The following is a 72,089-nucleotide window of genomic DNA, read 5'->3' as shown; positions in this document are numbered from 1 at the left end:
ACAACTATGCCACAACTTTTTATATGCAAACTAGTGTATGGCTCGGGCGATGACCCGGATTGCTAGTTTATACTTGTTTAGTTTGCTAAACATGTTCGATTATTTTTTCTTAGTGTCTTGATAATCTTCTTGAAATTTCTTAACTTGAAAAAAGATTTGTATTGAGAACCATATTCAATATATGATATGTTGTGATTTAAAATCATTCAATAGCTATTGACTATTTAATAGATAAATAAAATTATTAAATTATTTTTCATCAAATCGAAAAATAATAAATTTTTTTTGAAACTTTAATATTTAAGTTGTTAAATAGTCTCATGATCATTACATAATGGAGACAAATAGTATAATAGTTAATTACCTTATCTAAATTAATTATAATTTTGTTGGATAGAAAATCACAAAAAATAAATGGCTAAGATGGTAAGACTTGTAACTTGAAACTTGTTGGTCTTGAGTTTAATTCTTTGTATAAGCATTTTTAAGTTATCAAATCTAATACATGATGTGAAAGGTGACACGTAACACATATTATATTTTAGAAATGCTTTTTAACATATAAGTATAGATATTAAATATCATATTACATAAATTTATTTTTTGTCAATTTATAAATCTCAAATGAAACAAAAGAAGTAATTATTATAGAATGGGGGTAATTCTAGTAGCCATGCATACCAAACTGATTGTTTGGTGCAAACTTGACATGGGCTGGCAATAAAAAGCCTCACAAAAGCAAAGAAAAGACTGAAAAATAAACTAAAAACAAACCCATTGTGTAATACCCCGTATGTTTATACGTATTTTAACTTAAATAAGTATTTCTTAAAGTATTTAAATAATTCGAAATGAATTATTTATGGTGTTTCATTAATTTAAAAAGAATTATTTTAATTAAAAGTTTATTTTTAATTATTTAACAATCTTGAAAATATTTTATTTGATGATTTGGAAACATTGGGGCATATAATTTTATAAAAAAAGTAATTTTTAAAGTCAATGGTATTTAAGGAAAGTCAAAATACTAGCTAGTTTGAATAGGAGAAGAGATCATTAAGAGTAGAAAGGGGAATTTAAGTAGGAGGGTTTTGAGAGGGGGTATAAATACCCATCATATGGGCAAATTGAACCTTGCCTAAGGTGGAGAATACCCAAAGGTAACTCTCTATCTCTTTCTCTTATTTTCCCCCTTCCCCTTATTTTCTTCACACCACACGCCGCCGGCCACTGCCGCAGCCACCAGAGAACGCCGGCGACAGCAGCGGCACCACCAGCGGGTGCGCAGCAGCAGCCTTGCTGTGGTGTAGTGGCTGTTGGTATTCGAACAAAAAAAAAATTCTTTTGTTTTTAATCCTAATCTAGCCTTGATTTAATTATTTATTTTGGGTCGTGTGATGATTTTTATGATGTTTGGTTTTAAGTATGATGTATATAAATTTTCAGATTTGGTTTTGAATTAAAAAGCCCCAAATTACAAACCCTAGGTAATGTTTTAGATTTTCCTCTTTCGTATTTTAAAATAGGCAAAACAGATATTTTAAAGAAAAAGAATTTCTAGGGTATTACACATTGAACCTAAATTGCAACACAAGACCAATTTAGAAGTTTCAACAATGAAAAATGGCAAAAATCCACACCAAAAAGGAATAGTCCAAATCATAGGTTTATTAAAAAAAAAAACAAGAAATGAATCAAGATAAGCTAAGCTAAGCATTCTTCAAAAAAAAAAAAAAAAGGGCTGTCAATTGCGGAAGACTTGAAGATCAAGAAGGTGATTGTTGAAACGTATGCAAATACTCTTCGTGATAAGTTGCTTACAGCAGGACCTAATCCACATCACGAACTAGCAGCAGCAATTTGTGATGTTGCGGCTGTGTTGGCCAAGTTTGAAGTGGCCATCGTTAATTCGTTACTCACACTCCAAGAGAGAAGAATGAATCAAAATTATGTGGTGCATAATGTTAATATTATGGCTTTAGCCTATTAATATAATCTATCTTCTCTTTGTGTTAAAAAATAAGCATTCTTCAAAAAATAAAATTAAAATAAAAATGAAAGTAAAAATAAAAACTAAGCTAAGCATGATTCTATCAGGCTGGTATTCAACGGGCTCGAGTAATGACAAGTATGGAATTTTGTTTCGAAGTGAAAAAACGAAACCCCATTGACACGTACCGATAACAATGTGACATCCTAGCTCCTTCATAGTCGTTGTCAATGAGATGCATTCACATTTAATGTTTTAGTACTAGTAGATGCGATAATGACATTACACAACTAGAATACTACATCACATTTGGGATATAATTGATAGAGTTACGAGAAAACGTAAAGAATGAAAATGAAAATGAAATTGAAAGTTGAAAAGATAATATCAAAAATATTTTATATACTAACATTTACACAAATTTTCCAAAAAGACAGGTGTATGTTAATTTATTGTAAGACAAGTTAAAGTTATCTTCAAGGATTTAAAGTTATCGTTTCTATTACAAGACAAATCATATTAGCCTTTATACTATCTAATCATGAATCTATAAGAAGTCACACATTAAAATAAAATTTAAACCAACAACAAATTAAATGTTACCCTTTAAGGGGTTAAAGTTACCATAAAAATAGATAAAATTACCATTCAAACTGACCGTCTTACAATAATATTAACATACACTCGCCTTACACATGACTTATTGTACCATCTAACAATAGGGGTGCTTATATTATGATGCGTTCGAGTTTTGATCGAGTCAAGTTTGAGTTGCTCGCACATTGTCTTGTCGCATAAGCACCCTTATGGCCTTATTTGACGTTATGATAATAAGATGTTAAAACCCCTTGTATAAAAGGTTTATATTTTATTTTTTAAATATTAGAGGAGAGTCTGACCATATATAAGCTTAATGATGATCTATATTAAAACAAATTAGTGATAGGAGGAATCACTTATCAATCTTATAGGTTAGTCATTCTCCCTTTTTCTTCACGAGTTCATGGTAAGATAAATAATTTCAACTCACATTTATATATTAAATACAAACTAATTGTTTCTTTTAAAACCTGAATAGTATGTGACAATCCTTTAACCTTACGGGAGCCAAAATTGCTATGAGATGTTCTCACAATGACAATCCTCATTTCTTAACCCATGGGAGCTAAAGTTACTATGAGATGAAAAAGAGAAAGAACTCATCACCCCAAGGCCCAAAACCCCTCTTGTTGATGCCCATTTTCACTTACAAAACCGTTGCAAACATCAAATTAACACCATACTACACTTACTTATTCCAAAATTTCCAAGAAAAATTAAGAGATCTATAAGTCCCATAACTTAAGGATTGTTGCTCTACAATTTTACAAGGCATTTTAGAGACTAATGCAAACAAAAATCTTGTGAAATTAGGCCACTAGCTATAGCATTACGGACGATCTAACTTGCTAACTGTGTCGAGCCAAGTGCTTAAGCTTGCAAGGTCCCCTTTCTATCTTAGGGGTTGTCAATATCATCATTGGCGGACTTGGCCTTATGCCTGGTGGGTCAAATGACTCATCAGGGCCCAAAATATTTTTTAAGTTTTTTTTTAAAAAAATAAATAAATAAATTATTTTCTAAGTTTTTTTTTAAAAAAAAAATACTAACTTTGAACCTTTTGTTAATGTTGTTGGGTTTTTGATGAAATGTGAACCTAATGCTTGTACAAATTTTAATCTTGTCAATTATTAGTTTGTTAATTATTAGAGAGCTAAGCTTGTCATGTTGTCAATTATTAGTTTGTTAATTATTAGTTTGTTAATTTTAGTCTTGTCAATTTTAAGCTTGTTAATTATTAGTTAGTACTGTAATCTTGTCAATTTTCTATTTGGATGATCTTTGTAAATAATTTTTCTTGGGAATTTTGGTAAATTTTTTCTTTTTACATATTTGGTTATCAATTGTGACTCACCAGTCGGAAATTCCTGGGTCCGCCACTGAATATCATAGAGGACAAAATATTACGAGCATAGATGTGTAAGTTCAATAATAAGTTGACTCCAGATTAAATCCCTCCTTATTGTAAATGTTGGCACATAAAACATTGAAAATTTTGACTTTTAATACCACTAATACACCTTTATTTCACTTTTGCTACTCATCTAAATTTTTATTTTATTTTACTACCATCAAAAATCAAAAATTATAGGTTTTGCTGCTGGTTAACATTTTCCGTTACTACTTCTGTTTGTGGACCCACTTATTTAACTCCTTCCACTTTCTTCTTCTCTTTCCACGAGTAGCAGCCCCATCCCAAACTCCCACCCATTCTCCGGCAACACCACCCACTGGTGCGAGGTGGTGTGTGGACTAGTTGGTAGGAGTAGTTGGTAGGAGGAGCATTGATGTTAACAATCGATATTGTCGTTGACTGCCCCAATTTCCCAGACAAAAAAACATGTCAAATTTGATGAAATCTCATAAAATGCAATCCTCTCTGCCATCTCCACCCCTTCATCAACCAAATTTCATTCAACCCCACAAAAAAAAATTGAAAATTAAAAAGTGGGGTTATAATTTTGTTTAATATTGTAAACTTACAGATGATAAATAAAGCAGAAAACCAACATCCATGTTTAGATCGAAAAGCAGAACGACCCTTGTAATCGACGGAATTGGGGACGGTATCAGCCATTAAAAGGGGTGAGTGAAGGTTTGAGGTTGAAGTAGCCATTTTTACAGCAAAATACTCAAAGTGATGACCTGAAATTCCGGAAATTTAAGTGGAATTGACAGCAATTTTTTTAAATTTTTATAGCAATTGAGTAGAATTGAGAGCAATTTGAAGAAAGAGAAGGAGTTTGACGTTTCAGTCTGTTTTCCAGTTAAAGAAGTGAGTTGGAAACGTGTTTGTAATTTGTTTTGCTATATTTGGTAAGAATGATTGTTTCTGGGTTTGTGGGGTGGCTATGCGCAGGGAGAAGGGGAGTTATTGGTGGATTTGGGTGGCTGGTCTATGGATTTGTGTGGGCAGGGGCTGCTGTGCGATGATAGCGGGGTGGGGGTTGCCGGAGAGTGGGTGGAGTTGCCTGAGAATGGGTGGGGCCGGGTTTGGGATGGAGCTGCTAGCCTGCTATGAGGAGATTTGTGGGGGAGATAAGAAGAATATGGAAGGAAGTGATAAGTGGGCCCCACAAAAGGAAATTGTAACAGAAACTGTTAAATGGTAGCAAAACCTATATTTTTTTGATTTTAGCTAGTAGTAATATAAAATCAAATTTTATATGGACAACAAAAGTGAAATATAGGTGTTTTGGTAGTAACAAAAGTCAAATTTACATTAAACATTTTGTAGTTAAATAGTCTATGGAGGGTTCGAGATAGGTTTAGGCATTATTTAGTAATGAATTTTCATTGACTTTTTATTTGGTTAGACATCTAAAAGTATTGTTTGGTAAATAACTTTTTAAAATCAGTTAAAAAACTGATTAATAAAGTTAAAATGATAAGTCTGCTTAGACTAGTTTTTCATCACTTTTTGATATCAAAGTTAAGTTGCTAATAACAACTAACAACCAATTTTACCAAAAATGTTTTTAAACAAATAAAATGTCAAACACACAACATAATACCAATACAATTTATAAATGATTCTAGTATAAAAATGGGTTGCAAGTGGAAATAAGTTGGTTCATTATCAGCTACCAGTCATATTCAATTCAACAAAATTAGGTTCGGTTAAGTTTCAGATTGAATGTATTATGGTTGAATCGGTATAAAGTGTAACTGGTTTGATTCACTAGGTTAGATCGGTTACAAATAGTTTCACGATTCACGTTATAAATTGATATTTTCAGTCTTATAAATAACTCTATTTTAGATCGGCTAGGAGTCACGAAAAGTTCAAACCGGTTCGAATTATTTTCTTACCACTCAACTCCTAGAGATTCCATTTGGTATTGTGTCACTCCTCACGTGCATGCTAGAGCACAACAGAACACAAAGGATGAGAGGGGTGGTTGTAAAGTCTAGAGTATGAATTAAAGTGCAACGGTTAAGAAGCCATCATCAACAAAAACAGCGACAATCGAGCGCCCTACAAGTTGCTGCTTTTCCATACAGCAATAACCCTCTTTTTTACGGATCCGATGCTGCTTAGTGTTTATGTTTTTCACACATATTTAGTCACCTTCATGTCTTTCTCAAGTTACAGTATTTTTTGTCCCAATATAATAATTTTAATCTCACCATATTTTTTTTTAGCAAAAATATTTCATTAATTAAAAGTCATACGACATTTACAATAGAGATTCGACATTAACAAATACATAAGATATTCAATCAAATAAAATTTTCCTTTATGAAAACTGCGATCGTCGAGTAAGATCTTGCACTGTGGAACATATCTCGCTTATATCGCTGGAAAATACAACCTTGTTGGAGAGACAATCTAACGATCCTTTGTAGCCGTGAGGATGTTTTCTTTTTGATTCATCTGTTTGTATTCGAAAACTTGACAACTTTTTCACCAACGAAATAATTTCACAACAATCCATTAGATCTAATATCATGGATTCAAAACTAAGAAATTTCTCCCCCGAAAAGAGGAGATAAACCTTGTTTTTCGAAAGAGATCGAAAAACCCTTGTCTTTCGAAGGAGATCGAAAACTCTTTCTTTCAAGGAAGAAAAGTTCCTCCCAATAGGAGGAAGCATTATTATAAACCTAAAAAAACTTTAAAGAAACAAGGATTGGGGCTTTCTAGCGGTTAAAACTGATAGAAGCCCTTTCAAAATTCAATAATGAAGGCTAGGATTTTGGAGAGAGGAAGGAGGAGAGAGGAGAGATCTTATTTTATTGAGTATCCAAATTACCACTTGTGTGTGACTTGACTTAATCCCACAATATTGTCACATGTAGAATGTGACTTACATTATTATATAAATGAGTGTATATTTAATAAATATGAATATATTTATATCTTATTTTATTCTTTATTTTGGGTTGGCACTTGGTGGAGTACAATGTTTTATAGGATTAATTAAATGTTTTTTCTTGGAATAGAAGAATACAAAGGACATTACTGTTAAGTCACCCTAAACATGCTCCAAAAAATTTCACTCTCGGTCCACTCTTTGAAGGTTAGACTTACCACAATATTAGTCATTTAGTATTATAATTTATCAAGTTATAGAAATGATAAAACCATGGAAGAGTTGGAAAGATGATAATGTATTTGCAAAACAAGAACGTAAAAACCATTACTACCATATAGTAGTAAATTATACGTGTATTATATAAGTAAAAATTAGTTTCAATTAGGTATTCTAGAAATTAGGTTAAGTGGATTGTGAATTATGTAAAGATAATGAAATTAGTATATATTTATTTAGATTCATAGATAATATATTTAGATAAGTTAGGTTCTAAGCTAACAAGTTCAAATAATTAATGTTATAAGTCTTGGAGAACGAGTGGATCGGAGAATGAATGTTAGTTACCTTGAATATGGTTATATTTATAGATACATTATTTGATGTTTTCGGAAACAGGATACTTCTCGGAGTGTTAGGGTATGGTATCAAGATGTCCTAGATACTAAGTCCAAGTATTGTCCAAATGTCCTTCGGCTCCGCCTAGCAAAGGTATGTCTTGAGAGCTCCGCCTTGCATAGATATGTCCGAGAGCTCGGCCTGCAAAACAGAGAAGGTTAGCTTCCCCAGGGGTGTGACGCGGGAAACCCCCTCCGATGCTTAAGCCAGCGAGTGTATTTTTTGGAGAGAGAAAGTAGAGAGAGAATTCGAAAAAAAAGTCCTCTCATTAATGAATGAGCTATTTATAGATGTACTTTTCAGGTGGATGATTTGTACTTGAGTGTACAGATTAAGGGCAAATCAGTACTTTGCAATGACTAATGATGGGCTGGATCATGGAGGGGTATTTTCGTCATTTCAGGTCATTGGGCTTAAGATAATGGACTAGGCCCAAACATTTAGCCGCATGCGTGAGATGCGAACGAGATCGTATGAAGTTCGGATGTCACGTTGAATGATTGAAATTGAGGCTGAGAAGTTGTCATATGTACCGAAATAGCTTTTAGGCATACCCGAGGGCTAAAGAAAACAAAAAGGCACGCTTGAAATTTGCTTTGCAAGCCATCAAAGAAAACAAACTTGATTACAAGACATGTACAACACTATTTATATTGATGAAAAATGGTTTTACATGTCAAAAGGAAATCACAGGTATTACTTGCTTCCCATAGAACAACGACCACACAGAACGTGCAAAAATAAAAGATTCATTGCAAAGGTCATGTTTTTAGCCGCGGTAGAAAGACAAACGAAGAAGTAAGAACAGACCAGCAGGGGAGTGCACAAAAAAAAAAGATTCATTGCAAAGGTCATGTTTTTAGCCGTTTTAATGAAGCAGGGGAGTGCATATCTGATGGATTGTTGGGTATTTTCCCTTTTGTTAGGTGGGTTCCAGCCAAACGAAGAAGTAAGAACAGACCAGCAGGAACCCCAGAACTGAAGCCAGTGCGATCAGTCACTAAGGATACTTACATGAATATGCTTATAACAAAGTTGTTGCCAGCCATCACGGAGAAATGGCCAGCCAATGACCAGGGGCCAATATATATTTAACAAGACAATGCAAAGCCACACATCAGCAATTATGACCCAGAGTTTTGTGCAGCAACACAAGAAACAAATCGAGACATAAGGTTAGCAACAAATTGAGACACACATCAAACCATTTACTCTGGTAAATTTGTTAATAATGTCATAATAATATTAGTTCTGCCCATCAAACCATTTAATATGGCAAATATTAAACAAAATACAGTAACAGAATATAACACATGTTACTACCCACCGATTCACACTCCCCCAAAAGTTCACACCTAGCCATACCCGTACTCCCCAACAAACTAAAACCCAATCAGTCAACCTAAGCCAAAGTACAACATCACAACATACTGGTAATATTTCTAACTACCTAAACATCAACAATTAGTTATTATATGGTGATTACCTGAGTACTTAGTCATCATAGTCATCCTTAGGTAGCATCCAACGCTCAATTACAGGAAAATAAGCATGCAGAATGTCAAAATAATCATCATTTGTAAGACTAGGCCTAACCCTTTTCTTACCAATTGTCGTTGCCTTAGGTTCTTCAGTGACCTTACTGGCTTACCATAGCCAGCCTCACTTACCAATTCCACCAAGGGAGGGTCACTAATCTCTGGTGCCTTAGGTGACTGAATTGATACAACCCCTAATCTAGGGGTTTCACGGTGCTTCAATTCAAAGAAATACGGTTCAAGACTGTCACCAACTTCCCGATCTAGAATACCAGGAACAACTTGTGTCCAAAATAGACAGGTATCTTCCTCGGTTGAAGGCTCTTCACTGTTCACTCGAGCAAACCTCACTAACATTTTCCACCGATAAAGGGCGAACCGGCAGCTGTAGGAGTGGCATTTTCGAAGGCTCTTCATCTCCCTGACCAACCACTTTCTCCATTACAAAATTAAAATTTTCCCCAATTCGCAAATCTAGGGTTTATGAAGATGAAAAAAAAACAAAGACAAACAAAGAACCCAGTTGTAGACACCTGATTGTGTCTCCCCAAAAACCAGACCTAGTGATGAGTACCTTTCACGTCTTTGATTATCGAGTTAGGTGAAGAGTTGAAGAGTCTCGTGAATTTCCCTTTTTCCTTGACCATTTCTAACCTTTCCTAAAATGTTTTAGACTAAAATAATTTATTTCGTGCCTTTAAACCCAAAATAGTTCATTTCGTGTCTTTGAAAATCATTTATTTCGTGTGCTCTTTATAAAATCGTCCAAACCAGTTTATTTTGGTCCATAATTCTGGTCCAATAATTGTGTATTTGGATGGGGTTTGAAAAGAGCTTTCCAATGATATATTAAGCCCAAATCCGAGTTATAACGAGGAAGTTATGGCCAAAATACAAAATCGAGCCCAAACCGAGCCTTACCTACGACCCAATGACCATGTGGAGGGTCCATTAACCTTGAACATGATTCCTAAAACCCTTAGGATTTATTATTAGCTTCTAGTATCCTCTAGAAGGTTCTAATTTATCCTGTTTTTTGAAAAGATAAAATTTAAGGATTTTACTTTGGATAAAACACTTGTTTTTCAATAGGTTTAATTCTGATAAAACTAGAATACGTACAGAAATACGATTAACCCAATTTGATTGGAAGTTGGATTTCGTACGAATTCTATCTTTCAAAAAATATTGTTGGGCGATGCTTATATCGCGCAGCGATATAGCTGGCGCTTCGCAATATGATATGTTTTACTCCGAGTCGAATTCTGACTCTTTTTCTGATCTTTTCCCTCGTTTTTTCCTATAAATAGGGGTCTTGTTCCTCTGTTTTGATTCACCAACAATCATCATCTTAATCTCTCTCTAATCTATAAGCTTAGCCTTATCCTAAACACATCACACACCATACGTCCTTTGCGAGACTTGAATACTTCAAGCCCTTCTCGTAGTTGCCTTCGACCTCGACGTGAAAGGTTGATAGTTTTGAGGGTTTGGTCCCAAATTTATATTTCAATTCATATTTGATTTATTTGTTTGGTTTATTTCTTTCTTGAAGTTACTAACGTATTTATTGTTTTGATAGAAAGAGATACGAGGCATCAAAGTGAGTAGATCTACTATCCTTAATCCTCGCTTTTAATATAGAGATCATGCTTAGAATATTATATTAATTCCTAGTATCATATTAGGATATTTTTATGATTCCTAGTATCATGTTTAGGGTGTTAATTAATATTTCTAATATTGTCATGCTTGCTAGTATCATGTTAGGGTGTTAATTAATATTTCTAATAATATCATGTTTTCTAGTATCATGTTTAGGCTAAAGCTGTGATTTTTATTTAGTGACATGCTAGGGTTTGTTATTAATCCTTTTAGTATCATGCCTAGGATCTTGCTATTAATCATGTTTTTATGATATTATTATGATGATGATTATTGTGTTAATCATATATTTCTTGATTATTCATGATATATTGTTATTACTTTATCACGTCCTTTCTTGCAGGTTTAAAGGGAATTGTACTTGAAATCACGCCTAATAAGATAATTAATAATTTGATTTTAGGCTAATATGATTTTAATTCAAGTGATTACCAATAATAGATTTATTTGTGCATTAATGATCAACCAACATAGATTAAACAGGTTTAGGGTTAACTTGTTGTATGTATGTTGATCGGAAAGCGCACATGAATATCATAAGAAGTTAAGTAGAGGCCGATTTAGAGCGGGGTTCAATCTCTTTTAGGTTGGATTCGTTCCATCATCCCCGAATATCCAGTCATGGTTCCGGACCACTATGGAGTTAGCGATCTCTGTGATCGTGAATGGGTGTAACCTTCACACCCGTGAACGGTTTACAAGTTCCTAAAACTTGTTGGCGACTATTATATCTCTAGCTTCTTTCCCTTTAGACGCCACCATTCTTAAGTGCATGATCACAGTGGGGCTCAGAGTTGATGTTTGAAATATTCCCTACAGTTTTTTGGCAACTCCACCGGGGAGGATTTCTAATTTTGAATCCTAAAATTTATTTTGGCAATTAACTTTAGAATGAGTGGATGAGACTTGAAAGATTCTAGATATTCATTGTGCGTAATTTTGATTAACATTGTGGCATAAGCATAAAAAGGTCTGCATTGAAAAAACCATCCGAAATGCGTCAAAAATATAGGATTTTTACACGTAGGAATAGTCAGAAATATCTTTCACAACTAGAATCGAAAAAATACTACGAAAATCGAAAAACCCGAAGAACACAGAAAACTGCCTCGAAGCGTAGGAACTGTCGCAAGACGACAGGATTCATCACCATGCGATGGCTATATCGCGATGCGATATTGCTATCGCTGCGCGATGACTCCTGTTTTCTCGCACCGAGTTCTCCCGACATCGCGCCAGGAATCTGCCTTCTTGTTTTAACCGATTCTAGTACTGTTTCGCCAATTCCACTTCCTGATTGAGTTTTTTCTTCTTTTCTGAACCCATATGTGTTCTACATATGGTTTTAGCCCCTGGGAATTCACGCTCCATCTACCCAATCGAACGCTCCGTGTAACGACGGGTACATCCGAGTTTGTGAATTTACCAAACCATGAAAGCAAGTCTAACTTGCAGGGTCCCATCCATACGCGCCAACCCTTCCAAAGGTAAGGATTCTGCGCGATGCATCCGGACTCATAACCACGGACCCTCTTTGACTACCATAATCTTTGAACTTTAGAGAACTAGAGCCATGGTTAGGTTGCAAACTCATTGCATATTGTGACTATTTGACTAGTTGTGCATTCTTTACTTGTGCATATCTTGCTTGTGATAAAATAACCTCTTGTGTTGACTTGTCTTAATGAACTAAATAATGACTAAAAAAGGACTTTGCTCAATTAATTAATTAAAAAATTGGATTAATACGGTCTAAATGTACTCAACCTACTAAGACTATAGGCTTCCCTTTTGAAAGAATTACCGAAAACAAGTTAAATTGACGTTCCAGTTCTGGCGCGAAAGTCTGGCTTGTAACGTAGAACGTTAGTTCTATCGCGACACGATATTTATATCGCGCTGCGATAGAACCAATGCGATGCGATGGTTCCATCGTTTCGCGATGGTTCGATTTTCCTTTCTGAGTCTCCACGTCGAGTCTAAACTTTTTTTATAACCAAGGTCTTAATTTGGTTTTTGATTGAGTCTAATCACATGTCCCATGGTCATTACACGAGTCTTGAGCATGTCACTTTCACTCACTGGTCAATGCACACTTTGTATATGTCACGACCATGTCTAGAGTCTTGTGTGCGCTTTTCCGTCATTTTTTTAGGGGGGTAAGTCGGATATTATCCTCCTAACACAAACCATGTTAAAATCCCCATACTTGATTCCCAAAATATGCACCCATTTTTAAAATAAAAGTCAATTCAAGTCAAATCATTAAAAGAGTCAATGGTTTAATTTTACAGCACTTGGTCAAGGAGATAAGGGCGTTTAATCAAAGACAACACCTTCGTTCAATTACTACTCTTCGATAGACCGATTCGACGCAGGAAAAAGTTCATTATAATGGCCAGTCAAGAAGAAGTCGACCAACTTAAACAAACCGTCAATGGACTCGCCGAGATGCTTAAAGGGCTTACCACCCTAGTCAACGACCCTAATAAGCAAGTGCCAGTCGAAACCATCAAGCGTATGGAGGACAACTTGAGTCAAATCTCTAATGATTATAAGTACCTTGGAATTAGTTCCAAAGGGGTCTTAGTAGATAAGGATCTTCTTCCGCAGAAATTCTATGCTAATGACATCCCTAAGTTCAAACCCATCGACAATCCTTACTTTCATTTAAGGGCTTTCGAAACAATCATGGAGATCAAAGGGTTCGACACGAAGGTTTTCCCTTCACTATTATCACTTTCTCTTGACCCGTGTGTCAACAATGGTTCCTCTCCATGGACAACGAGAAAACTGCTACTTGGGAATCTATCACGCATGCTTTCATTGATAGATATAAATGTAATATTCAAGTAGAAACTGATCATAGGGAACTTGAAATGCTAAAACAGAAAGACAATGAAGGTTTTACTGCTTTCTATATAAGTGGAAGGAAACTTCTGCTAGAATGATCGAAGTTCCTAATGAGAATGAATATGTTAGGATGTTCATTAAGAACCTCCAAGACAAATATCAGAAGCATTTAAGATATCAATGCAATCTAAATACTTTCAAGGCCGTCTACAATATAGGCATTGAAATTGAAGATGACCTGGCAAAACAAAAAGCTGCTAACAGAAGTAACAACAGTGGCTAGAAAGGAAAGAAGAATGACAATCCTTCTTCTTCCAAGAATGCCCACTCTAATAACAATGTTAGTACCTTTGATCTAAACCACGTCCTAGCCATGAATAATCAAGGACCACATTGGGATGAGCTACGACACCGCCTTTGATTGTCTTCATGCAAAGGGACTTATTACTCCTATTGGACCCATTCAAGATCCCGCACCTGAAAGGAGGTCATCCAGTTGGAATCCAAATGCACACTGCAAGTATCATCAAGGTAGGGGCCACTCTACTGAAAGTTGTTGGAAATTGAAGGAAGCTATCCAACACATAATCGATAACAACAAACTTCCAGTGCCTCTTGCTATCAAGAAACCAAAAATCAACAACTCTCCACTTTCTGATTCCTTGGCAATTTCTAATGAACAGGATCCAATAGATCCATCGCTCCTCATTAAACCAATCAAAGATTCTCCCATGGAAGAAGTTCATGCCATTGAAGAAGAAGAGATCCAATATATCCATCGCTCCTCACTAAACCAATCAAAGATTCTCCCATGGAAGAAGTTCATGCCATTGAAGAAGAAGAGGAGATTTTCTTCGATGCCATTAGTGATTTCCAAGAAGAAACTACTAATAAGAATGGTGGTAGTCAAGGTCCTACTAGGGAAGAAGTTTATGTCCTTGTCAATACTCTGCAAGAAATAGCCCTTAAACTTCAAGTTCTTTATAAGAGGGTAGAAAGAATGGAAAATAGACATATCCTCGAAAAGGAAAACGATTCCTCCTCTCCTGACACTGTTGGAAGAAAGCCCTTCATTTTCAACGTTGTTAAACCACCCACAAAAAGGAGTAACAAAGCTTACACACCCATAGGCACTACTTATGAAAGAGCCTTTGACATGCTTTTTGAAAGAGACATGGTCAAGCCTCGGGAACCAAAACCATTCGAGTCCCTTAAAAGAATGGACCAACTCTACTGCAAGTACCACCAATCCGGGGGTCACACAATCGAAGAATGTTTCGAATTCAAAGACCATATCCAAGGACTTATAGATGATGGAAAACTTTTCATCAACCTTCCAAAAGTGGATGATGACACCAACATCAATGGGATTTGGGATAGTGGTGATGAGGATGTATACCTCAAAGACATCGAAGAGCCACCACTTGTCGCACTCTACCCAGTTAATTGATGGCATTTGGGATGAGGAGGAAGAATCCCCAATCACTGTACTTACGAGGTCCGGAAGGTTACAACCACCAGTCACGAATGCACCTGTCCCTACAACTCAACCAATCCTAACACCTCTCATAGAAGATAATGACGTTGTCAAACAACTCAAGAAGACTAAGGTTGAGATGAATGTTTGGAAACTCCTAGCCTCGTCTCGTGAACATCGAGTCGCAATAATGGATGCTCTAGCAAAAGTAGGGATAGATTCTGAAACTACTGCAGAGGGGTTAGCTAACTTCCTTACAAGTGGCCTCCCTAGTCCCATCAACTTGACTACCTTTTCTGACAAGGATTTACCCTCGGAAGGAGATAAACACAATAAAGCCTTGAATCTCACAGTAGTTTGCAAAAAAATGAATGTGCCCATGACCCTTGTAGATAATGGCTCAGCAATTAACGTATGCCCATTTCGTATTGCAAGAATGCTGGGAGTAAAGGATGAAGACTTAACTCCATCCACACAAGGCATAAGGGCTTATGACAACACTCGTGGCTAAGCTCTTGGATGTTGGTAGCGTCCAACGCTATGCGAAAGAGAAACCCGCCCAAGACCCGCCCACTAATTAAAGCAACTAAACATCCAATCACATAGTTAACAACATAAGAGAGAGAAAGAGAAAAGACATTCTTACCCTTGACGTGTGCTTCGCTCGATTCACGAGCTCTTACTTCAAAGCTCGAGCCACGCAAGTGCGACGACCTCCTACAGCTCGCACCCTCGACCCGACCCGACCGTAGGGCTAGCAAACAGATCAGGTCGGGTCGGGTTCGTGTTTGGGTCATTTCGGTTTCGGGTTGAAAACCCCCGACCCGAACCTGACCTGTTTAATATTTCGGGTCATAAAGCTTAACCCGAACCTGATTTTTTCGGGTTCGGGTCAACCCGAATCTAACCTGAATTGACCTGATTTTTTTTATATATATTTATTTATTTATTAATTTTTTTGGCAGATTTGGTATTGTTAATTCGTATTAGAATCAATTTAATATGGTAAATTCACAGATGTATAAATTCACAAATTACATACGTATAATTTACATAGATTTATTCAAAGCAAAAAAATAAATAAATAATTTACATTTTATAATGCAAATAATTTACATAAATTTTTCTCATGTAGCGAACTTTTGAAATTGTGAGCTTCTACTTAAAGTAGCTTAAGATCTGACCCAAATTTCGCACATGCATCAACCTATTATCGTTGGATCTAATTGGCTTCTTCCACAAAGTACCTTCAAATCACAAATCAAACATAACTATTAAAAAAAAATTGACAGAACTGTAAAAGAAATTATATAAAAAATTATATGAACATGTATAATTTATATCAACAAATCAACAACAATAAAAATTAACAACAGAAATATAAGCATATTAATAACATCAACAACAAAATTCTAAAACAAGACCGTATTTTAAAAACAAAAAAAAAAACAAAAACGTATAAAAGAAAATTCGAAATCAGCAAATTAGAGAACTTCTGAATTTGTGAGCTTCTACTTGAAGTAGCTTAAGATCTGACCCAAATTTCGCACATGCATCAAGCTATTACCGTTGGATCTAATTGGCTTCTTCCACAGAGTACCTTCAAATCACAAATCAAACATAACTATCAAAGAAAAATTTGACAAAACTGTATAAAAGAAATTATATAAAAAATTGTATGAACATGTATAATTTATATCAACAAATCAACAACAATAAAAATTAACAACAGAAATTTAAGCATATTAACAACATCAACAACAAAATTCTAAAACAAAACCGTAATTTAAAAAGAAAAAAAAAACAAAAACGTATAAAAGAAAATTCGAAATGAGCAAATTACCTTGGTTGAACGTTTAAAACGTGAAGGAGATCAAGAAAGTCGAAGATAGAGAGCGACTCACAAAGGACTTTAAGGTTTGAAATTTGAGAACTTGAAAATTGAAGAGAGAGAAAATTGAAATATAGGAGAGAAAGAGCGGCTGAGAGCTTGAGAATGTGTGAGGAATTGAAAGCTATTTGGGATTTTAGGGTTTTCTGTTATATATACTTCGTATTATAATAAGAACCTAATTGGGTTGGGCCGAATTATATACATAAATAAATAGGTTTCTTTTTTTATTTTTTTATTTATTTATTTTTTTTCTAATCTAACTAATACATGTTCGGGTTATTGGGTCGGGTTCAGGTTAACCTGACCTAATTTTGACCCAAAAATAATTTCGGGTTAAGTGGGTCATTTTCGGGTTAGAATTTTCAACCTTAACCTAACCCATTTAATTTCGGGTCGGGTTCGTGTCAACCCATTTAAGTTTTCGTGTCGAAAATCTCAACCCTAACCCGCTATTTTCAGGTTGGGTTCGGGTCGGGTTTTCGGGTCGGGTCAGTTTTTGTCAACCCTACTCGACCGGTCTTAATCCCGAAGGTTAGTCGGGACTTGACCAAATAAAACTAGAGTATTACGAACTTAAAGGTTTTCTCACTAATGATGAGATGCCTTATTGAGTTCAACTCAAGTGATTTTTCCCAAACCCAAAACTTGGGAATATATAGGGAAGGGAGCCTTGATCTCCCTTTTCCCATCAATGTGGGATATTTGCATTTTCCTCAATTTTATTTTAATCAAAAACAAAATAAAATGCAAGATCAATCAACAAGCTCCAAGTGTCACATGGAGGGAGAGAGTAGGTGAGGACCATTCAAGGGGGGGGGGGGACCAAATCCCCTTACTCACCAAGCAATCCCTTAAAATCGGTCCCCACACAAAACCGCACACCACCTCGCCACTTGGCTGGATGGCAGCCTGCCTTGGCTGCCAGCTGGCGCCTAGCACCAAGGCTGGGCAGCCCAGCCAGCCAACATGCAATATACGCGCAGCCAGCAAGCACGCAGCTAGCCAGCGCATACGCATGCGATGCTGCTGCTGCTTGGTGCATGCTGCTATGCGAGTGGCGTGGTGCTTGGTGCTGGAACGCTAGCACGCACATCTACGCACACGTACACACAACACGCTGATATGATGCATGTGCTGTGCGAGTACGCTGCTTGGTGTGAGGCTGCGAAGAGCTAAGCGCTAGGCCCTAACATGCTAGAAAGCACACATAACATGCATACGCAAGGCATGCACCATGCTTGCATGCTAAGCGCAGCCTAGCTGCAGCTATGCGTGTGGCTGGGTGCGATGCCCACCACGCTAGCATGCATGCGGTTGGTGCCCTCGCCTAGCCTAGCACTCACATGGCTAGGCCAATGCGAGGCTACGGTTTGGCTCGTACTTGTCTCTTGCTTGATTCTATGTCTCGTCGAATTCTAAATTCGACTCGACTTGCGACGCTCGGTCTCGACGCTCTAAGCTCGATATCCGACATCTTTGTTCGTAATACTCTAATGACTCATCTAATCCTTCGGATTGATTCGTCGATTCGGATAGGTTATTCGATAGGGATGCGACCCGAAGCGTTTGGTCAAGATTAAGCCGTAATATTAATTATGCATTAATATTACTAATCGGAAGCGGCCTCCACCTTGGCATTCCGATCACTTGACCTTACTGAAGAATTAGCTTTCTAATAATTCTGAACCCTCTATCGGAATAATACACTTGTTGGAAGGACACCATTCCTTTCACAATCATTAAAACGGAAATGTTAAAGGATCATCTCAACCAAAAGCTTTGCGGCATAGGCCCTCCACGAGGTGTTCCAAACGAAGGGTTGAGAGATATTTAGAAGTGTCTCGCAGGGGCAGGTTGGTCATTTCATGCGGGATTTGAATTTTTCCATTGTAGATTCAGTGGTACAAAATACACTATCAGTGGTACAAGATATCATTTTAGTGGTATTTCAAAAAAGGTTCAAATGTCTCATTAGGCTGTCAAATAATACCCCATTGGAGTTTCACTGATACAAAACACACTCTCAGTGGTACACAATACAATTTCAGTGGTACTTACAAAAATACTCAGTGGTACAAATATATTCTCAATAGTTGTGGTCCCAATTCATTTTTGTCTTTTTTGCACGTGAAACCATTTCTGACAGAAAGGTGGGCCCCACCCTACCCTTTTTTCACTCTCTTTATCTCTCTCTTCCTAGTACATTTGTTATATTATTTTATGTTTTATTTTGTCTCACAACCCTCCAAATATACTTCCTCGACCTTCCACATACCCAGCACGAAATATTCCACTTGAAAGTGAGGGGTGGATGAGATTTGAACCCGTGACCTTTGTGTCATGTTGGCTCCGATACCATGTTGAAAGACCAACTCAACTAAAAGTTTAAGCTAATGGTTAAAGCTCAAAAATGTGTTTTATACTCTATCAGGAGAGAATGCAAATTAGATAGTGTACATGTACAAAATCACATGATATGAGCAAAAGATGTACGTAATGTTGTAACTAGGGTGTTCAACGGACCGGACTGAAGACCAAAGAATTTAATTTCAAGATTCAAAGACCGGACATGTCAACTTGAACCGGGCCAAGAAAACATGTCCAAAACCTGGACCAAGTCGGTTTGAACCAATTACAAAGTATTTTTTGGAAAATTTCAAAAAATTTAATGATATTATGAAGAAAAAAAAAAGTAGTTAAAGGAAAAAATATATTTTAATGTCTTCTTTTATAAGAATATTTTAATGTCTTCTTTATAAGTATAATAATACAAAAAAATCTTATAAATCATGGAATCCCAATTTATTAAACATAAATTAAATTCTTTTTAAGATTTCGTTTATAATTTTTAGCAAAAAAAAAAAAAAAAAAAAAAAAAAAAAAAAAAAAAGTAGATTTGATCCAAGCTAGACTAAATTTTAACGGATTTCGAGTTTGAATGAAGACCAGAAAAATTAATTTTTCAACCCGAAAACTACATTGTTTAATTCGGTCTAGTGTCGATGCGGCCCATTTTCCCAGTTCGGACTGTTTGTAGAGAAATATGTTATCTCTAGAATGAAATAGCTAGAAATATATATGTATATCAAAATTGAGTTGTATTTTATAGGAAAAATTACAAATAGTAATCCCAACTTTCACAGATTTTGTATTAATAATCCCAACTTTGGATTATTCTGAAATAATCCGAACTTTGGGAGGTGTTGATTTTCTTCAATCCCTAACCGGTCAACAGAAGTCAATGACCTATTACATCAGGTCACTTGACACATGTCATGGTCCAAAAAATTTTAAAAATAAATAAACAAAATAAAAAACCCAAAAATCACAAAACATCAGCCAACCTCTCCTTCCCTCACAGACCCACCTTAACACCACCAGCCCGTGCCCAGACCGCCGCTTATTCCCTGCCGGCCAGCCGCCCCTTTCCAGCGCCGACTTCCCCCCTTCCCAAAATCCCCTGCCATTCCCTCAAACAACCACGAAGTAAACCCCTCCCCAACTCCTAAAAACCCCAAACCGCCTTTCCCCCACCTCAAAACCCTACCACCTAGGGTTTTCGATGGTGGGGGGTTTTCGAGAGTTAGAGAAGGGTGGAATAGGAGTTTCGAGTGGTGGTGGTGGTGGTGGTGGCTATCGCAGCCATCGGAACCCCAAAATTGCAAAATCGCAGCCATCGGTACCCCAAATCGCAACTTCAAGGGAGTTTCGCAAATTTAGGGGGTGGGTTAGGTGTTTTCGGGAGTAGGGGAGGGGTTTCAAGTGAGCTTCATAACCGGTGTGCCAGCCGGAGTTCGTGACTGGGGGAATTGAGAGGGGAGAGAAAATGAAAAGGGGTTTGGCCGGATTTCATGGCTAGGGACATATTTCGTGGCTGGTGGCCGGATATCGTGGGTGTTGGCTGAATTTCGTGGTTGGTGGTCGGGTTTCATGGCTAGCCGGATTTCATGGCTGGTGGCCGGCGTCCATAGGTGGTGGTCGGATTCAAGGGTTTTCTACTTTTCTGATTTTTTTTTTTATTTTGTTGTTTTTTTTTATTATTAAATTTTCATTAACCAATTAACTTGTGACACGTATCACTTTTTTTAAAAAAAAAAAAAAACCATTCAACCGGTCACCGGTTTTTGGGATTGAAGAAAAACAACAACCCCCAAAGTTCGGATTATTTCAGAATAATCCAAAGTTGGAATTATTGAAACAAAATTCGTGAAAGTTGGGATTATTATTTCTAATTTTTCCTACTTTAAAACCTACATATTTAATCGAAAAAGATGGCCAAGATGTACAACGACTCACACGAGGATCAATTGTTATATTATTCTATAACAATAAGTATGAGCATAAACATACCCAAAATTATTTGGTTTAGAATAATTAGATCAAGATCAAATCCTTTTCTTGCCTATTGTGGTCGATGATGCATATGTTAACAATTGAAATTGTGAAAATTTCATATCACAACCTATAAATGCATAATCAAGGAATACGTACAAAGTATATTATAACGGATAAATTTGATGGTTTTAAAAAAACTGATAAGTTTGATAATTTATATTTTTAATATAAGTAAAGATTATACAAAGTTGATATTATGAACATATAATTTTTAGGTTTAAATTCTGGTTGATTGAATTGGATGGAAATATTTTTTAAGAAAAATAATTTTTAGTGGAAGATATGATTGTCAAAAAAAATTTCTCATTGTTTTTGTATGTGCATGAAAACTTATTGAAAAAATGAAATAGCAAAAATAAAGGGAGGAAAAAATGAAGAAGATAAAATAATACTTCATAGATTTGTAAAACAATGAGGAAAATATGAGATATAATATTTTGTAGAAGAAAACAATTTTGTAATAGATTTTTACATTTGAGAAAATTGTTTCAAAAAGACTTGCGTGGACCTGGTCCACAATAATATTATTGTGGACCAAAGGTCTATACACACGCAACTGACATTATATTGAACATAGTGACCATTATTTTTAACATAGTAACCTTATTTTTAACATAGTAACCTTTATTAAAACTACTACAACGTTTAATAATATTGTGAACTTGAAATACGACGCTATTACCCTAATTTTAGCATAGTAGCCTTTATTATTCATATTGATCAGTATATAAAATATTTCATTACAAAAATAACCACTTAGGCCTATATATTACCAAAATGATTTTTATTTCAACATAGTGACTTTTTTTAAATTATAGTGACCCTTTTTTGTTAATAAAACAACCATACTTTCTCTAATATTAGTGGTTCACAATAAATTAGTGTAAACCAGGTCCATTTAAGAATTTGTAAAATTGTTTTCCATCCTTTAGCAAAATAATTAAAGAAAACATTTTAAAAATTGACTTTTCGCAACTGGATAATAAATATGTCGACTGCGTGCAATTGTAGCCCGTAATTGCAATCCTACGTGCCAGGCTATTTGCTAAAAGCCTAAAAGTCAATTTTTCGTCAGTTGCTAATAGTGTTTTTCCACTAGTGTGATGAAGAGAAATCATTTTATATGACATATGAAGCCTTTAAAAAAATAAACAAATAAATGGAGCCTATTCAAAATAATCTTGGGAAAAATATGTTTGTAATCATATGTCTAGTTGTATAATAATAATGCGCACTATTAATTTATTTTTATTTTTTTCATATACTTCATCCGTTCTTTTTACTTCACCTGTTTTTTTTATCATGCTTGTCAATGCACAACTTTAACCGTTAATAGCTTTAATGTTTTACAAATAATTATTATAAAAGTTATATATTGCGGTAGTACTTATTGAGAAGATTCCAACAAGATCCTACATGAATATGTTTTTCTTTATATATACTTCACAAAATATAGTCAAAAAAGGGGTGGTAATTAGTGTAAAAGTTAAAGCTGGTCAAGTAAAAAAAACAGAAAAAGTATGTTATGTTATGAAATATTATATTTTGTGGATATTCATTATCCTCCTTTATCATTTCAGAATGTTCTAGATCTAGGGTTTATTGTTATATCAGCAAACCCTATATATATATATATATATATATACCCCCGTCATATGGAATTAAAAATATACTGATCGATTCTCTCACAATCTCTATCATGTTTCTCCTTATTTTTATAACACGTTATCAGCACCATAGCTTTATATTGAATCGTGTGTAGTATGAGTAACAATCAAATTGGGTTAAACTAATTAACTCGATATTTACGTCAAGAATTTGTGTGGCATACGTTAGTTTGATCGAAGCCGAAAATGTATTCAAACCCATAATCATCATGACCATTAATTGTTCGGTAATTCAAGGAGATCCACCATACATTCTGCCTCATAATCTTATACATATGACAAAGGGCGATCGGACTTGTGCTCGATGTCAGGGAAGTTCCTTCTCAATTATTTTGTTATTGTTAAATAACTTAACATAATATGTTGCGTGTGTATGTCCCCTTTTATGCATAATTTATTATTATGTTGTTTTGTCTTGTAATTTTGGGGTTGACTTAGAATTTGAAACTGATTTATAAGGTAGTTTAACTCATCTTGGTGATTGTATTGAGATTAAAGTTGTTTATATGTGGTTAATTGCTAGGTGACTTGCCATGATGTAGTTTCAATAATTTTGCTAATTTTTGTTTGTTATGTCCATTAATAAATTGTGTTGATTATGGACTTTATCACTTGTCTTGATTGTGATTGAGATTTTATGTTCTATCTCTTAATCTATTTCCTAAACTTGGGTCAATGAGTAAATTTGTGTAATTTGCTCAGTTATGGTTTGCGCACTACCTGGCCTTACACTTTCTGGTTTCGTTTGTATAATAATTGTTGTAATCTTGATCCCTTCATGATCCTCCATTAGCAGCATGTACAATATGCTAGTAGGTTTATTTAAGAGATTTGGATCATGTGACTTCATATTACTCTAAATTTTGTATAGCTTCCACAAGGAATAATCCACTAAATAGTATATTTCCTTTTAATTGTAATTTTATAATTGGTATAAGCCTCTTGACTGAAAATCAACTATATAATTAACGACGCCTAGTAGTTTATACTGGGTATTGCATTGCTTTGTATATCAGTTTTCTATTACTAACTCTTACTAGTTCGACATTGATTAATTTTAATTTCTTGTTTAGTCAATGTATATCCTATAGCTTGTTAAATGTTAATATGTCATAGTTTCTATAGCTTATGTAACCTAGCTAGCATAAGCCTATTTATTGTTTTCCAATAGCTGCTACTGCCATGATCATATTTTGTTTTTATATGCACAATACTATAATTATCTAGTTGAAGTATAATATTAATTAAAACAATACCCTATGATCTTAGAATACTATATATACTTATGCTTGATATAGATTGATCATTTGTAGTTTTGTATGAGCTTTATATTTATAGCGTGTATATTTATAATACAATAATTAATCTTTCATATGATACTGTAGGTAATATTGTGATTTATGGAATCATGCATGAATAAATGTTATGGTGGAATATATAGTATTTCTATGTCATATCATTTTCAGTTTTAAGGATAATGATTATAACATGATGACAAAGATGATGAGACCAAATGCTATTGAAATGTTTATGGTAATACGGAGTACTAATCTTTAGTGTTACATTGATGCGTGAAGTGTTCTAACTGCTATGCGTGAAGTGTTCATGATACGTATTTTAATGACTACATGAATATTTATTGTTATTTATTTGACGGTGAATGTAAATTGTAGTTTGCATTGTGATGAGCTAATGATAATGATTGTTACATGGATACTTATAATTTCGAGTAAAATAGATAAAACAAGTAGTATACTACTATTAATTTACATGTTAATGCTCTATAATGACATGCATACTATATATATTATGTTACTTGATGTGTGATTAAATTCCATTATAGTATTGTGTACCTACTTGAAGTTGGATTATTGGAATCAAAGTAAAACATGATGTGCGGACCTAAAGTTTCTTAGATTTATAAAGAGTACTCACGTACATAGACTTAAAATTTCTTGAACTTATAAAGGGCCCAAAAACCCTTAAGAATAGTACAAAGAAATGTGCATGATCTACAAAGGTAAAGCATGTTGCTTAGATATCCACTACATACTAATGTGATTTAATAATAATAATAATAATAATAATAATAATAATAATAATAATAATAATAATAATACAAAAGATTAGAAAAGTTGACATAATGTCTTTTAATTTGGTGGTTATTATAGGTACCACACTTTAGGTGATTATTAATGATTCATAGAGTACTAGATTCTTATACCCAAAAATGAATGAGAAATAATTGTATGATTGAGATGATATATGCATGTTTCCGTGATAAATATAATTCATGCAAAAGTTATATGATCTGCAAATTAAACATGATTGCACAATATCTATTTGAACAAGAGATAGATGATATTGTGGGAAGCTTACTTGTAAAATATATTTACGAATAAGAGTTTATAAGAATAAATTTACTATGCTTGATACATGCATTGGTAAAAGAATTTATGCCTTAAAAGTTGGATGAGATTTAATGTTGGATTCATTTCATGCCCCATATGCAAGGATTAGGGGGAGATTGTATTTATTCCATTATTTTATGTAATCCTTGCACATAAATAATAAAATATATTGATGGTCAGTTTGGTACATACATTAAATTAAATATCAACTATTTATTTAATAAAAGAGGCGACATGTTAATTAAATATTTTGAAACGATACCATCCTGCAGATGGATAAAAATAAATGTCATTGATCATATATACTAGTTGTTAATGCTACAATCAAAATTGATGTCCCAGAAGGACAACATCAATTGCTAATGAACCTATAGCACACCTGAAGCGTGATAGATCAGTAGGTTCTAAAGATAATTTAGTATCGTCGAAAAGGAAAGGAACAATTATTGACAATGACAAATTTGAGAAAGTGATAAATCCCATTACATTTCTAGAAGAAATCACTTTTAGTAAAATTAATATGTACCATAATTATATAAAATACTCCAGAAGAGTATAAAATGTCCAACAAGCTTAACATGTATCAAGATTATAGTCACAACTCCGGCAGAGCATGAGCAATTATTAGAAAAATATTAGTTTATTGTCTTGCCAATTGTATAAAGAAACACATGTTGGTGTTCAAATATCACATCATATTCATGGCCATGCATAAAGTAAGTTTAATAAACTGATCACTAGTGTTGGAAAACTGACCAAAGTTCAAATTTAGAGAAGTGATTGGATGTGATAATTAAATTAGGCCATCTGGGTTTAATAATTACCCGTTATAAAAACCTGAAGTTTCATTTGATAATGTGCTGACACTCTCTCAATGTTAGATATATGAAATGAATTGAATGACAAGATATAACATTGAGATTGAACTATAACAATTTGTGTTTGATGAAAATTTCAAGAGTTAATAGGTTTTGAATTTTTTTTTTATATATACGAAAGAGTAGGGTGACCAGAAGTTCACCTGAATAACTTATATTTTATTGTCAATTATAAGTTGACCAAAAGCTCATCAAATACACTATTTAATTTTTTTAAAGATCCAGAAGATCACCATCTAGTAGAATTACTAGCAAGTGATTTACGCTTGTATACCAACTCTTTTAATTGGGGCTATTATATGTCAGCACATAAAAAATTAAAAAGGAAGAAAAAACGTACAGCTGCACAGCACATGTCTTCCTATTGACATTGATTTCCAGATGAGAACATATTATGGAAAGTGTAACAATAAATACACATGCAATATAAAGTTAATGAAGAAATGATTTTTCATCGAAATTGTTCTCCAAATTAGACTTATTTAATACAAATGTTCTGAGAGATAAATTTTGATTATGATCCTCCCAATGAAATGAATTTTAATGCAAATTTATGTGATAAGTTGGTATAGAACTAGACGTCCCTATAAATGAGATATTTTACCAACTTAGGGGAGAAGAATTAGCAAAAGTTGGAAAAATCGGAAAATATATAATTGATGATCCCTATAAAGGTAGTTTGAAAAGTTATATGCCAACTTTTGTCTATATATTATCAAGATATGTTGCACATTTATGATTTGATTTGTATTCAGTTATGACTTATGTTGCATAGCGTTGAAGATACATTTTGGTCATATTATGTGTATACATTGAGATAAAATCTTGCCAATTATACTAGAATCTCTACACCTGAAGTGTAGGTTGTATGACCGGTTCCAAAATAAAGACATGATATGTGGCAAGATAGTGCAGTTAACACTTTTAACAGTGTAATAGTATATAAATACTTTAGTGTATGAAATACCCCAAAAGTGGTATAGATATCTGAGTTATTATAATAGATGGCCTATGATGTAAGAAAAGTTGTGATGGTACCAATGAGAAATGTATTCAGATATCATAGTAAAATAGCATGTGGAATGTATGTTAAAGGAATTTTATGATGCCGGTACACAATGGAACCAATGAATAATATGCATATGCATAATAGAATGAACTTGTGAATTAGGGATTTGAAATATATGTCCATTTTGATGTCGACATAATAATAATGATCATAAGTTTATCATGGACCTGAAGTCCAATGAAATATGGATTTTTAAATCCACACTGTACAGTGTTTTGCATTATTTTAAGTCTTATGTTTATGTGCATGTGTGAGTTATAGGTTACTGGATTACTTATTGCATGCATATGAAGTTGTTAGGTGCATTACTCATTGTATATATTTTGCATAACATCTTATCATGATTTCTATATCTCATATTGCATGCACTAGTTTCTATGCAATAATTGTGTTATATGTGAATGTTCATTCAAAGTATAGTAAGGCGTATTTGTAACTTTGATGGAAAATTACAAAGAAATATTTATATTCCAATGGGTTTATAGTTGTAATCCAATGGGTTTATAGTTGTAATGAAATTATTGATGACATCAATTTAATAGCATGTTATGAATCATTTAAGAAAAGTTCCTGAAGAAATTATGTACAATATATTTATATATTCAACCTTACAAATTTTATACTTTGAATATTATAATTATTATCAAAGTTTTGGTCTATTTGACTACATCATTTACATCTCAACCTGAAGTTTGAGCACATGAGAGTTAATGAGATTTACTATTTATATTTGCAAGAGAGCTATCATGTCATTTATGAAACGTCTAAAGAATATCAATGGAATAATTATGCGTGAGAATGTTTTCTTATGGTCCAGAAGAACCATGATTAGCATATATAATTACATGTGTTATATTATAATTCATGTGAGATTGAAGAACGACATTAATAATATCAAGTTTGTCATTAAATTATTATTAATGAATGTTTGATCAAATAATGATCATCAATATTTATTATTAACGACTTCCAGAAGAAGTCATAACCGCATAAGTTTAACCTTTAAATCAACTATTAAACAAAGATTTGAAATAATGATACTAGAGATAAACACATGTATGGTGAAATGAAGACACTTCACATGTTCGCGTGAAGACTTGAAGATGCAATTTCACTTTAGGAGGATCAAAGATCAACGAGTGATATTTTACTACATATGTGAAGATATCCAACCATATTGGATTCATTGTTGCGGTACTAGAAGATCTCAAGTTATGTATTTATCAGGGGGAGAAAATACGCGCTGCACTCTTTTTCCCTTGGCCATGGTTTTTCCCACATTGATTTTTCCTGGTAAGGTTTTTAATGAGGCGGCATCTCGAGCGTATTACAAAGAATGTTGTACTCTTTTTCCTTCATTAGGTTTTTATCCCACAGAGTTTTTCCTAATAAGGTTTTAACGAGGCACAATCTTCGATAATGGACATCCAAGGGGGAGTGGTATGAAATATTATATTTTGTGGATATCCATTATCCTCCTTTATCATTTCAGAATGTTCTAGATGTAGGGTTTATTATTATCTAAGCAAACATTAGTTATATTGTATATATATACCCCCGTCTTATGGAATTGAAAATATATTGATCGATTTACTCACAATCTCTATCATGTTTCTCCTTATTTTATAACATGTTATTATTTTTTTTCTTGTATTTTATTTATGGAATTTTATATCCATATAAATTAATCTAATAACATTTTCATATAAGTGTGAGGGAAAGATGAACAAGCTAAGTGTGCCTCCTATCTCTAGTCCCAATGGTGACATAAAACATGCTACGGAGTAATTATTAGCACGCTATTCTTTAGTTATTTAATATCGTGAGGCTAGATTTTTCCAAAATAAAATTTATCAAACAAAGACCTATTTTTATTCTTCAAATCAATTGATTAAAAGAGCAACGTTTGTTAACACTAAAGTAAGAAATGCCATCCAATTTTGTATGCTTAAAAAAAAGAAAGGTTGTTTAGATGACTATTTATAGTTCTCTATAGGATATTGAAATTTTTGTATGATTATGTTATTACGAACAAGATTTACCCACTTACAAGATTTACCAGCTTGTTTTATTTAAACAACCCGAAAGCTTTCAAGTTCTCCATCTTGGTTGCATGACACTTCGCATGATGATGTGTGTCCCGTAAGTGTTTGACACGTATTGGACCTTGTCAGTGGCGGACCCAGGAATTTCCGATTGGTGGGTCACAATCGATAATCAAGTATGTAAAAAAAAAAAAAAATTACCGAACAACCAAATAATAGTACTAAAAAATACATCCAAATATTCAAACAGTACAAAATACAACCAAATGTTCATATAATACAAGCAATTTCACATAATGACATAATCACATAAACATATTACACAAAACACAATTACACAAAACAGATTTCACATAAGTAATAAGTTCAAGAGATTTCAATTACACAAAACACAATTACACAAAACACAATTACACAAAACAGATTTCACAAAAAGAATCAATTGATGATTAGTTGATTACCTACCTTGCTAGGCGGAGGCGAGCAGCGGAGCAGGCGGAGCAGCACTGCAATAGGGCCACGGGCAGTCGGCCAGCACCGCAGCACGGCAGTCGGCAGCACTCAAGTCTCAGGCACCGAGGCACGCACTCAGCAAGACAACAATTCGCCAATTCAGCAGCACAACCAACTACAAATTAACAAATCAACCAAAGTTTAATAAAATTAACTAATTAGACTGAATTAATTTGAAGATTAGAAATTAAAAATAAAAATTAGAAATCAACTTACTAGCGAGTAGCGATTTCGAAATGCGATTATGCGACTATGCGAGAAGCCACGAAGAGGACGGAGTCCACGACCACCGACGTCCGACCACCAGGCGAAGAGAACGGTGGCTGCCTGGCTGGGACGAAGCGAAGAGGCGAACTGAAGAATGGAGATGAGGCGAAGTCGCGAAGAGAAGAAGGCTAGGGCTTGAAGTCTTGAACTGAATTCGTGTTTGGTTTTTTTGGGGAAAACTGATTTTAATTTTTTTTTTTTTTTAAAATAACTTAAAATTTTTTTTTGGGCCTGGTGAGTCACTTGACCCACCAGGTCTAAGCCCAAGTCCGCCACTGGACCTTGTTCTTGTTGGACACATCTAAAATAGTATTTAATTTGAATCTCGTGTCGATTGTTGTATTTAATATGGATTTTTGAAAATTTCAGCATTTATCCGGGTGTACCATGAGCAAGGTACACCCGATAGTAATACAAAGATTATTAAAAAAGGCGGAAAGAACATTGCATACAAATTAAAGTACGTGAGCAAAAAAAAAAATCAAAACGATTCCCTCTTTGATTTAAGAGAGTGATTTGTTATTTATATTCCTTGATTCATGAAATCGATTTATTATTTACATTTTATATATTAATAGAATACTTTTGGTGAATACAATTTCTTTTTTTTTTTTTTTTTTTGTTAAGAGAGAGAAATTGAATTTATATAAAAAGAGAAACTATGGTAAATTTTGAATTTCAAAGTGATTCAATGTTATAACGGAGTTGATTCTATCGTTCCAATATAATCTCTTAATGATGTAATTGATTAATTCGTTGTTGAGTGAAAAGGTATTTTTTTTTTTATTTTTTTTTTCCTGTTTTCGTGTTATTTTCTGAGGTTGAAGATGATGTTCTTCGTATCATGATAAATGTTCTTTTATCATTTCTTGTATACATATTCTTTTCTTTTTTTTTATTGGAATGGAATATGTTCTTTAAATTTGATCAATATGTTCTTTGTATATGAACTATATGTTCTTTACATTATAAACACTATACTTTAAATCTTTAATATATGTAGATTAAACATGTTTTTTGTTGGGTTTCAATAATACAAATATGTTCTTTTAACTTAGATAATATGTTCTTCTATATTAATATGCGTTTTCTTTAAACCTTATATTATTTCGGGTATTATGTTTTTGTTTTTTTTTTTTTTTTTTTTTTTTTTTTTTTTTTTTTTTTTATCATTGTGTGTTCTTGTTTTATCCCTTATGTTTTTTTGGTAACGGTGAAAAAATATGATTAATTTTTGTACATATTTTTATAAAAAAATTGAAATAAAGCATATTGAAAATGAAATTTTTAATTTTGAATTTTTGAAATTTCAAATTAAAATATTGAATTATTTTTGGTAGAAAATAATCTTAGATAGAGAAATTCTAGAAAACTCAATATTTTGAAATGATTTGACATTAAATGCGTGGTAAAAATCAATTAATAACTATCTATTACCTTTTTTTTAAAATTAGTTTCTCAGAACTTACCATGTTCTTTATATTTCAATGATGTGTTCTATTATAATTTAATAATGTTCTTTACATTTATAAGTTATGTTCTTTCCGCTTTAATGCGGATGTACCATGCGCATGGTACACCTGGATGTACAAACCAACCATTGTGTATTTTACTTTTAATATTTTAACTTTCGAAATAATTAGTGGGTGTTGAATTGTTGATTGCTACACCCACCTACAAAATCCATCAAACGCAAGCAACAATTCGGGGTGCGTATGTATGACATTATTGTAAATGTAGTGACGTAGGGTGGCTATAATTGTTTTTGCCAAAAGACGAAGTCTTGTATTCTGTTCTTTGGATTTATTTTCAGTTTTAGTTCAGTTTAACTTAGTTCATGTTAATTTAATTTGGACAATTTAATTTATTTTTTCAGTTCAATTCAATTCAGCTTAAAAGAAACTTGATCTTAATTTAGTGACAATCCGACAAAAATCAATATTGTTGTATATACGTAGTACATAAGTCAATAGGCCACCGGTGGAAATTAATCTTTCTGGCCTTTTTGTTTGAATTATGTAATTTGAAAGCCTCACATAACTCTTTTTTCAGACATCCAAAAAATTTTGTTTTTGCCTAAAAATAAGTATACATTTCTACTAAAACACTGAATAGTCATTGTCTCTCTTTTGTGCAAAGAAACAAAATGTTTTAATGGTGAAAAGTTATCGAATATCTCTATAATTAGAACTTTAGAAGGACCAGCAAATTAATTCATGAGCTAAAAATCATAGAAAATGTCATGCAAATTGGTATGTGTTGGCAAAACAAAATCCTAATTTAGCCACCAAAAAAATATCATTGGAATACAAAACCAAAAAGGAAAAAAAAAATGCGTGTGTGCTTCTTTTTCTTTTCTTTTTTTTTTAAGGAAAAGGAAAGATTAACACAAGCTATTAAAAGGGAAAAGCAACACATAAATTATTATTGGATACTTTTTTTATTATTATTTATCCTATATATTACTACATTTTTTTTTTGAAGGGGTTATACATAATTATTGAATATTAGTGATAGAATGATAGGTGCATGGGTAGAGGAGGGAAGAAGAGCCTAATAAATTGTGAAATCTTTTTGACTTTTGTATTAAGAATGGTAGCTCTTGAATCTTCATCCAAAACATAAGAAAAACAAGGAAAAATTGAAGGGCAGTGTATATAAATTAGGAATCAATCCACACATGAAATAAGATAATTTGTTTAGTAGTGTTTTATTCAACTCCTTAAGAAAAATATAGTGTATATTGTTTTGATCAACAAAAGTCAAACTTAACTTAAGTTTTATCAATAATAAATTCAACTATGAAATAAGTCAACTATTATTAATTAAGTCTATCACTAAATTTGAGCCATTTAAGTAAAGCACAACCACATCATATGTAGACATTAACCATCATTGCCAAACATAGCCTTGAAGTTCAAATGAAAATTTTAAGGTACAGTGTACAGACAAAAAACGTGGAAAGAACATGTAACTATTTTGTAAAGAACATACATTTATTTTATAAAGAACATATAGCTGTTTTATAAAGAACATCCATTTTTTTTTTTATATATATTTAAAGAACATCTGTAATGTTAATAAGGAACATGAAAATATTATGTAATGAACATTATTTATATATACCCACCATAATTTTAAGACAAAATCAAAGAACAATACACACTAAGTAATGAACATTATATCACAAATAAAAGTACATTACATTGACAATCAAAGAACATGAACATATGTTCTTTTCACTCTTTTTTGGTGCAAATATATATTTTTTTACTTTAGGTATATGTTCATTATATTTTAATAGTATGTTCTTTTCATTACAGCTATATGTTCTTTACATTTGTATAATATGTTCTTTCCGCAAAGTGGTTGTATGATGCAAGGTACCCACGCCTGTAGGAACCACATACTGGAAGCTCGAATGGGTGGTGTGGGCGTCAACCACAAATTAAATAATAAAGGATACATGCATTTGCACCATGCTCATTATGCACCAAAAGAACACAATTACACGTGTAAAAAAAACTTTGGCTTTTATGACATAATACTTTGTGATATATTATTTAATTTAAAATAAAATAACATGTCCATGTTCTTTTATTATACTGTTATTAATGTCATGTTCTTCTATAACTATGCACTTGTATGTATGTTTTTTTTTTTTTTTTTTTTTTTTTGAGAGGTTAGCGCTAGCAAGCTAAGTGTTAGAGAGGTTCGGTGCACATTGAACATCATGCAAGTATATATGCTTGATATCAATATATTGAATGATGCCAACTGCACGTTTGAATCGAGGAAATTAAAGGGAGAGAAAAAAAGGGTTCGATAAGTGAACAGTGAGAAACCTTCACATGTATTTTTGGTGAGAGTTGTGTAAACTTTTGAATGTGATCAAAGAAATGTTTATTAAATCTCCATTGAATGGAAAATATAATTTTTTTTATTTGAAAATTACGGAGACATTGTAACATCTAATTAATTCTACTCTTTATAATTTTTTGTAAAATTAGCTACTTATTACTTTAATTAAACTTTTTCCTACACTTTTGATCTTTTTCAAAATCTTTCTAAAACACTTAAATTATTATTTATTCAATTACTAGTCATAATCACATGAAGTATTTCATGTACATTAATAATCTATCCTTGGAGGGAAAAAAAAAAAGAATGAACCCTGAGGCATAACACAACCAACATAAATTAAAGCACATGTCATAAAATGATGTATAATGAACACGACATTAGTGTGTATGTAATTATATATTAAACGCTGTCACAATTTTATCAGAAAAACATAATTCAACTCAAATGAACATGAAAAACAAACAAGATAATCATGTCTAGACCACCCACATATGTTTGTAACACGACACGACCTAAAACTAGTGAGAGTGGTGGATCGTGCGGTCGTGCCTAACCAACCTTAAAACACTCCGTTGAGTGTTGACGATGCCATCATCTTATAGATATTTTGGATTATCCAATAGTGCCCCCCGTTATTTGTTAGCTAAGAAGGAGAATTGACACACCAAATGGTGAGTAACATAATAATGATAAATAAAATAATGAAACCTAACCCATTCAATAAACAAGAGTTTTGTTGTCTCAAATAGTCTTCGCATTCAAGTAAAGTTTGTTGAAGTTGCGCACATTGAGTGACTCAGTTGCCAACCTTCCCATCCTCAAAATCATCTTTCAACCCCCAAAAGTTAAAATTATAAATCCTAAACTAAAGGGTAAACAAAGTTGGGAAAACCCAAACAAATAAAATTAATTATCTTCCACTTCTTCAGAGAAGTGGGGATTCAATTCAAAGTTTCTAGAGAGAGAAAGTTGCAAAATAATACAAGTAAAAAAAAAATGATAACAAAAATTCTGAAAGTTTTTTCTCATGAGAAAAAAGCATAAACTGTACAGGAAAGTTGAGGTGGGCTAAGAAAGAAAAAGAGAGACAAAAAACAGCTCATCTACCCCTTTTCTCTCTTGTTACCCACCTTTCTAATTTCATATTTTTTCTGAATTTTGAAGAAATTTTTAGTAAAGGTATCAAAATAATCTTAATTAAAGCTTTAGATTTTGTGGGTTTTGTTTAATTTTGATTAGTTTATACTTAAAAAGCTGATCTTTTGTTTGTTTTTAGGTGATTTTAATGCCATTTATGTACAACCCAATTGGTAAAGGTGAGAGCTTTACTGGTATCAGTGATGGGTTTAATTATAATCCTTATTTAAGCTTAAAAATTTAGTGGGGTTTGATTAATTTTAATTAATTATGATTAATTTCACTTAAAAGTTGAAAATTTTCCAGTTCCGTAGTACCCATTTTGGTAAAGCTGAGAAATTTCATGGGGATCAGTAATGGTGAAAATTTGCAGCTTTTTTGTTTTCCTTAGTGTCTGAAATTTTTAATTCTCTTCATACACAATTTTATTTTTTTTTTAAATAGTGATTTAATCTGCCATTTTCTCTGTTTCAGATGTGCATATCCAGAGTTTAGCAAATATATATTGATATGTAATTTCAGAATTTTCTGTCAGAGTTATATAAAACCTTAAGTATTTATTTTTTAATTTGGTATATACTGTAGAAATTTTAATATATTAATTAAGTTTTGGGATTTTGTATCTGGGTGTTTGAATTTTGTGTTTGACAAGAGAATATAATTAAGTGATAGAAACAATATAATTTTGTTTTTTCTTAGGCTAATTTCAGATAGAATTTTTGTTTTTGTTTTTCTATTCCTTTTTTGGCGGCTGTTCTTTCTTAGTATTTGTAAACTTGTAATTCAATTACATATCTTACTGAGATTCTTGTAAGATTGCTCAAACTTTCATGCTTGGCATCCGTTAGCTATAGTTTGTTATTACTGGAATCTGAGCCTGTAGAACATTGGAGGTAATTCTGAAAAAGTTGTGAAGACGATTCTGACAATTGATTGCAAAATTGATTGTCGGATACATGATTTTTAAGTGGTTATGTTGTTTTGGAGTTTTGAGTGGACCAATAAGGGATAAGGGTGGATCCAAGTGTGTTGTGGCTCGTAATTTCTATCGAGTATTTTATGCTTTGACCTATTTTGAGGTTTTTGATTGCTGTTTCAAAATCGGGTTTTCAGTAATATACGTGTATGATTTTAGTGTAAGTTTATGAATTATGATTAAGTAAAAGTAATATAGATGTATGATTCTTTATTTAGGTAAGTAAGGGATTTTGACTGTTATATTAATGTCTACTGATCTTGGCATCTCGAAACTTTGGAGTAAAGATTAGAAGATCTATTGATTTTATGTCTATATAAATTAAACGATAATGGTTTAAATATCTGACTGAGATTCATTTTTTCTGTTTTGCAGCAAGTAAAATATAGTAATGTTAGCAAAATGGGGAAGAAAGGAAGCTGGTTTTCAGCAATTAAGAGGGTCTTTGCACATAGCTCTAAGGAGAAAGTAGCTGATGTAAGTGAACTTCTTTCAGATTTCCTTATTCATTGTTTTTATTTTTTTCAGATTCAAAACTTTTGAATTCAGACAACCTCTGCATTTTACTTCAGAAAAAAGGGATGTCGTATTTACTCATATCAGCTGTAATTAAGAGATCAGCATGAGTTCAAATTATGTGTTTAATAATGGAAAAATTAACAAGAATAATCCAAACTATTGACTCCCTTATCATTTTAATCCAAACTATGGTTTAAATCAAAATAATCCAAACTATAAGGGATCCCTTCTCAAATTAGTCTCACTTTCCTATAACCTGTAATACCGGTTAAGTTTTTTTTTTAAGAGAATTTACTTTTTATTTATTTATTATAACCCACCATTCACCTTCCTCAGCCCCTTCCATAACCACAACCACCACCCTCAACTCACGACCACTAACAACAACCCCATATCCATCACCTCATCATCACCACCTCCTCTCCCTCCCTCCATCTGCTGCAACTCCAGCGCCCCACCACTCCCCCACCTCCACCCCCTGACCCCACCTACATTAAAACTTATCTGGCTTGATACTTGTTATTTGGTTATGTGAAACTGATAGGGAACAGAGAAGAAAACCTCGAAAGAGAAGAAAAAGAAAGGGGCTGGGAAGCTAAAGCATGGAGACGGCCATTCGTTCTTGCCTTTTGTTAGAGAGCCAAGCAGCATTGAGAAAATACTTGGGGAGATTGAAAGGGAGCACCAAGTTACAAATTATGAGCCTCCAACTCCACCTGAGCAACCAAAGGCAGAACCTCCTCATGTAACTCCTCCGCCCGTGAGAACTGCTATTCCACCGGTTAGAACTTCTATCCCACCAATTAGAACTGCTACTCCTCCAAGAGCACCTACTCCACCAAGGGCTGCCTCCCCCCCAAGTGAAGCCGTTCAACGGAGTCTGCCTTCAAGTGATGCCACACAGCAAACTCCCCCAAGAGAGACCTCCCCTCCAGCTCAAAGGGTAGATTCTCCACAAGCTACAATCCCTGTAAATGCTGTGACTCCTGCTAGGATTCCCTCCTCAAGGTTTGTTCACCAACGGAGGCCAGAGCCGACGTTAAGGGAACAACATGCTTGTGCTACTAAGATTCAAGCAGCTTATAGAGGCTATATTGTAAGTTGTCTGAAGTTCTGAACTATTCTGAATTTGTTTGTTTCAGTTTACTTATTCTAAATAGAATGGTATACACTTATCTACGAGTAGTTCATGCAAACTGTGTCATAGATCAGGTTGTTGGACCACATGATTATTGGCCTGTTTATTGCATTGATGAGGGATAAAGGCTGATCTTTCCTGTTTAAACATGCAATCTCTTCAAACTTTGCTAATTGCCTATTAGCTTCTTAAGTTTTGCTCGTGTGAGTAGACTGTTGATTTTGAGACTTTGGTTCTCTAGATGATCTTTTTAGGTGTAACCTGTGTCAGGCTTTTCAAATTTCTCAATTAGGTAGCATTTTCTGCCTGGAAACATTTAACAACAGATCCCGAACACGAAGAGTCTAATGCTGAAAGAGCCTAAAGCAACTGTTGTAAAATGACTGACCATTAGCAGGAAAACAGCGGAGACTTGTACAATTATGGGTTTAGCTTATCATGTTTACCTATTTGTCAATATGTAAGCAAATGGAAACTCTTGGATTTCATTTCCGACTGAAAGCAATTAATCTTGCCTATTTAGTAATTGGAAATAATGTAAGATCTGGTCTTACTATTGAAATACTTTTTCTGCATTTCCTGAAGCATGTTCTTGTTGAAATTATAATCTCAAGGCTGATTTTCTATGTCGCATTGACCGAATATCTCTGTTGTGTTCCAGGCTAGGAGAAGCTTTAGGGCTATAAGAGGTCTGGTGAGGCTGCAAGGAGTAATGAAAGGGCATAATGTGAAGAGGCAAACATCAAACGCGTTGAAATGCATGCAGATGTTGGTCCGTGTGCAAAATCAAATTCAGTCACGTAGGATCCAGATGTTAGAGAATCAGGTGTTACAACGCCAGATGAATAAAAATGATCAAGACTACGAAAGCAGCTTTGGCAAATGGATGGTAAGTTCAATCTTTGTATCTATGAAGTGTTTCTTTGAACTTGTTGATATGTCAAACCGTGACCTCAAGACTAAATTTCTATATTTATTTGACTGATTTTTTTTTTTTTTTTTTTTTTTGCAGTCTGAGAACCAGGATCAATGGGATGACAGCACACTGACTAAAGAAGAACTAGAAGCAAGAATGAAGAGGAAGTATGATGCAATTGTTAAGAGAGAAAGAGCAATGGCGTATGCATACTCCCATCAGGTACTATCTCTTTTCCGCTTATATCATAAAATGTGTTATCCTGTCCTATTCTCAGCACGTGCCAAAACTCCAAGAGGCTTGTATGCATAAAACCATAGTGTCCTGTATATATATCTCCCTAGCAAGTAACACCCTTTTTAAGAGCAAGCCTTCATAGAAAGCAATGCCGAAAAGTGAGCAGGAAAAGGCAAGATGAATGGAGACCTACTGAATTAGATAACAAGATGATTATTATGGAACAGGAATTTCAATTTTGTTTATTATGACTGCACTTTTTGATCTCTGAGGGCCCCTTACTTTAACTGTACTTTGTGCAGTTCCAGCGTCTTATTCGTCTTGTCAAAATAATAACTATGCATATTATGATTTTCCTGCAATGAGAAGCAAACGGTGAAGGGTTATCTTTACATTTACATATAGTTAGGTAGGTTAGTCCATCCAAAAGTAGGTATTAGATGTACCATTTCTTTTAAAAAACTATGAATATGTTTTATTAGGTCATAAGATTACATTTACTTCATATAATTTTAATTCTAGAATGATGAGGGAAAAAAGTTAAACATCATTTTCAATTCACCACTTTTGTTTGCTGGTATAAGAAAAATGTTCAGAGACCTTGTGCAATAGCCGCAGTCTGTCATTAGTAAAGCATATGATTCTTCCATAATCTTGACTATTCTTTTTTTCGTATCTCTGTTAGTTGTTGAAATCAACTCCAAGAACGGGAAATGGAGCTTTAGCTGATTTCCGATCAGGAGGTTATCCCTACTGGTGGAACTGGTTAGAACAACGCCAAGTACCACCATTGACACCAACAAATCCTTCACGAAGCCCTGCAATTAAGAACTTTTTCGCAACTCCTTCTAGATCACCTAGGGACTTTAAGGCTAGCCCCGTTCCCCAGTCGAGCAACCTTGGACAACATAATGGTCTTGGGTTCGATAATATGGATGCTTCAACTCCAAGATCCACCAGGTCATCTGTAGCCCCAAGATCAAGACAGGCAAAAACCCCTCCCAGTAGATTTCAGCAAAAATTTTCTAGAGGGAGTGCAGCAACATCACCCTTCAACGGCCGTGCATTTAAAGATGATGACAGCCTCATGAGCTGTCCGCCTTTCTCTGTTCCACGTTACATGGCCCCAACGGCTTCTGCTAATGCAAAATTAAAAGGTAGTCCGGTCCCTGATAGCCCAAGCAGTACCACCGATGAGCCTAAAAGGCGGATGTCATTTCCTTTTACTCAAGGCGGTGGATCTTTCAAGTGGAACAAAGGCAGGGAACCTAGTTCACCAAGCGTGCTAGGGAAGAACCAGTCAGTGCAATCTGTAGGAAACTTGAGTGTTGATTCTACAGTTTCTATGCCTGCAGCTGTAGGAAGAAAGCCATTTAACCGATTTGCATGATTAATTGTTATATTTTAAATCCCCTTATTTTCTCGCTCTTTTTATTTAAATTTCTCCTCACTCTTGCTTTCGGGTTTTATGTTTCATTTCCCCCCTATGTACTTGTGTTGTGTGTGTTTATATTTTAACTGAGTTTACAATTGCTGATGTATACTAATAAAGACGACAATGTAGGATGTGATTGCTTGTAATTACTTTTGATTGTAAAAGGGTCGGATTCTTGAACAGTGAGTTTCACATTTTTAATTACAGTACTATTGTTTGGGATGTACTGTCTAATTTCAAAGTAATTTCTGCTTTTATTATTATTTCAGTCATTTGACAGAGAAGCAAATTCAACAGATTAGTGCTTTGTGTTTTGTTTTAATTTCTGCCTTCATCCAAATTTACTGTTTAACATGAGTATTAAGTTTTTGATATTCAGGTATAAAATTTATATAAAATAAGTTCGAATACAATAGGTTCTGAGTAATAGAAATAAGAGTTCAAACCCTGACTTCTCTGCCATTAACCCAACTAAAAGGGCATGAAAGGTGTTTGACTGCTTGTTTTGCTCTTTCTTGAGACCTCTCTTCTATGATTCTAATTCTTTGGGGTAAACCACATATATATACTTGAGCTTTTCGCGCTTCAGGTGAAAGGCTGGTGGGCTTCTCGACTTCCCCATAGCTTCAAATGCTTCAGGCACTGTAAACTTCAAGTCTAGCTAAAGCAGTAGCAAAATGATCAAACAAGCTGTTGCCGCGACCATCATACTTGAATTGTGCCGGCATAGAGATATTTTTACTCAACATATCAGCAAAAGCAAGCATGGTTGTATCAGGATCGATTTCAAACAGTTTCTGCATTATTTTGCAGTAGGCGTTTTCATGGCGTTTCTCATCTGCAGCAATAAGGCCACACATATTTGTGCTAGCTTCAGATCATCATGTTGTTTGGCAAGCCTAGCTGCATTGCCAAGCGAAATGAATGTAGCCCCTTCTGAAAACGATGAGTATATGGAACCCAAATATGGATTGTTTCCAGTTTTTGGGTCCTACAGTATAACAGAAAAAGATTTTACTGACAATTCAGTAATTTTAATTTCAACAAGTTAAAGAATAGAGATGATTAAACTCTTTTTAACCATTCCTGACCCAATCAAGAACTGAATTGTCTTCTCGGTGTCTCTCATATCAACACGATCAGAGAGAAATATCTGTTTATTAAGAAGATCACCATGTCTGTTTTCTTCAGAAGACCAAACTCTTGTCCAAGTTGCCCATGAAGTAAGACTGGCCCCGGTTTCGTCTCTCACTCTATCCATAGTATTTATCATAGTTTGGTAATAAGATGTGCTTCTTTAGTAATCATATATCCAACCAAAACCATGAAGTAATCATCTGGTACCAAACCTCCTTCGCTCTGTCCTCAGCTCTTTGATCTGATCGTAAAAGTCGTCGGAAGTTGAATCAGGAAGAAAATCTTGAAGTTGCCACATATTCAACACGCAGAGACATCAACATATTCTTCATACTTTCAGCCCTCCTACGACAGGAAGAAGTAACATACAGTATGTACATATGACTAATTATATGAGAGACGAATGAATGTACTTTAAAGTTCACACTTGGCTAGGCTAGTTTTTGGCTCCTATGATGCACGAAAACTCCTTGTGGGTTCAACGTTTCTGCTTCCTAAACTTGGAAACTTTTTCTAAAATTTCAATAAAACATAGAGCTCAAAGACATTGTTTATTAGCTAGTACTCGTAAAATAGGGTTTTTCCACAAAAAGAATTCGAGCTTGACATATTCCTAGTTCTCAACCATCAGCTTAAGCTTTTGGTCTTAATTAGCCTAAAATAGGAGGACTCCAAATATAAGGCCAATTTTGACTTAATGTGTCCAATCATGACACATGGCTCTATCCCTCCTAGGTTTACAAGTTAGAATTTTGAAACCACCTTGAAACTCTTTACATGTGCAAAGTTTTTGTTTTTCTTTGAACTGACATGTGCAAAGTTTTTGAAGGTAATTAAGCCGTTGTATGCAATAAACTCAATATATACTACCTCCGTTTTTTTTTATGTGTAACTTTTGCCATTTTAGTCCGCTCACTATTATGTGCAACTTTCTTTTTTCTTTCCATTTTGGGTAAACAAAAACCCTTAATATTACTATGTTACCCTTCAATAAAAAATAAAAACTTTATACTTTTACCCCTTATTACCCATAAACCCCCACTTAACCCAAATCACCTAAATTACCCTAACCTAATTACTCCCTCCATTTACTCCTCCCAACCGACACAATCCTCCATCTTTCCCAACCACCTTATTAAACTGATCTAGAGAGTTCTTAAGAACCCTAGATTTGGTTCTTCGTCTTCTTTGTGTTCTTCGTCTCCCTCCTCTCCATTTCACCTCATGACATCTCCCATTCCCTCCTCTTTCCTTCCAAAACCAGAGTCCCAATTTTCCATGGCTAACCTAGATCCACTAATTGACGCCTATATTGGCACCGACGACAACACCGAGGCTAAGTTTATCAAGTCCCTGATTAAAGATATCAATAGAGGTGATGATTTTCCTCGTCGCCTGTACACGCATGAAGACAGGCCAAGCTGATGTTCTCCGACCACATTCAAGGCTTTGGGGGAAGTTTTGAAAAATATTGACGAGGCGGAGAAGAAGAACAAGGAGGAGGGTGAAGGCGAGTCCCATGGCCAAAAAAAGCTTGATTTTGATGTCGTTTGTGTAGATCTGGAGTCCCAAAGTGTGGAGGGTAGTGTTGCGCCCACCCCCAAGCCCCGATCTAAGCCTTCCAGGCCTCCGCGAAAGATTAGGCCACGTAGGAAGGCGGCGTTGGTGGCACTGAGGCGTATGCGGGGTTTGCTAGAGCGCGACTTCGTGGTGCTGTCCTCTGATGAGGAGGCTGACCACTGACCCTTGCGTAACGATTCCTAACCCTAATATTGTTAATTTTTTTTTAAAAAAAAGTCCTAATTGTTGTTGGGTTGATCGATGCTGGATACTATGGTTTGTTGTTGTGGGAATTTTTGAGTAGATCTGGTTGCATGTTAGGTTGTATGGTTATGTTTGATGTTGGCCTTTCGTATTTTGTTGTGTTGATGCGGGTGTTGGTTATGATAAATCTGGGGGTTTAATTGTTTGTTGTGATGATCTATGTTGGATACTAGGGTTGGTTTTTATTAATGTTGTATCTATTGCATGTTCTGTTGTTTTGTTGGAATAATGTTGGATACTATGTTGGGTTATGGTTGATGTTGCCTGTGTGGAGTTGATTGTGATGTTGTTGATTGGCATGGACTGTTTTGGCTTATTTTTTATGTTGTATGTGTGGAGTTGATTGTGATGTTGTTGATTGGCATGGACTGTTTTGGCTTATTTTTTATGTTGGATGTGTGGAGTTGATTGTGTTGTTGTTGATTGGCATGGACTGTTTTGGCTTATTTTTGATGTTGGCTGTGTGGAGTTGATTGTGTTGTTGTTGATTGACATGGTCTATTTTGGCTTATGTTTGATGTTGGTTGTGTGGAGTTGATTGTGTTGTTGTTGATTGACATGGTCTATTTTGGCTTATGTTTGATGTTGGCTGTGTGGAGTTCATTGTGTTGTTGTTCCTTGGGATAGACTATGTTGGCTGTGTGGACTTGATTGATGAATGATGATGCTGGTATCTTGTGCATGTTCATTGTTGCCTAGTCAGTCCCTTAAAAGGAGTCCCCTGTGATTAGCTTGTGTTTCCTGGTTTGTATTGAGTCCCATAGTTTGATATGCTATTTAGCTTACCCGATGAAGGGACTCCATTGAAATTCACAAATCACAAGTGAATTGCTCCATCAACATGCATAATGCTGTTGTTGTTGAGATACCCTTGTGCATATGTGTAGTATTCAACAATGACACTATAACCCTCTGATGGATTGAGTGCCCACATAAATTTTCTATCTTTGTCATTCATATTCCATTAAAAATGTGGGTACAAAAGACAATACCTTTGAGTAATGAACATAAAACATTACAAAAGACCACATCATAATCTAAACATATTACAATAGACTACCTTACTTGTTTGGATAATTTCCCACCAAATTTCCTTGTGGGTGGCCACACTTTCTCTCTCCTCCCCCTTTAATTAAACCCACTTACTTTTCCTAAATTTTACCCTTCAATCTTTTGCTTCGTGAACCGTAATAATGTCCAAAGTTGCACATAAAAAAAAACGGAGGTAGTACATGAATTTGAACCTAAGAAATATTCTATGAGTCATTTGATAATTAGTGATTCATATTAGAACTACAATTCATATATTTAATTAGTTCTTGCATCACAGGGATTAAAAGGCTTGTTGTAATCATATTTTAGAGAAATAAGTTGAAACATTAAGTGTTATTTTGGCAATAGATTTGAATAGGATAAGGGAAGCAAACACAGATTACTAGCCTAAGAAATTATTAATGATCAAAATCATACGTCGATAAATAAAAATTAAAATTACAATAATAGTCTATACAACGGAAAAAATACTAAGCACAAGATAGCCCACTTCACTCCCCCCGCCCTTAAATCTTAATGGGCCGGTTTGAAGTAAAGGAGAAGACTCCATATTCCAATCTTGCATCAACTTAACCCAATATGGGAAATTGGCAATACAAAACATGTCACACTAAAAAGTAGGCAAACACATTCATACTAATTCACACTAATCGTAACGTAATCATGTGACAAGAGGAGGTGCATTCTGCATCAATGAGGAGCAGGGCTTGTTGTTAACAGCAACCCATGTTATGTCCGTGGGTAATCGTCCGGCACAACAGTGTCAGATCGTAGCAAGAAGGTTTGAAGATGATAAATTTAGGTCAGTTGATTTTGTTGCAATCCATCCGACTTTAGACATTGGTCTGGTTCGTGTGAAGAAAGAAGAAAATGATCAGTTTCATGGAATTCAGTTGGGTGAGAATGTCAAAATCAAAAGGGGTGAGGCAGTGGTTGGTCACGGACATTGCGCTGGTGTCCCTTTTTCTACCAAATATGGACGTACATGCTATCCGTATCATGGTAATCTTCCATTAGACGAAATTCTTAAAGATTTTAACTTGACTCTTGCATCATCTGTGAGTGATATGGATCAGCGTAACCAATTGGATTACCATGCCTTTAGAGATGTCGCTGGATGTGTTGATGCGAATAATGAAGGGCTTAATGATCTACCCTCATCTTCCTCTTATACAAGTGGAACATTTTGGTACTGTACCAGGAATGTCTGGTTGTCCTGCTTTTAAGGAATGTCATGGTAAATTCATTGGAATGTTCTCCTTCAGACATTACGTATCGTTATATCATTCCGGCAGATGTTCTTCATTACGTGGTGACTCATGGAGCACGATGTGATGTGAATTTAAACTTTAACTGTTTTTTATGTTAGAACTCTCATGTAAACCCTGATGTACTCGTTATGTTTTGGCTTGGTTAGTTGTTTAAGTCTTTTTCTTTAAATCTAGGTGTATGAATTGTAAACCCAAAATTCTGTAAACACTTTCTTCTGTTGTAGATGTTATGAGTCATTGAGAATAAAATAGGTTTCCGAGCTAAGATGGCTGCTGCATTCCCAAAGATGAAGTCAATGGTGCCTTAGATGACACATTCCTGGTAAAACTGGTGGAGGGAATGAGCATATGAAGCAGAAGAAAGTAGAGTTGGAGCTCACTCTGATAGCTACAACCTGATGCATCTCTGGACTTGCTGTGTTCTTTGATGTCAGATCTCTAGCTAAAATCTGTCTCCAATTATTACTGCTGCAAAACGGAAGCCATACTAACCATTAGTTCTTCCCCTTTTTTACTCCTTTTTTTGTCCACATGTATATGTATTGCATTGATGTCAGGTTTGTAAAGCATGCATCAGAGCTTAGGGCTCAGGATGGTATGGTAACGTAAGAGGCACTAGGCAGTGAAACTGCACTCGAAATCACCAATACTGTAATACATAATATATGCATATGAAGATGATATGTTTTGATTGTTTTCCAGCATTTATGTGAGTATTTGTTTGTTTCAATTCAGAATTATTAAGCAACATAATATCAAATCATCCAAAATAGATCTTACTTAAACGGATTGCCCATTTTCATCCAAACTCTATCTTACTTCAATTATATTAGCTCTATAGTCCCTAAATTATTCAAGGTTTGAAATTAGCAGACAAAGAGCTCCATTATCACAATTTATATTATTAGTTGAATCTAATAATTTGCTGTATAATTTTATACTATGGTATATTGGTATATTTCGGCATGTAGAAAATTTGAATATGATCACTCGAATTTCTACTGTTCATTTCAACCATCATACATAAATCATTCTATTGCATCCAAAATGGATTTTTACCATTTTAAATCACTATGTGAAGGTGAATTACCACTGGAAATATGTGCTGAGACACAGTGGTAATATATTGTGACATGTAAGATTTGGCGTGTCACGTTGCACTATTGGTTGCCTGGTTTTACAGTTTTGTAATATAATCATAATTTTTTTTTCTAAACATAGAATAAGTCGTCATATATTATCGTTGGAATTCTAGAAATCTACTTTTCAATCCAATTAGGATCAAGACAATATCATTTGCAAAATTAAAAATATGGCCGAAATAGTTCAAGGGTGTCGGTTTGGGCTGAGATAAGTATTTCGCTCATATCTTATTTGTTATAAATCGTAATTGGGATTATGATATATCATTTGAAAACTTATTTCAAGGGCTATCCATCCATAAGATTTGCATAAAACTTCAAGGCTCACATACTAGATTAGCTCGGTTTCAAGCTACGCTTATGAGAATAGAAAATTGGGCTAAAGTTTAGAAATTTTAGGCTATTAAGAAGGCCAAATTGGTTTAGAAAATGAAAATGGGATGGGACAAGAGAATAGTTGAAGTAATTCTTCAATTTATTACGCAATCCAGACCAAATTAGGCAGTAAAAGTTGATTTATCATCGAGTTTATTTTTATGAGACATTTTTGGCGTTTATAGTATGCCATTGAGCTAACAAACACAAGGAGCCCTTAAGAAGTCAAGAACGGAAAAAAAATTACTCTATGTTTCAGTGTGGATTTCAATTCATAATACAGAAGTATCAAATTAGATAGGTATAAGAACAATTATCAAAAAAAAAAAAAAAAAAAAAAAAGATTTCATCAACCTAGAAGCACGTCGAAGATCATTATAAGTAGAAAATATTCATCAAGATCGAGCTGCCGTACTCGTTCATTTGGCAACAAAGGATCAAAATTGTCACTCAAGCAATAAATGATTTGACAACACCTAGCTTCCTGTCACCCATTTTAACTAGCAGCAGATCTGAGCTTCCCCCGAAGAAATTGCAGGATGTGCTCACGTTTCCAGTTGTCAATTCTACATCAAAAAACATTAACATATGATTACAAGTTTAGGACATTACACATGTGGCTCAAAAGATAAATTGAAAAAAAAATAAAAATAAAAAGTTTGCTGTTCCCAGGCATCATGATACAGTGTGCGTTGAAAAAGTAAACAACTGGCCTAGGAAAGTCCAAAGATAATGCTGATTAAGGGAGCTGAAAATCCAGAGAAATGGAACATTACTAACCTAATTGTTTCAGCATGTTCACCATTGTCATCTAGCATAATCATCTTCGGTGGCGAGTTGAAAGAATATTGAACTTTGACCGAAGGAAACTTGTCATTCTCTTCTTCTATAAAGCCAACTATCTCAGGATAGAAGACCAGTTTCCTCATGCAGACCTCCAACAGTGCACCAGCATAGGTAATCTGTAACGGTTGTTATTCTTTAAAAAGTTAATTACCTGATAGCAGTAATTGTTCTGAATTGTAAAAAACACAAATACTTTTATAGTTTGATTGTGACAAACACAGAGGTGAAGATTTCATCTCTTTTCTCAATTTTAGCAGCACTCTAGTGAAATAGAGATGCAGGACAAGAAAACAAAGGATACAAAACTACAAAATATAATAGCCCAAAAATTTAGGGATGTATTACGAAAACTAAATACTCTTCCGTGAGTAGAGATTATCTGTAGGACATAGTAATCAGAGTCCACTAAAATATGCATAACAAAGTCACAAATATACAGCTTGAGGTACATTTATGGTGCTAAATTTCAAATTATTGGCATTCTTGATCAAGCAAACACAAACTCTCAAGTAAACAAGTTCCAATCCATAAGATCATAGGACAATTTAAAATCTGGAGTTTTAAGATGGAAGTTCAAGATAACGAGTAAATACCTTGCTCATTGAATCATCAGAATCCTCCACACAGCAATTTAAGCAGTCAGATACCAGTTCTGAAACCCAAGTCATAAGCACCAACATTATATAAAATGGTTCTTGATGCAGAATACTCATATTAAGCACAGTACAAGTACAAAAAATGGTAAGATATTTCTAAGGGGTGGGGGTTTGTACTTTGTAAGGCATCTCATAGCAGGGAGTGCATATTATCTTCAGCGACCAATCTCTGTCCATGCAGAGCTTAATTTCTTTCTTATTCAACGTCTCTTGTAACTGATTAGAGGTAAGGCTATGTTAACATTGGTCAGAAGTACAGATACTGGATGGTGGTTCTTGTTGTCACAACACTTAGCTTCTTTTTTCACATTACAAACAAAGGAAACAAATCTTAAAGTTCTTCATAACAAAAACATTATTCCTCTTTTAAATAAAATAAAACAGAGATCAATAAGTATTCTCTTGAATAATGCTTAGTTTCCAAGCTCCCCTCAGAAACCAAATGCCTCTTCCAATTACAAGATATGCCTGTTTGAATCCATAATCTCAACTAGAAATTACACTTGTCTTCAATAGAAAGCATAGAGATACAAGGCCCCCAAGCTCCAATTAACACTTTAGTTTTGCAACAACCCTGACATTTGAAAGATGAATAGACTAATATATACATGGTTCTTGTTTCATAGAACTATGACTATTGACTACAATGCAGGAAAAATTAATGAGAAGAAAACGATGTTATATACTTGTATATCTTGCTTTAGCCATGTGTTATGGAATATTGGTAGCATGATGTAAAAACTACCAAAAAATTCCCAGCTCAACTACGCTATTGCCCATAGCTAAGGTTAGATTCACTACCAAAGTGCCAAGAGCCAATGCACAAACCCACACAAAGATTTCCTATATTTGACATCACCGTATGTGGCAGATACCCATAGTTTTGGCAAACGTTCTCAGTGGATTCCTCATTCACGGTGACAATTTTAATGAGAAGATTGGATATCTTGTACTAATGAGTCAAATATATAAACCATTCTCCTGTACCTCCCAGCTAACCAGATTTTACATGTCGGTGTGGCAAACTGTGGATGGAGAGTACAAATTGGATATCTTCATACTTAGGCCCATCGAGCTAGGTACTTTGCTGCTTTCCATGACAAGAACGAAATTTAACCATAGGATAGGCTTATAAATTCCAACAGATTTCAAATAATTAACTCAATATTAAAGGGCTAAATCCACATAATCTCCATTATATACTCTCCTATTCTCTAATTTTCAAGCAAAAGAAGATAGCAGAAGGAAGGCAATGAAACCATAGATAAAATGAAAAATACACCAAATATTTAAATGTCAAAAATTTAATTTTTAATCAACTGCCCGTCAATGTATATTATTCACTAGCTACCTTTGCAGCATCTCACACTATAATTCCTAATCGCCAAAACTATTACGGCCTGTTTGGTAAGTGATAATCAATGGTGTAATGTAAATGAATTTGTATATAATTAATAATTTAATAAAGGGAAAAAACCAAAATTACTGTCTATTATCATGGTAATGCTATTTCAACCCAAATTATTTACAAATTGTCATTTCCATACACTATCATTTGGAGGGTGATATAGGGAGGTAACGTACATTTACGAAAAGAAATACAAGTTTGGATTACTACGGACATTAGGGTGTTACTTGCTTGCCCAATTACACTAAAATATATCCATCCCTATTACCAGTGTAGAAATGGCTACCAAATGGGCTATTTAGATCAACTCAGTGAACACGATTTCAGGCTCGTCTCTTATTAACTATTTTCCTTAAAACTAACAACTCTCCTCGATCACCACGGTCTCTCCGTCTAAAAACGAACCACTCATTCAAATTCAATTCATTCGATTCGAACTTTAACCAAAACGTAAACAGTCTACAATCATTGACACCTATCAAAACTCGGCATACACCAATCAAGCTAATCGAAACACCAAGAATTAATACAAATCAAACTTGTATACATCAACGTTTGCCAATTCTTACTCGATCCCAACCATTCTCATGTATTTTAATCACGCCAACTAATATAGCAACAAATAATTAAGCTAATTATACCAAATTCTTCAATCAATTAATTCCACTTTATGTATTATAACACTCATATTGATGCAATCTGCAACCCTAATCAATTCAATTCCCGCAAAAGTAACCCAAAATCGGAAAAATTAAAAGGGTAAAAACCCTAGACAATCAAATTAACGAAATAATCAAATAATGCATATCAAATTGAGGGAAGAGAATGAAAAAATTGAGCAAGGAAGGAGACCTTGGTCTTTGACATACTCTGACAAAGTTTTGCAATCGGAGCAGAGAGAAAGGCCCGTGAATCCCAAATTCTCGCATTCTTTTGAGCTCAACTGTTGTCCATGAGAGATTGCCGCCATTGTTAAGATCAAGGTCGCGGAAATCACCAATCCCATCTTCATCTCTCTCTCAATTTCCCAATCGATAACACAGAAATGGGGTGATGCTGTTTTGGTAATGATCAATTTGACTGAAGCAAAATACAGTATGAGCTTGAAAGTGGAGATGTGTTAATTCGGTTCTTCGTGTGTCGTATGGGTCGAGTCTAGTTGAGTTGAGTCTAGTGTGGTCTAGTCCTATTAAATTAATGTGCCCATACATGTTGAATTTGGATCCACTACTATAGATAAGGTCGGTCCTGCCGATATGGTTGAGTCAACTTTTTTGATGTATATTAGATCGTAAATGAATATATATTTATTTTCAACGTACTTCATATGTAGACGAGGTTTGATCTTAGATCTTGAGCACCAGCCCTCAAAACTAATCTAGTTGAAAAACGGAATAGTGGGAGAAATTCCAAGTTAATATCCTGTTGTTAATATAGGGGTGTCCAAGTCTTTTCACACTAAATATATGGGGGTAAGTTTGGAAAGAAATGCGGGACCACTAAAAATCCCATTTGCCACACTCAGCTCACCCCGTTTTCTCATTGATGAAATTTAACACAACGTTAATGGAGATGGAAAGGCTCATTAGAAAAACTCATCTTCAATGGAGAAAATAGTACGGGAGTGAAACACCTACCATACCCTTAATTACTCCATTTTTCTTAGGGTTTTCTTTTAATTTCGCCGAAAATGGTAGTGTTTGGGACTACCACCTTGTTGATTGAGTATGGGGCGGGTCATCGAGCTTGACGGTGGAAGTTAATGAGCAGAGGAGAAAATCAAAGAATGCTTGTGAAGGAGAAAAGGAATATTCTTTTAATCAAGTGTAGAAAGATCCAGATTATTTGTTGAATATTGTTTTCGATGGACCATACAATCAAGAGGATAATTTCGAAGGAATTGTTGATTGTTTTCTTTGGCTGAATGAATGTTTCTCTCTCCTCCTTAAGTTTGCCAGAGAAGATAACTTTATCGTCAAGTGCAGTCACTTTATAGAATTAGCTTACTGTTGTAGTGGAACGGTACACGTCAGCGTTGTTTTATTAAATGAATATAATACGAAATTCAAGGCATTTATTTTCCATTTTACCACTATATTAACAACTCATGTTAATATGTGATATTAATGGGGATAGCCTCGAATAGTGGGCTATTTATATTACTGTATAGAATATTGATGTAATCAGTATGATTTTTTTTTTTTAATGAAACAAAAAGTAAAGAAACATATATACTATTTAGTTAATTTTTAATTTATGATGATCAACTTAAAGTTAATTTCCTAGCCAAGCCATAAAGGAACATAGGCAGCCATTATGGTATGGATCAACCAACTCTTAACACTACTCATTTGATTCTTAAGTCATCCATTTGTTTTGTTAAGTAACTTGTAACAACTTCAATTTGGAGTAACTTGGAGTAGTAAAACTTGTGTTTGAAGATATTAAAAAGAAATGTGCTACATAGTACTCTCTTCATTTCTTAAAATTTACCCTTTATAATTTTTTGTTTTATTTAGAGTTGTATTGAGTGGATAGGTATATATTCGTTTTTTAGTAGTGAGGAGTAAAAGTAAATAAAGTAAAGAGAAATTACGAGCACAATGATAAATATAGAACTGAAATTGGACAACATTTTATTAAGGACGAAAATCTAATGTTGTGATTTATTTGGTGATGAAATTATTGAATGATTAAAATGATGAAGATAGTTTGGTGTAATATTTGACCTGGACCCTCCAACAACTGAAGCTTCCTATTCGCTTGGCATATCTGTTTGTTGGTTCCCAATACACATCTTGATTATGACTAGCTAGCTTCACATTTCACCATTTTTATTTGGGTACAAATTTTCATACAAATACACAATTACATAAACGTGCACAAACAATATTTACCACATTACTTTCTATGATTTTGATAAATTGAGACATTACATGTCATATACAAGTACAAGTTTAAAGTATCATTCGTACTCCATTTGCTCTAAAAATCTTCTACAATTTTTTAAAGTTAAGTCAAAAGTTGTACTTGTATGTCTTTATAGTTTGTAGTTTGTTCCTGACAAGTGTCATTTATGACACATTTTAGGGTGGTTTTTTCCCCTTAGTTTAAGATTTATTTTGATGTTTCTTTGTTATTTCTAAGTACGTTTAGTCTTGTTTTAGTTATCTTTGTCTTAGTTTATGGTTTTAGGCCTTAGTTGTGAATAATATGCTTTTTGCTCGATTTCTAGCTTGATTTGCGTGTTTTCCCGTGTGTTCTTTCACTCTTTTCTCTCTTGGTCTATTTGTTATTTCTAGTACGTTTAGTCTTGTTTTAGTTATCTTTGTCTTAGTTTATGGTTTTAGGCCTTATTTGTGAATAATATGCTTTTGCTCGGTTTCTAGCTTGATTTGCGTGTTTTCCTATGTGTTCTTTCACTCGTTTCTCTCTTGGTCTATTTGTGTAGGTGCTTGGCGCTTTCTTCGATGCTTATGACTCGAGAGAAGTCAAGAAAGTTCAATAGAAGAAGCTTGAAGCTAAGAAAGAAGCTAAGAAGTTGAGCAATTGTAGCACTTAAGGCTATAACCCTCCAAGCATCACCTCAAGCAACTGAAAGTTGCAGCCGAGCAGCAGCACAGCCAGCAGCTCGGCAGCCCAGGCCGCCGCGGGCGCGGCTCTCTGTTTTTCCCAACCTTTGCAACTTCCTAGAGATGTCTTGGAGAAGTTGCTGCCGCGGGCGTGGTCTTCTGGGTGTTTTTCGATCTTAATTTCCGGATTTCCTTCTTTCTCTTCTTGTATTATAAATAGAACGATTTCTTAGACTTACAAAAAAAAAAGTTTTTACATTTTCTCTCTTCTCTAATTAGGATTAGGCTTAGATTGGAGTTTCTCTCTCTAGTTTAGAAGTAGTTTTAAAGAGAAAAAGCTTGGGATTTCAATGGAGATTTGAGAGCTTGAAGAAGCAATTTTGTGGATTCTCTTCTCATCTATTCAATGAGCTTTTCTAACTTTCTCTCACCTTTATTGCTTTTGTTTAATTCTTGTTTTTGCTTAATTCTTTGTTGATTAGAGTAGATAATTAGTTTACTTGTTTGATTCTTACTTTAATTCTTATTTAACCTTGTTTTCCATGTCTTTCTTCATTATGTTTGCTTAGATTTTGTTCTAGGGAAATGGATTGAATTGAGTGATTGATTGTGATTAGTATGCAATTGATTCTTGATTATTGTGTTTGGATGATGCTTACATTGATTAGAATCTTTTTAGCTAATTGATTCTAGGTTCTTAATTGTGCTTTCAATCAATTGTGCGGAAGTGAGTTGATTGAGAGTCTAGATTCGTCCATACCTTTGCTAGGCTAGTTGCGCGGGAGTGAATTAGCTTAGTAGGATAATTAACATGCTTAATTGCGCGGGAGTGAGTTGAGTGTGTTGATCGTTCCTAATTGAGATCATGATCTTTTAATTGCAATTTGTTGTTGAATTCATTAATGTAATTGGGTTCCACTTTCCCTTGTTTATGTAAATTGCTTTAAGTAGTGTTTTAGTTATTCTCTCTCTATCTCACAACCTTCCTACTAGTTTAATTAGCTCAAATTAATACACTTAGTCCCTGTGGTTCGACCCTAACTTGCCACTATCTTGTGTAACTTGGTAGAGTAAAATTAGGTATATAAATTGTTGATTTGATCTAGGATAGTAGTCACGACCTATTATCCGGCGATCAGTTCCATACATTTTTAAGTAAATTTTTTTAAAAAGACTTACAACATTTAATATATCTGTTATACACTCGGATGTATCTACAAAAGAAGAAACCCTAAAGAAAAGATTACTCAACTAATAGATGAACAATAGCGAAAGGAGTACAAATATTGCCTATTGTCTCGATTAGTGTACGTAACTCTGTTTTCTAGCCAGGCAATTCGGTGTATATAAGAATTTGTTACATTACGCGATATAGAATATAAAATTCAGAGTATTTTACATTAAATGGGAATATTGTAATGATATCTTAAGCTTTTAAGTCTAAAAAATGACTCAAATAAATCTGGATTACGCAAACGCAAGATCGAGGACACTAATTAGGACGGTCAGAGGTAGTAATACGAGTAGAAAGAACTGCAAATTTTACATACATAACTAAAAACTGCAAATCAAAATGAAATCATTTTTGCCACGAATTTATTGTATTAAGTATTAAAAGTTTTATTTTAACATTATTCGATTATTGTGATATTATTATTAAGAATTGATATGGGATTGAATCATGGATACAAAGAATGGAAAGAATAAGCTATCTTGGAGACATTCTATAATTAATTCACATCATAAAGTTACTGCAAGGACAATACAAAGTAGATGGATAATGTATATGAACAAACAAATTGGCAACATAACACATATATTGCGTAAATCCTAATTCCCTTCTACCATAAAAAAATCTACATCATTAACCACAAATTCTTCCACGTGGTCAATAAGAATTGGCTTTGATCATAACATAATACAAAATCCTCCAATCACATACTATACTACTTTAATCAATCAACCATATAATATAATCAAATTAAAATTCACATTCTATTATAATGTCACACTCATATTCTAGCTCTCTTACCCATCTTTTATTTTAATTTCCACTCCAAGTTTCTCCAACCCCCCTTAATTTTTTATATATCACAAACTTCCTACCTTTCTTTCCTTTATTTAAACCCTACTTTTTTTTCTTTAAATATATACCATCTTTAATCAACTCAAAAAAACACAAACACATTAATTTTCCCATCTTTTAATTTTCTTCGTTTTTGCATGCAAAAAATGAAGACCAATAATAACACAAACAACACAAAACTTATTCTCTTACACCCTTACATCCTTAAACAAGGTAGCTCAAATAGGTTATGGTTCTTGGCCGTTATTTCAATTTTCACCCTTATTTTCCTCCTCACCCTTATATACACCCGTGACTCGTTCTCGGCCTACTCGAGCTCGACTCCCTCCACCACCGCGGTTACAAGTGGTGTTGCGGCTTCTAATAATGATGTGTTAGGTGATGGGCACACGACTTCCCGGTACCCCCTACCTAAGAATGTTGTGAGTACGCTTCTACATTACTCTTCTAGGGCTAATACAACGGAGAAGATGGATATTTCTGATACAAAGTCGATTTCGGATGTGTTACGTCGGTGTCCTTCTCCTTGCAACTTTCTTGTTTTTGGTCTTACGCATGAAACTTTGTTATGGCGGTCTCTTAACATCCATGGTAGAACGGTTTTCATTGATGAGAACAGGTAACGTAATGAGTTTAATGAATTCAAATGGACCCTTTATATATATTTTTTGTAATTTTATATTATCGAGTTTCCATTACATATCTAATTGTAAACTTAGGTTTATAGATAATATCTTCGTTGAACCATACATAAGGTCACGCTAGATGAGAGTTTGACCACATATATACAATCTTAATAATAAGGCTTTATCCTAAAATCAACCGGTGATATAAGGGATACCCTAGGCCTACTAGTTTAATTATACGTTAGCCATCCATCCAGATGTGAAATAAATGTCGTCTCATTTTGCATGCATGCATGTGAGTTATTTTTCTAACTATATACCTCTTAATAAAGAGAAAATGAGCAAAGTATGCTTAGGGTTATATGAAGTATAATTTATCAACCTCGTACATGTATCCTTAGAATAACACACATAAATGTCAAATAAATCATGCCACCATATATGCTAAAAAGCCTAAAATTGAACTTCTCATCAATATATAATTAAGTTTGCCTCAAAAAATATATATGTGGCACATTATTCTATCCATAATATATACAAAGTATATAATAACATGCTTGCACATCTGTAAATGTTTCGATTATAACTTGTCTAACACTAAATATATTTATGAAAAGAGGGTGGAAATATGATGGTATATATTTGCTTTGTTTTTTAGATTAGATTGCCGTGTAATTTAAAATATTTATGTAAATGGTACCTTATAGTTTTTTACAATAGCAAATCCTGATCACTGAAAGTGAAACACGTACATATATTCCACAATTATCAATATAAAATGGTTTTTTTTGTTGTCACAATTGAATGAACATTAGGAATATTGCATGTAATAATAATTTTTTTGAATAGATAAATAGCACAAAATAATTCACACGAAGCTAGCTAGGTTACAACTAAAATAATATGTTTTGGCAGGTATTATGCTGCATATATGGAAGAGAAACACCCAGAAATTGAAGCATACGACGCACAATACACAACAAAGCTAAGAGAGTACAAAGAATTGATATCCTCCGTAAAAGAGCAAGCTCACAATGAGTGTAAACCAGTTCAAAACTTGCTCTTTTCTGAGTGCAAACTAGGCATCAATGACTTGCCAAACCAAATTTACGATATCGATTGGGATGTCATCCTCATCGACGGTCCTAGAGGTCATTGGCACTCGGCCCCGGGGAGGATGTCAACCATCTACACCTCTAGTGTGTTAGCAAGAAACAAGAAGGCCTCGGCGAAGAGTGGGAAGACACATGTTTTTGTACATGACTATAACTTAGACCCTCAAAGAGTTTCAAGTGAGGAGTTTTTGTGCAAGGAAAATTTGGTTGAAAATAATGGGATGCTTGCTCATTTTGTGTTAGAGAGGATGGATGAGAATTGCTTTGAGTTTTGCCATTATAAGAAGAAATCTTCTTAGGTTTTATGAGACTCATAAATTGATGGGTTGATTTGTTTTTCTTTATTGAACATGTAAATCTTGGATGTGTAGTGAAAATGTATGGTTTGATCATGCAATTTGGCCCTATGGTATAGGTAAATGTTTGTTCTTATTTATGAACAATTTTCCCCTAAAGAAAGGGCTTGTAAAAATAAATTTTCGAGTTTTAATATGTATATACATCGAACAATTCAAGTTTCAGATGTATTAAATGATTATTATTGATTAGATTTTTTTTTAAGGTTCATATTATTGTTACATTAGCCAGAATGTGTTCTTTTTGGTCAGATGAAGGTACAAAGACAACTAATGAGATTCGATCTCAATTCTAAGTTCACGCTCGCTCATCAAGCTTTATCAAGTAAGTTGACTTCATGGCTACAACTCTACAAGACCAGATGATTGATATGTGAATTTGATTATGTACAAACCTCTTCTTGTAAATCTCTTTTATCTTTCTTTTTTTTATTTGACATGTGCTTAATAAGCTGAAATAAAGTATTACAAACCATGGATTAAGTTCATCGCTTAGCTATTAAATCTCATAAGGTGGTAAAACCTTGAGAGATGTGAGCAAAAGGAGTTAATTATAAATGATTGTTCTTTGAGGCTAATTGGAGCATGTTCTGATTTACTGAATTGAACTGAAGTTTTTATGAGATAAAGAAATTAGGAACGAAACTGAACTGAATTGAGCTGAACTGAACTGAAGAGAACATGCCCTAATATAGTCTAAAAAAAAAATAGTACTTCACATATTCATCTATATGTATTCTTTTTCTTAAATGCTAAAATTACTTTTTGGTTTTTTTGTGTAAGGTATTGAATGAGGTAATTTCACCAAATATGCTAGCCTAATACATTAGTATTGGTAAAAAGTAGCCATGTCAACAAAGCATAAACTTTCATCATTAATAGCAGTTAAGTTGTTATAATTAAGTCAAAAAGGTGATAGTAAAGAAAAAAAACACAAACAATGAGAAATTTTAATTATCAACAATTAATTTGATCACATAAATTCCAAATACGAAAATTGTGGAAAATGAATGTTTTGGTGTGACGGCAAAGTAAAGAAATCCAACTTAGATGTGAACTGGAGACCAGCAAAACTTGACTTAACTCTCAGTAGTTGCAAGGTCCTCCTCACTTCAAATTATTTCCAATTTAAGTTACCTAACATTAGCTTTAACAAAAGTTTTCTTAAAAAAATAAAAAATAAAAAATTGAAGTATGGTTAAAAACTTAAGATATATACCAGCAGTTAAACGCGACACGACTCTTTAATACTAGACACTATGACTTTTGTCACACAACAAAACACTGAACAAAAACTTTTATGGTCTAACCAAAGCACTGTACAAATTTATCTAAACTTCTACTCAACTCAACCGACCCTTGTCCCTTGAATAATGCACTGGAGAGTATAAAAGCTAGCTCGATGTCCCTTGAATAATGCATTGGAGGGTATAAAAGCTAGCTCGATGTCCTAATTTGCCAACCAATTAGCCTATTGGAGAGTATAAAAACGCCAAGCTAATCAGCTACATGTATACCCTTACCTTGTAAAAAAAATCAAATCATCACAAAGAATACTAATCCCTTCGTTTCATATTGCTCTTCCTATTTTGACCAATTATGTATTACAAAAAGATTCCAGTAAGAAGAACGATATAAAACGGAAGGAGTGATGCATACTCGAGGTACATGGAATGGAAGAGGGGACATAAAGAAACACTTCATTTCACTCTAATTCTGTGAATACTATTTGAATATAAAGATTTGCCAATACAAGCTTAAATTAATTATTGGATCAGTATCAATAGCCATATATTCCGTTTATTATTTCAGAAAGCCTCTACCGGGAATTTTAACAGAACTCCCAAAGGATTCCCAATTCAGCCGCACAGATTATCAGGTCAATCGAACCTTTCATATAGAACTCGTACGTTTTTTCATTACATCAACCTAGTTACATAAAGATTAAGAGGCCGCAAGTTTAAATCACTTCATGCTTCTCCACTTTGGTCCAGGACTGTTCTACAAAAAGCTCCAGACCATGTACCAGGCGAGGACTAAATCTGCAAAGCACTTACTGTCCGAGAAATGAACTGCCCTTGAATGATATAAATCTCAAAGGCGGATTAGCTGCATTATGAAGCATTGCAAGGAGGGGTAATTGGTAATTAAACAGCATGTATACTTGTTGAAGTGAGTACTAAAATCTTGGGGAACCAGTTTTTATGGGTGCCCAAATATCTGCACCATTGCTGCGAGCCAATCCAGCAGTACACTCAATTGGCACGAGACACAACCCTTTGCTTCTTAAGCTATAATGTACTTGTTCCTGAAGACATTAAATGAAGAATAAAGTCTACCGATCAGCACTCAGCAAAGTAGACCACAGTATGCAACAACCACCAATTGTGAAGTCGACATGAACATAATATCAGAGCCATAAATTATGTGCATACATCAGTAATTAACTAATAATGGTTGTTTTCTAGGTACATGAAGCATAGATGTCAGACACTACTAATTTCAACTTAACTCTCGGCTACAACTCAATGACTCGTAAACAATGAATTGGTACAATACTGACTGGAACCAGCAAATGATCCAACCCAAAATAACTCAATCCAAAGCTGGACTCTACTTGAAAATAGATACCTGCCCAATGATTCAAAAGCCGATAAAAGCGATTGTTTTTCCACAATAAACTGAATAAAACCCGAATCCATCCCAATTCGAAATGATTGACACAATACTTGAACTGAACACGATTTCACACATTTGCCATCCCTGAATTACTGATAGGAAGCTAGGAAGTAGGAACTACATGTATTTTCCTATAGATCTAGAAGAATTCTGAGCAAAAAGGAGACTTCTTTTAGCTTTTTGAAGGTTACAAACATGAAGCATCCTTAAACAGGACAGTGTAGAATTTGTTATCTACTCTAGTAGTCACTTAACAATACCAAGGAAGTCAAGAAGTGGGTAGAAAATGACTACACACAAGTAAGTGTTTGAGACGCTACATATATTTATTCAATAAATAATGACTAATCACTTTCAGCAATACTTGAAAACCATCAATTTAATTCTGTTTCAAAACATTAACAGGTTAAGGTCTCAAACACTTTGCCACCAAAAACCCAGCTGTGTCCCACATATGTCACAATCCAGTCTTTTTCTCATAATGTTTAGCACAATTACTCTTCTAGCTAAAAAATGAGGTGTTAAATTCGTTTTCAAACCATATGATTAGTTCCGTTATTTCCTAGGATCTTCGGTCTTTAAAGACATTCCCCCTTGTCTTAAAAAATCTTAAGCAATGCCATCACAATCAAGTCCTCAAGAAGACGCTTTAGAACTTAACAAGTACTAGCATGCAAACAACCCTTTTACAAGATCTAACATAGATATGCACAATTACATCATATTTCTGTCTCAACCATGATACCAGTTCTCACATTCAACTCAAACTAGACCAGAAAAATGATTTTGTTTGGTTCTAAAACGTATCAGATCAGAATTAGCAGTAAGTGTGTGTGTGTGTGTGTGTGATATATTTTCGGTGAAGAATACTTTTCAGGATCCATATCAGCAAACAAAACTAATAATTTCTTTTTTATTAAAATCCAAGATGCATGGGATGAACTGGAAAAGGTAAGGTTCTAGCAAGCATGCATTACAGGAACGCCAAATAGCACCAACTTGATCAAATGAACAACTGATGTCATCTTCCAAGAAGTAGAACTTGCTCTATTGGTGTGGGAGGACAGTATACCCGAGTGCATTGATTCAACTCTATACAAAAACACATGGATCAAAAAGTTACTCACCTCTATAATTGTATCTGGTGTATTGTTCAGGTATGGAGCACTCAAAACCTACAAAAACATTCTCATACAAATTCACAAAACTTCAACATAAAATTATATTTATGTATCTAAATACATAGGGAATTTGAGGATTTTAAGACTAAATAGAGGTATTTTTAGGGAAATTCTATTTTCCTGAAATTGGTAATATTAGCTTAGAGTCATAATGACTCATGAAATTCCACAGTAATTAGTTCAGTAGTCCATGCCTTAGAGCAATATAATTGATTAATAAATTGACTCAATTATAGATATTTTGTTTTCTTGCTAGTCATTGAAAAGCTAGGAAAATCAGAAAGATCAGTGCATAGTCGAAGGGTATTTCTAGTGTCCGGTACACAATATAGTCATGATTAACCTTCAGAATGGCATACCTTCACTTGCTCATGCAGGAATCTGATGTACTCCATCGCCTCATGCAGGACAGAGGCTGTATCAGTCTGCATCACAAATTTTATCAAATTATAAGAATCATACATGACAGAACATCTACCCACAAAAATTCTTATGAAAACACACAACTTCATGTTTGCAAATCTTCAAATATGATTAAAAAGGTAATCCGCTTATTGAAAGTACAGCTCAAGCAATGTTGCATAGTTACAAATGCTCTTCATCATCTACAATCTCCGAAGTATTGAAGGAAAAATTACAATAACACGTGCCATACCTTGCCATATGGAGAAACAAGCTGTTGTAGTGTAGTTATCTTTTCACCAAGCTTTTCTTTTCTTTCCTGCATCAATAAACCATGAGTCAACGGCTACAATAAGTTCATCGATTTGCCTAGACACACCACCAAGTTTTCTAACCTTAAGAAAATGGAAAAGCCAAGCACAGATGACTAAGTAGTGTTCCTATAAAATTGTCTCTTCTTTACGGGGGAGAGGCGGGGGCTTTAAATCTGGGCATGTACATAAAAAATGTGCAAATCTTAAGACTTGATATTGAACCTCATGAAGCAAGGATTACAACAGTCATCATCAAGGTTTGTAAAGAAAGATCCTACTTCTCAATTTTAAAAGGAAAACAAATATTTTAATAGTGGACAAAGCCATAAATACATATTTTGAGTACTGACAAGCAGGCAAAGCGTTCCTCAGAAAATGATTAACTCTTCCAAGTTCCAACCCCTAAAAATTGTTCCAATTCGATCAAGATTCTGTGATATATACCCAGGCAACCAAAAGAATAGTGCCTTCAATAGAAAATCGCTACCCCTTCCAAAGATAACCCAAAAAAATTGTGGTACAAAAAAAAAAAAAATACTACATAGATTTTATAGCATAAATGTCAAAATTAACACAGAAGGAAGTTATGTGAATGTAGTTAACATCAAGAACAAACCTTGCTCGACATTGATATATCAACCTTTTGTCGCTTGGATGCAACTGATGTGAAACTATCCTGATCAATAGGCCTAACACTCCTCTTAAGTTCGGTCATCTCACTGCTCTAAACTCTCCTAGCACAAGCATATACAAACAATAATGCAAAGTTAGTACAATAGAAGTGCATGGCAACACTGAAACATGTTGCTTAAACATGAATTGCCTTGTCACAGCATATAAATAAACTACTTTAAAATACCATAAAAATAACAGCTTTAACACTCTAAAAAACCTACATTTATCACTACTTGATTTGGAATACCAAAGCAATAAGGATAATAACTAATATATCCTTAATTTGTGTGCATAACCTTCAAAAATTCAATAACATAACACTCATAGTAGCAGCATATATGAGATTATAGTCTTGATACCATAGGTAACTTCAGTGTAAAAAAAAAAGTACTCAAAAACTAATACAGTACTTCAAAACCAGCAATATCACTATCACAGCTACAAAACAACATCAGTCTTTTGACCTGCTCAAACAAACAATCACTTGATTTTTATATGATTATGAGCGATCGTGTTATAGAGACCAAGTCATGCAGGTGTCATACAGGTGCGAGTGAGCACACTCGCACTGATTGAAATTATCTCTTAGATACATCCAGCATCCTCCATAGCTTCTTTTTAATAAACTTCCTATGCTACGTGTAATACAGGTTAGTTCAGCTAAATGATAAATAAATACAACTAGAAAGAGCACATTAACCAAGCAAGCCATCTGTAAAAACAAGAGCATAGCAGACTTTTGTACCATGGGATTGATTTAATCAAACGGGGCGGGATTAATTTATACAAAGTTCATTAAATAAGCCACAACTACTTCAACGCTATCTGTAATCAGTGATCACAAGACCTTGTATGAGTTTGCACTGCAAGCATTCCATGCTCACATAGAGTAGAAAAATCACAAAATTAACGCAGCAGAACAGCCCATGAACCTAAATTGAATAAGTAAAATTTACAGTTTCCAATATATGATTTTTTGTAAAAAAAAATGACATAGGAAACATCCTAGGCAGAGTGCAGCCATTCCCTACTTGCATATTTTTATTCACGCAACGCCTCCACACGAGTCATGATAATCGATTATGACAAAAAAATGGCAACCGATAAATATAATAATACAAAGGCTTATATTATATACAACGAACCAGGAACAAAGCAATCTAGTCAAAGATCATACTTCAGCAAATTTGCTGACACCACCTAATTATATTTGCTCATTGTCGATTAAGAGAGTTTTATACATAATAAATCCAAAACATTTAAAATTATTAAATGTAAGGACTATGAAACAGACAATGCTTACAATTAGTAAGCAAGAAAACAAAATCAACCAAACACATAACCATTTTTGTGGTTAGTATTTGAGATAAACCTCAACTAATTCTTTCAATATCAGACACAAAAGCAGACAATTAATTAAATTAGAGATGTCCATCATGAGTATGCAAACATCAATAAACGCGTCTCATCTAGATTTTATTAGCACGATCATTTGTGTATGTACTCGATTGTCCTGATCCATGCTCAACATTATCACCTAAATTGATGTCCAATAAGACATGGGAATTGGATGAAATTATTAATCAACTGTTATTGGCTATATTTTACTAAACCCAACCATATATTCTTGTTTACTCCTAAATAATGCTAGGACCACAAAAACCGACCATCAAGGAGTTTTCAGTCTTTCAGAAGTTCTCAGCAACAATAAATTAAACCCAAAATATGATCACACACTTAAACTTCACTAGTATTAATCTACTATGTGGTGACAAACAAATATTTAGCAAGGAATTTCAGCCCATCTGTCAAATGGGTTCATTTATTATCATGCATATCAAATCAACGAAAAAGCGACATTGGTCATCTACCTCGATCACTACCGATAACTCCCACCTCGTCTCCCCCCTCCTCGCAATGGTTGTGCCTCCTAGATCAGAATTAGGGGAAAAAAAAAAAATCATACTCCGTATACACTTATACAGATATACCTCCCAAGTACGATCACAATTGCTCGACTGAGTACGTCGGTAGGGCCTTCTCCTTACCTTATAAAAATAAAAAAAATAAAAAAAAAACCGAACAATCACAAGTGCATGTATTGATAGAGGGTCTAAACCACCTGCCCTAACAGTTTCCTAAGGTAAATGTAATCCAAAAACACTACCAAATTTGTGGGTCCCACAACTCTAATTTTGTAAGGCACATTGATGAGTAATAAGAGTCAAAGATAAAAAGGGAGTGAATGTGGAAAAATGTACAAATGGGTTGAAAAAAAGTAGGGTAATAATGATCATGATGATGTGATTACCGTACTTTGTTTACACTACACAAAAATACTCCCTCCGTCTCAAAATAACTATATGATCGTGATTATTGTACTTCTAACTAGCCTGCTTACACTATAAAAAGTACCAAAAATACTCTCTCCATCTCAAATTAATTGTTTCGTAGCATACTTTCTCCTAACTCAAATTAAGTACATGCATGTTTAAAAGCTCAATCATAATCCACCGTAATGAGAACTCAGTCTTTTAACTCAATTCCTTAAATCCTTAATTAAATGCAGCTTATTATTTAGGAACGAAGATAGTATTATTGTACGAATATTCAATTCAAATTGATACTCGGTACTATGTATATGTGACAGTGGATTCATATGAGTAAAAAAATGATTCACACGTCATGCAGATAAAATCCCAAAGATCATACATTCATACCAAATATATTACACCAGTAAATAGTACGGAAAATAAAAAGTACCAAAAAAAATATTTTCATTTATTATAATCATCAATAACTCAATGCTAAAACAGACACCGAGAGTGATACGTGTCACATCGTGCTATTTTTTCCCTCCAAAATTCCCCTTCCCTTTTTAACCATTTCTTTTGGTGAATATTTGATACAATTATAATAATATCATTTCAAATCTTTTATATTATCTTTATGTCAAAAATATTCCTTTTTATTTGGTGCTTATAATTCTTCCCTAAAATATTAATCTACTCTTTTTTAATTATATGATAGACGAAATAACATTAAATTTTGCTAAAAAAGTAATACTACGTAATAAAATTGATTTATATTATTGATATTAAAGAAATTACTTTAAAATATAACTTTTATTTGTTAGACATAATAATTTTTTTTAAAAAAAACTACACTTACCGTGCCATGCACGGGGCCTAAGCTAGTTAGTACTAATGTTTTGCCAATTTATTGATTTAATGAAAAAAAAAAAAAAAATCAAGCCAAAGATTAAAATATAAGAGTGACCGGCTAATTCTACTCCCTTCAAAATCGGGTGGAAATAACCTTCCAAAAAATAAAATTCATAACTATGCATGAAAAACAAAATTCTATATTATTAACACTCAAATTGAATATTGATAATTCTATACTCCTATAGAAAGAAAAAACAAATGTTGCAACTAATAAAGAATGAGCGAGTCGTAACTCGAAAGACGAACGACCGCTAATAGTAAGACAGATGATTAAAGAACAAGAACTTACAGAGAAAAGCAGAGTCTGCATTTCAAGAAAGCATAAAACTTGAGTTTGAGTTTCTTCAGTTTCTTCTCAATCTTCTTAAAAACAGGGCATAAAAAACCGCCAAACAAACCAAAAAAATTAGGTGAGCTACAAAGTTGAAGCAATAACTCAACTCAATTTAAGCCTAAAAAACTTATTAAAGTTTGAAACTTTTTTAGTAAAATTCTTCAGTTATCAACGGAATTTTTGCACAAAAACAAACTTTTTTTCCCAAGATTAAATCTTTTTTCTGGGTTCCACACAAATTAATAAAATATGGGGAAAAAATTTTGTGGGTAATCAAGATTAGTTGAAAATTATGGGTTTTTAGTTGGATTGTTTGTTGATTGAGTTTTAACAGAAAAAAAAAGAGGATGAAATGAAATGGAATAATTGAGAAGGTTTTGGGTTTTTGTGGGAGTACTTTTTATAGAAAAGAGTTAGTAATAAAAATGAAAATATATTTTATAGAAGGAAAAAATAAAAAGGGAATTTTGTGGATATATGACAGCTAATTTCCAACCATGTAAAAGTAGTTATGAGGATATTAATTGATTAGTTAAATTAAAAATTAAAAAAAAATTATGAAATTAAAAAAAAAAAAAAAAAAAAATTGTTGGTATGCTATGCTGAAGTCATATGATTTTAAGTTTGGTTGAATAAGAGTATAAGACCATATTTTTGGTGTGTTGTGAGAAAATGGCCACTTTTTATTATGTCCTACGCGCTAGCTTGCTTGCTGGCGGGCTTCTCGTTCTTTCGTCTCATCTTATGATCATCTATTCATCCATAACTAAAACTAAAAACAAAATGTGTCCTTTTTTTCTTTTTTTTTGGTCTTTGTAATAAATTCCCTTCACCATGTTTGATACCACGCCTTCTATGAGTTCTATCTCCTTTTCGTTCGATGTGGGACAACTGTTACAAGACCTACAAGTCGGATATTTTCATAAAAAAATTAAAACTAATAATCATACATTTGGCTCATCTACTCAAAATAATCTCACCTTTACGTATTCTGAAAACAATCTCACCTTTATACCCAATATTCTCAAAATAAGTCTTTTTACTTATAACCGGTTTAACAGGTTAATTTTTTTTTTTAATTTTTCTTTTAACCTCTCTCCTCCTTCCTCACCACTCTCCACCAAGCAATCACCTCCATAACCACCACCGTCATCCCCACCACGAAATCCCACGCCTCCCAAAACTCCACCCTTACCCTCATCCTCACCCCAAACCTGTCGAAAACGATCTCACGCTCACCCCACCACTGGTTTTAATGGGTTAGGGAAGGGGCAGGGTTTTTTGTTCGGCGAGGAAGGGGGTGGGGGTTGTTGTTCGGTGGGGAAGGTGGGTAGGAAGAGGAAAGGGGGAAGGAGAAGGAATCAGGGAGGAGGGAAGGAGGGAGGTGGATGTCATGTCCGGCAAAGGAGGAAATCAAAAAAGAAGGAAGGGGGAAGGAGAAGGAATCGGGGAAGAGGGAAGAGGGAAGGAGGGAGGTGGCTGTGTAATACCCCGTATTTTTATACGTATTTTGATTTAAATAAGTATTTCCTAAAGTATTTAAATAATTCGAAATGAATTATTTATGGTGTTTTTATTTAATTTAAAAAGATAAAGTTTATTTTTAACTATTTAATAATCTTAAAAATATTTTATTTAATGATTTAAAAATATTGGGGCATATTATTTTATAAAAAGATAAATTTTAAAGTCAATGATATTTATGGAAAGTCAAAATACAAGTTTGACTAGGAAAGGGATCATTAAGGGTAGTAAAGGAATTTTAAGTAGGAGGATTGAGAGGGGGTATAAATACCCATCATATGCCTAAGGTGGAGTGCACCCAAAGGTAAACTCTCTCTCCTCTTATTTACTTTTATCCTTAATTTTTCCCCTTCCCCTTAATTTTAAGTTATTTCATTTATCTTAATCACCACCCACACACCACCACACGCCGCTAGCCACCATCACACGTCGTCGGACCACCGTCGCAGCCACCAGCAGGCGCGGCAGCAGCCAGCTGTGGTGTCGGTGCTGCAGTTTTCCAAAAAAAAAAAAACTTGTTTTGATTTTTTTTAATTAAATCTACCCTAATTTAATTATTGTTTTTGAGTTTTGTGATGATTTTAGGATGTTAATAATAAGTATTTTTCTATATTAATTTTCAGATTTAATCCTAAATTAAAAAGGCCCAAATTGAAAACCCTAGATTTCTAAATTAATGTATATTGTTGGAATTTGATTGTAGGTGATTTAAATTATTGAAATAGGTATTTTAAAACATAATTACAGCAATTTAAGATGTTTTAATAATGCTGAAATTTTTATATATAAGCTATAATTAAGTTTCTTGAAAGGATTTTTAATTACCCATTAATTGGGAATAAAAGTAAGGGTTTTAAATTAAATTTCAAATTATTTTAGAGGGTTTATGAGTGATTTAAAGAGAGTATATATTGCTGGAAATTTGTGTGAAAGAGGTATTAATACTTCTTTGTAATTTTGGTTTATAGGAGATTTCCAATTGAGTGATTTTATTTAGTCGTGGCGATTTTGAGATCATATTCAAGGTACGTTCGCGTACTTGGTAATGTTTAAGTGTATAGAATCATGCTAGACTTTGTTTAATTAATTCCAAATAGTATCATGACAGGTGTTGATTGGAATTTGTTGGTGGGATTGGTGTTGGCGAATAATTTGTGATGTGTGAATTAATTGTAGTGAATTGTTGATTGGAATTAATTATATTGGCATGTAGGATATGAACCACACTTTTATTATTGGCACGTTAGAAATCATGTTTAATTAAACTAAATGTTTAATTTGGTTGAGAATATGAAAAGGGAATTTTATTAAGGTTCATATAATTTTTATTGATGCTATAAGCATGAGGAAGGAGCTATTTAAGTGTCTATGTACACGAGGATTAAATTATATTTTGGTGCCCAAGTGCACTTAAGGTGTTTCTAACACCGAGGGATAGGATTTGTGGCGCATTATGCGTTTAAGGTGTCTTTGACACCGAGGTAGATTAAAAAGGGTTCAACTATAAATTTATGTGGTCACTAATTATTCAAGAATTTAAATTGGTATGTTTGAATGCTTGAATAAATTATAGTGTTTGATTTGTGTTGTGTTTGAGAGTCATCACCAAGTCTAATAATTTGTAAAGAACGTAAAGTGAAAGAGGTTACGCACCAAAACTCTTGGAACGTATATACCTTGAGTATGAACATATGGGGGGAGTTATGCAACTTTATATTTGACCACAACTTCTACTGGAGTACAGGGTGCTGTATTTTCCTTATTATGCGCAGGAATTCCACCACTTACGAGTGGTTCTTTTATACTTTCACGGTTAGCTCCCGTGTTAGTACCCTTTATTGGGGCAGGTTAGATGGAAACCCGTTCGATGCGTAATCAAGCTAAATAATTGGACTAGTTCTTGTCTAGTTAAGTGTTGAGTGTCTTGTGTGCTTTTAAACAGGTGCAACACGGTAAGTTGGGTGATGATAGGATGAAAGCATGTTAGTGTGTTTTTATTACACTTATGTACTCAACTTTGTTGATTGTGTGTTTGTATGTTTGTTTGGTCTTGTCTTTGCTTTGGCCCTACGACGACCCATTTCTAAAGGCGAGTAGTGGGGACAGGTAGAGAGAAGCTTTTCAGGTGATGAAGCATATTCATGAAGGGCATGAGTGAAGAGCGAATCATGCTTAGTTCTCACTGGAATGTGATGTGTTTTATTTGTTTTAAATATTATTTAATTATATTGATCATGAGACTAACGCAAAGGTTTTCAGTATGGTTTGATTTTAAGGGCCTACGATGGTTCCAAGTTGTAGGTTGACTTTGTTTGAATTTACTTTCGTTTGGTTTGACTTTTTTTTGTTGACTTGTTTTAAAGTTAGTCTTCTGCTGTGTGAGTCTTTGATAATTGTCTTAGCCATTTTCACGGTGGCGGTAATATCTTAGATTTTCCTTCTTCGTATTTTAAAAGGGAAAAATTTGGTATTTTAAGGAAAGGAATTTCTAGGGTGTTACAGGCTACCATGTCCGGCAGGGGAGGGAATCGAGGAAGAGGTGGGTCCGGCAGGTGAGGGCGGCTAATTTCGGTGTGCAACTAGTCCGGCAGGCGGCAGGGGAAGGAAGAGGAATTTTATTTTAATTCCTTTATATTTAAAAAAAATATTTTAAAAAAAACCAATCAGAAGGTGACACATAGCAGTCACCTTCTAAAACCGGTTGCTAATTCCTCAAACCGATAAAAGGCTCATTTTGAGAATATGGGGTATAAAAGTGTGATTGTTTCCAGAATACGCAAAGGTGGGATTGTTTTGAGAAGATGAGCCAAAGATGAGATTATTAGTTTCAATTTTTCCTATTTTCATTACAATTAAGCTTACACCCAAAAGGTTATACGTCTTCATTTAAGCTTATTTATCGGCTTTATAAAAAGGTAATTTCAATCACTATTACGTGGAAAAAAAAGGAAGACAAGTAATAAGAAATACTTCGTAACTAACTAGTTTGTTGAGTAATTAGGTTTTGATGATTGTAAACTAATGATGATTATCTATCTAACGTGTTTGTTAAGTTGTGCATAGAAAGAACAAGTTATGCTTGGAACAAGATACAAGGAACCTGAGCAATGATAAGTATATATATAAGGAACTTAAGCAATATATTATAAGCAATAGAAGGAACAAGTAGAGAAATGATGAGTGATGGTTGATAAGCATGATGATGGCAAAGAAACCATGAAGGTAACTATATAAATAGGTGTTTGCATATGTTAGCTTCATGAGGTAAGTATCCTATGCATACATGGTCATGGATGTGTAGGAGTCTTTTAATTTATTAGTTTAGTCTTTCTAGTTTTCTTTTAGGTTAGCTCTAGTTTAGTTTTGTTTTGTTTTAGTTTTCTTTCTTGCTTTTATAACTATAAAAATACAAAAATACGTGGCTTTAAGTTTGATTAGTTCTCTCACTTGAAGTTTGTTTATGACAAATAAACTTCAATCTAATGTTCTCTTAAGTGCTTATGTGAAGACAGGAACTGAATTAGGTGAAGTCAATGGGTTGGAACATAGAAGTCTTCAAGAGGAATAAGAGAGAATGAATGAACCTAAAGCAGGTTCTCCCGCAGGAACCAAACCACGAAGGAACCTAACGGTTTTACCTCCAACGAGATCCAGAAGGAACCTTTGGTAGGCTTTCCCATGAGAGCCTAAGCATGTTCCCTAACAGGTACTTGAGGTGTTCTTTAATAGGTACACACAAGGAGCTTCCTAACAGAAGCATGACAACAAGCTGAAGAGTGAAGCTTAGTCTGCGAAGATGACAACAAGTTCCAGATGAACTTGGCCTGCGGTTCCAGAAGAGGAACGTCGCCCCAAGATTCAGAATACA

General features: G+C 34.1%; 5 protein-coding genes, 1 long non-coding RNA gene and 1 pseudogene across 10 annotated transcripts in view; 3 read left to right on the top strand and 4 right to left on the bottom strand.

Annotated features, from left to right (window-relative positions):
* Positions 1 to 70, top strand: part of LOC110717932 — a 3,770-nt gene extending 3,700 nt beyond the window's left edge. The window contains exon 2 of the mRNA XM_021896731.1: positions 1 to 70. This exon is cut by the window's left edge and continues 937 nt beyond it. The gene's annotated coding sequence lies outside the window, so the exon portion shown is untranslated.
* Positions 71 to 16,037: 15,967 nt separating this feature from the next.
* LOC110717776 lies at positions 16,038 to 17,473 on the bottom strand. Its single transcript, XR_002510790.1, has 2 exons — positions 16,901 to 17,473; positions 16,038 to 16,304 (listed from the first exon to the last, which is right to left on the bottom strand). It is a non-coding gene; the product is annotated as an uncharacterized LOC110717776 (long non-coding RNA).
* A 17,364-nt stretch (positions 17,474 to 34,837) lies between these two features.
* Positions 34,838 to 40,624, top strand: LOC110717837 (protein IQ-DOMAIN 14-like). 2 transcript variants are annotated; one of them, XM_021896622.1, is made up of 7 exons: positions 34,838 to 35,239; positions 35,337 to 35,376; positions 36,549 to 36,650; positions 37,237 to 37,788; positions 38,492 to 38,719; positions 38,843 to 38,968; positions 39,669 to 40,624. In XM_021896622.1, exons 3-7 carry the CDS (start codon positions 36,576 to 36,578, stop codon positions 40,371 to 40,373), a joined length of 1,686 nt encoding a protein of 561 aa, XP_021752314.1. In that variant the 5' UTR covers positions 34,838 to 35,239; positions 35,337 to 35,376; positions 36,549 to 36,575; the 3' UTR covers positions 40,374 to 40,624. The 2 variants fall into 2 exon arrangements, with proteins under 2 accessions (XP_021752314.1, XP_021752315.1); XM_021896623.1 differs by lacking the exon at positions 35,337 to 35,376.
* A 92-nt stretch (positions 40,625 to 40,716) lies between these two features.
* LOC110717839 lies at positions 40,717 to 41,887 on the bottom strand (annotated as a pseudogene).
* Positions 41,888 to 47,455: 5,568 nt separating this feature from the next.
* On the bottom strand, positions 47,456 to 52,045 carry LOC110717805 (selenoprotein F-like). The gene is made up of 4 exons (XM_021896582.1): positions 50,983 to 52,045; positions 48,660 to 48,718; positions 48,001 to 48,182; positions 47,456 to 47,786 (listed from the first exon to the last, which is right to left on the bottom strand). Exons 1-4 carry the CDS (start codon positions 51,140 to 51,142, stop codon positions 47,717 to 47,719), a joined length of 471 nt encoding a protein of 156 aa, XP_021752274.1. The 5' UTR covers positions 51,143 to 52,045; the 3' UTR covers positions 47,456 to 47,716.
* A 3,758-nt stretch (positions 52,046 to 55,803) lies between these two features.
* Positions 55,804 to 58,077, top strand: LOC110717854 (protein IRX15-LIKE-like). The gene is made up of 2 exons (XM_021896637.1): positions 55,804 to 56,407; positions 57,330 to 58,077. Exons 1-2 carry the CDS (start codon positions 55,926 to 55,928, stop codon positions 57,826 to 57,828), a joined length of 981 nt encoding a protein of 326 aa, XP_021752329.1. The 5' UTR covers positions 55,804 to 55,925; the 3' UTR covers positions 57,829 to 58,077.
* A 1,492-nt stretch (positions 58,078 to 59,569) lies between these two features.
* On the bottom strand, positions 59,570 to 67,211 carry LOC110718226 (transcription factor bHLH153-like). 4 transcript variants are annotated; one of them, XM_021897043.1, is made up of 6 exons: positions 66,653 to 67,211; positions 63,102 to 63,185; positions 62,401 to 62,466; positions 62,105 to 62,170; positions 61,692 to 61,739; positions 59,570 to 60,193 (listed from the first exon to the last, which is right to left on the bottom strand). In XM_021897043.1, exons 1-6 carry the CDS (start codon positions 66,671 to 66,673, stop codon positions 60,065 to 60,067), a joined length of 414 nt encoding a protein of 137 aa, XP_021752735.1. In that variant the 5' UTR covers positions 66,674 to 67,211; the 3' UTR covers positions 59,570 to 60,064. The 4 variants fall into 4 exon arrangements, with proteins under 4 accessions (XP_021752735.1, XP_021752734.1, XP_021752737.1 ...); XM_021897042.1 differs by having other exon boundaries at positions 63,078 to 63,185; positions 66,653 to 67,199; XM_021897045.1 differs by having other exon boundaries at positions 63,078 to 63,192; positions 66,653 to 67,195.
* Positions 67,212 to 72,089: the final 4,878 nt, after the last annotated feature.

The sequence above is a fragment of the Chenopodium quinoa genome, unplaced genomic scaffold, assembly GCF_001683475.1.
Source record: "Chenopodium quinoa cultivar QQ74 unplaced genomic scaffold, ASM168347v1, whole genome shotgun sequence".
Classification (NCBI taxonomy): domain Eukaryota; kingdom Viridiplantae; phylum Streptophyta; class Magnoliopsida; order Caryophyllales; family Amaranthaceae; genus Chenopodium; species Chenopodium quinoa.
The sequence above is the reverse complement of the archived record's forward strand: the minus strand, read 5'-3'. Positions and strand labels throughout refer to the sequence as shown.

Coding starts and splice junctions, on each gene's coding strand:
- LOC110717837 (XM_021896623.1), top strand. CDS start 36,576: ATGGGGAAGAAAGGAAGCTGGTTTTCAGCAATTAAGAGGGTCTTTGCA. Junction 36,651..37,236: donor CTAAGGAGAAAGTAGCTGAT/GTAAGTGAACTT, acceptor TGAAACTGATAG/GGAACAGAGAAGAAAACCTC. Junction 37,789..38,491: donor CAGCTTATAGAGGCTATATT/GTAAGTTGTCTG, acceptor GTTGTGTTCCAG/GCTAGGAGAAGCTTTAGGGC.
- LOC110717805 (XM_021896582.1), bottom strand. CDS start 51,142: ATGAAGATGGGATTGGTGATTTCCGCGACCTTGATCTTAACAATGGCG. Junction 48,719..50,982: donor AGAGTATGTCAAAGACCAAG/GTCTCCTTCCTT, acceptor CTTGGGTTTCAG/AACTGGTATCTGACTGCTTA. Junction 48,183..48,659: donor CTGATGATTCAATGAGCAAG/GTATTTACTCGT, acceptor CAACCGTTACAG/ATTACCTATGCTGGTGCACT.
- LOC110717854 (XM_021896637.1), top strand. CDS start 55,926: ATGCAAAAAATGAAGACCAATAATAACACAAACAACACAAAACTTATT. Junction 56,408..57,329: donor GTTTTCATTGATGAGAACAG/GTAACGTAATGA, acceptor ATGTTTTGGCAG/GTATTATGCTGCATATATGG.
- LOC110718226 (XM_021897042.1), bottom strand. CDS start 66,673: ATGCAGACTCTGCTTTTCTCT. Junction 62,467..63,077: donor ATATATCAATGTCGAGCAAG/GTTTGTTCTTGA, acceptor TTATTGATGCAG/GAAAGAAAAGAAAAGCTTGG. Junction 60,194..61,691: donor CACCAGATACAATTATAGAG/GTGAGTAACTTT, acceptor TAATGTCTTCAG/GAACAAGTACATTATAGCTT.